Source organism: Rhipicephalus sanguineus, chromosome 3 (assembly GCF_013339695.2).
Source record: "Rhipicephalus sanguineus isolate Rsan-2018 chromosome 3, BIME_Rsan_1.4, whole genome shotgun sequence".
Lineage (NCBI taxonomy): Eukaryota > Metazoa > Arthropoda > Arachnida > Ixodida > Ixodidae > Rhipicephalus > Rhipicephalus sanguineus.
In genome coordinates this window covers 203,487,615-203,559,703 of record NC_051178.1, presented here as the reverse complement: position 1 = coordinate 203,559,703, position 72,089 = coordinate 203,487,615, and positions in this window count along the sequence as shown.

Sequence of the window (72,089 nt, the reverse complement as noted above, 5' to 3'; positions counted from 1 at the left end):
GGTGGTGGCCGAATATTGTGTCTCCCATGTAGCCCTCGTGGTTTGTCCCGAACCAAAAGAGCTCGGACTTGGGCCGAGAGCATGAGAGTCCCTCCTCCCCTGCCAGCTCTTCGACAATATTCACTGCCTGTTGTAGTGTTTCGTCCAAATGCGCGTCGCTACCCCTGGTAACCGATAGAGGAATATCCGCATGAAATATGTGCTTCAGTCCCGGCATCTCTTCCAGCCTCAGTGGTATCCTAATAAAAGCGAGGTTAAACAGGAACGGCGACAAAACTGAACCCTGTGGCGTCCCCTTGCCCCCCAACGGGAAGGAACTCGAGTTGATTTCTCCAACTGCAATCTCCGCAGTTCTGCTCTTCAAAAATAATCTGATGTACTGGAAGGTTCTGGCCCTTGGGCCTACGTCCGATAGGTTCTTTAATATTGCCTCATGGGAAACATTATCAAAAGCCTTATTCAGGTCGAGCCCCAATATAGCTTTGGTGCCCGTGCCGTTCCCAGGATCGACTACGTCATGTTTCAGCTGTATCATGATGTCCTGCGTGGACAAATTGGCCCTGAAACCAATCATAGCTGAGGGAAAGATCGCCTTGTCCTCTGCATAACCATGAAGCCTGTTTAAAACCGTGTGCTCTATCAATTTTCCCACGCATGATGTCAGCGAGATCGGGCGCAGATTCTCCACGCAGAGCTTCTTGCCTATCTTAGGAATAAATATAATCCTAGCATGCTTCCATTGTGCTGGGATCTCCCCTCCCGCCCAATACTTGTTCATCAAGTCCGTGAGCGCCCCCCCCCTCCCCCGGCCCAATTGAAATCCAGGTTCCTCAGCATTTTATTAGTAACCCCGTCCGAGCCCGCGGCCGACGTAGTACGAAGCTGTCTCATGGCAAACTCCACCTCCGCCACCGTAAAGTCTTCATCTAGTTCTGAGTTTTCCGCCCCGAATAGTGTGGTAAGCAACCCTCTGCTCCATCGGTTATGTACCGATCGAGGAGTTCTTCTATAAATTCTCCAATCAGGCCTTGATACTGATGCACTAACCGAGCCATTTATCCCCTTGGCGCCGACTTGGTTGCCGCCGGATCCAAAAGGTGCCTCAACAACTGCCATGTCTTTTTGCATCCAGTGATCATTCATCCGATCACCAATCTGTCCCCACTGCTTGCTCCGCAAGTCCAATGTGTAGGTTTCGATTTGGCGTTCTAGCTTGGCCATCCTTCTGTGTAGGACGCCATTATGTTTTTGCTTCTTCCACCTTCTCAGGAGACTCGCGTTCGCTTCTCACATGTGTAACAGTCTAGAGTCCGCCGTAAACTCCTCCTCCTCGATTGGCACTTCTACCATGGTACTCTTTAAATCCTGCTTGAGCACCTCAACTTAAGCGTCCAGGTCTTCAATTACCCCGTTCACCGTGTCTGCCCTGATTTTCTAAATCTGTCCCAATCCTTAACTCTATGCCCCTTCACTTTGTCTTTATGCTTCGCAGCAGTAAGCGTCGTGGAAAGGATATAGTGATAACTTCCTAGTGCTTGCCCCGTGTTAACCCACTTTGCATTACTGATACCCTTGAGAAACGTAAGGTCCGGAGAAGTATCCATGCTAATGCGGTTGCCTATCCTCGTATGATCTTGCGGGTTGTTTAAGAGCGTCCACAGCAGATCCCGGGCGACTTGCCCTAGCCGATCGCCCTTTGAGCTAGCTCGGATGTAACTCCACTTCGGGTGAGGCGCACTGAAATCCCCCACCACTATAAGCTCAGCACTAGCCGCTAACCATTGAGTTTGAATCAGGAGCAGTGGCAAGCCCAATCCCTTATCTTTTGGAGAACAATACCCATTAAGTACGAACAGATTCTTCTCACCCTTGTCTTCCCTGCTGCTATATACGGTATGCTGAATGGTTTGAAGGGTAAGCTCAAGCGTCCTCCCAGTTTTTTTTTATTTCAACATGGGACGCCGCGTCGGTCGTGGGCTAAGTCGTCGCACAGCCAACGCATAGACACATTATTTTTTTCACAATTATTCCTGACACTTATTCGGCTATGTTTGAAATTATTTCAATCTAAACTTCTCATATAATGTCAGTCATGAACCTTAACTACAACCACCCTTTTTATATGGTGTTATTTTTTCTCGCAGATTTTAGCCACAAGCACCGAAACTAGGTCACCGGAAGGTGCGGCGCAACAAACAAGTGCGTCGTTCGGTGATTGCGTCACAAAAGTGTTGCTGCTAGGACACATGGCACGATTTTTCTACGTGCTCATATTGTCTCTGTAAGGCAAGGTATCTGTAAGGTATCGTCTCTCTGTGGGAGTACATTGAGAAGACGAAAGAAAGGTTCGGGTTAAATTTTGCTGCGGCGTTTCCATGAATCGTTGAGTCCCGTATTATAAGCAGCGGACACAACATATGTTCACTGCACAAGAAGAGATAAGGTGTTAAATATTCATAATACCTGAACGAACGGAGACACATAAACTTGGTCAAGTGATAACATATTCCGACTCAGTGTAAATATTTAGGAAAGGTAGCTTCACATGGAGATTTAAATGCTGGGTACATGCTTACGGCCAGAAGAAGACTAAAATCTTGGTATAGAGAGAAGACAAGGTTGTTAAGAAGAAAAACTAATTATAGAAACAATGATGTTAAGAAAAGCGCTTTATAGAAACAACATTCGCCCCGTCTGCGGAAATTTCATGAGTTGCAGATGAAATGCAGTTGCATGTATCATGCGTCTTTCTGCAAGCATTCAATCATTCAGGTCCCACTGTTTAGGGTCATACATAGTTGCATAGCTTAAAGAAAAAGGTTTAAAGTCAGCATACCCTAAAGAAACAAAAAAGAAAGAAGAAGACTGCGTCGCAAATTTCTCCGAGGCAAGCTAAGAGGTACCAAAATGAATACTTTTGAAATAACGAAAGCTGCTTCATATTTCCCGTATTCAAGTCTCGTCAGTTTGTTGTGTTTAGTATTCGCGCAACTTTAATCGATATATAGACCTAAAACATGCTGTTTATCTTTCTGTGCACAATATTTTTTTGTTTTTTTATAAGCTCATCCTGAAACACTATGTGCAATTGCGATGGACGCCTACCTAACCATGCCTAGCCGACGACACTCGTAAAAAGGTTGTAGATCAGTTTTTTTTTCCCTGCGCAAGGCCATATTCAAGATCTTTCTTTTATTAGGGCCTCCTCCAAAACTTTACTTTTCGTTTGTATCATTCGCAAAGCTTTTCCCAGTAAAGATAAACGTGCCTATAACGCCCATCGTAAGACGCCGCAAGTAGTATAAACTCCGTCAATTCTTAGAATCCTTTACGATATGCTACGCTGCTTACCGTAGAACGGCCTCCCAATTTATGGCAGCCAGTTCTTAACGCCAACCGCGGAACAAACTTCTTAAATACCGCCGCGCCGGCACACCTCTTACCAAACGCATTAAGAAGTCGCTATAGCACGCTTACCGCTTCGCGCCCCTACAATGGTGTCGACCGCTTTCTGCGAAGCCTACAGCGAACGAGTCTCAAAGGCCCCCTCCCCCCAGCACGAAACGAACGATTTCACATGGGAGAACATCCAGCCTCCGTCCTTATCGCATTTACTGATGCTAATTTCAGTCGTTATGGAAAACTGCAGAGGCTGATACACTCAAAAAATTCGGCAGATCCCACGTACCGTGGGAGTAGATGTTATGCGAAGCATGCGGCGGGTAGGTGACTGTGGCGTAACTTTTCTTACTGAGCGACACGTTACAAAATAACGCTAAAGACGTGTATAAATTTTATACGCATACATATATATGTTGAAGAGCGGGATATGTGTTATATAACCAGTTGTTTACGGTTGGGTAACGCTGCCAATGGCAACGTGGGTATTACCAACACCAGAAGCGGTAAGCTGATATGTAGTGCTTATACGTGCCCCGAGAACGCACGCACGTTTCACGAACCCGTGTGCATTTGTGCAAGAAGTTCTTGACAGTTCTTCAACAAATGCATCATCACCGTGATCAGTGAGCACCAGCAGCTGGTCATGACTTGTTATAGGATCCGGTATTGATCATGGTGACGAGGGGTCCGTGTGTAGTGAAGTATGTGGTATAGTAGAGCTGTTGCAATTCGTGGATGCCCTGGTGATTTCATCGACAAATTGTCTGTTGACAGAGCCACCGACATGTTGGAACCTGAAGCCACCCTTCGTGTTGGTGTGGTATAGACCGTCGAGGCTGGTAGGCCTGGATAGTGCTACGTAGGCCAACATCAGTGGATGGTGTTTGTCGTATTCGTAGACTAGCTGGGCGTATGTGGCCTACGTAGCCTAGTCTACAAAGCGGCTGTCACTCAATCTGGCATCATCCTAGGTCGGCATGAGGCCATCACACAGCCTCGTAAGAAATGAAGAGGGCACTGCGTCGTTCTGGTGAACGAAGTGCACCTTACGATGTGGTGATGTGGATATCATATGTAACTTTCGTTAATATATTCCTCCTGGGTCGAGCAATGCTTCATTATAGGTTGCTGAATCATAGGAATACAAACGTAATGTTTATTAGACTGCAATAAATGCGGAGCCAACACTGGAACCACACACGTCAATCTGATATGACGCCTGTATCCTAGGAGTATCATGTAGTGTTTATTGCTTTCTTGTAAAATTAGATAGCCAGCACCAGAATCACAATTGACGCTGCACCGTTATTACGCCTGCGTAGGCTGTCTTTCCAAACCAGTTATTGACCTCGCGTGGCTCAGTGGTTGAATACCTGATTGCCACGCAGAATGCTTGGGTTCGATTCCTGCTGGGATCCTAATTTTCATTCTTTCCATTCGTTGAGTCAACGATGCCGACGTTGGTTTTCCTTAATGCTCTAGCATTTAAGTTACCAATGTCTGTTCTCGCCGTTCCTGGGTAGATATAAGCTGTCAATCACCTGTGGCGCATACCCGTACACCGCGGCCCATGGTAAACGGGTATGTGCCACACGTGTCTAGTGGAAAGGGTTTGACGACGTACTCTACAAGATTTTAAAGTTATTCATGTCATGACCCGGCAGTCATATTCGTCAAATCCTCTTGCCCTCCCATGCAAATTTTGGTGTACACCAAGTTAAGGAGGTGATCATGAGAGCACCCAGACGTAGGCGGCTAGATAGATAGATAGATAGATAGCCAGAGGTTCGCTAAGAAATGCTTCGCATTTAAAAAGCCCGCGTAGTGTCGGCGCACGCTCGCGAAGGGTTGCTGCCAAACGGTGCGCATGATTTATGCAAAGCGTTATTCTCGTCTTGTTCGTGAAGCGAATCCCGCGCGCGTTGCCGTTTAAGGGAGCGGGGGCAGAAGAAAAAAATGATATTGATGCCGTGCCGTTATATAGCGGGGAAGACGTGTTACGTGCGCGTTGATGCTCCCCTGTCCTGAAACTAAGCGCGCTGTCGCGTTATCGATATGCGCGACGCGTTAAAAAATACATCGCGATACAAAAATGACGCGCTACTCTTTCACCCGGAAAAGCTCGAGATGGCGCCGGCCCGTACGGAAACGGCCACGAGAGATAGCATTCGTCCTTTCTGACGCGGTCACATAGCTCTGAAAGAACAAGTGAGTAAGGGTGTCACTGATGTCATCTTTCGGGAAACCCTTTAATTCCGAAATGCTTTCGCTGACAGCGCGAAGAGAGGGAAAAAAGGCGTAATAACCCCAGCAGGTGTAATAGTTCGCTTCCACGTTTTATTGACCCATTTGTTTTCGGACTTATACGTCACGACTCTGCTCTGTGAAAATGTATGTGATGCACTTCTTAACTGACAGTTTCGCATGGAACGGTCTTGTCGGTGGCTCCGTAACTAAAAGGCAGTACTGTATGTTGAATGTAGTTTTCCATTTTATAAGTTTAGCATCATCAGCTGTTTAATACTTGCGATAACAAAGGCTCGGCGTCGTACCAGCTCATGACAGAGTGAAAAGAATAAAAGTACGCGAAGAACGGCTACATATGTCATAATAAAAAATAACTGGCAGCATGATCTGTCCAGATGCTAGCAACGTCCGTCCTTGCATACGATCGAGACGTGAATTGGTTAAAAGTATGGTCGTGTCAATATACGAACATTGTGATATGTGCATTCGGAAGTGCAAAAAAGAAATCAGGAAGGAGGAGGAAGAGGGCAAGGAAATATGAAAGGCAAAGAGATTAACAATGACGGTCTGGTTGGCTACCCCACCCTGGGGAAAGAAATTATGGAACCTCACCAAACAGCCCCGCTACCCACCCTAAAGGAGAAGGATAGTTTGACAGAAGAAGAGAGCGTAGGAGTAGGAGGAAGTAACTGGTATTACAACTGCTTTTTAATGTAGCGATAACAATTGCTACATGTTATATTGTCCTTATGTTTTGTATTGGAACTTGCGATTGTTTGTTCTTTAGAGTTTCTTTTTTTTTTGCCTTGCTAAACATATATGTATTTTTCACTTTCGTTTTTTCGCACTGTGCATTTTGTTTTCTCACCGAAGATACCGTAACCACTGAATGATGTATATTTTGTTTCTTCTCCCGTTAACATCATGTATGGGAGCCCCCCTGACAGTTTCTAACTTTGGGACTCCTTGTGTATTACCAATCTTGTACACATCCTGTAACTGACTTCGTTGTTGAATAAACTTGAAACTTGAAACTTGAAACGTTAACGCACGAACATCTCCTTATTAAATAGACGAATAAAGCAATTTCTCACTGAGTTTTATTGGTTACTCATTGCTCAGCAGCGGGCCGTCCTTGCGCTTGGTTCTAAGTAGCGTCAATAAAAGTACAAGAGAAACACTCGATATCCACTTTCTCTTTACCTTATTTATTAAAATGCGTTTGTGCAATGCAGTAGTCGCTGCACAAAGTGGGTCTCAATGGCCGCAATATAGGATTGGTAGAGCCGTGAGAGGAAGGTCAAGGGTATTCTAAGAACCTTCTTTTTTCATTAAAGCTTTAATTTGTTGAGAAATATACTGCTGCTGCTCCCCCTTTGGATTGCCACTTGAATTCATTATTGATTTATTGTGCACCCCCATACGTGTGGAAACAATCTCCGCAAGATAAAAAAACAACAACTCACTCTCTTCTATAAGGCCTGCACTTAGTCTTCATTGTTCTTCAACATTACGCAGAAAAGATATGAAAAAATAAACAAAGAGAAATACTGCGAAACTTTTCAAATTGAAGAGCGTGGGTGGCCGAGCACACCCGTATAGTGAACTCAGTCCATAGAAAGGGCACAAGCTCACGTCTGCCCGCAGTCGCCATGACAACAGTGTGTAAATACCCCCAATTCAGCGCCACTGATGCATCGAAATGCAAGTACATGAATTACGAAGCGGTTTAATAATAGCAATACTTCCAGGAAAAAAAATAAAAACTCGTTATGTCTTACCTGTCCTGTGCAGCGCTAAGTGGAGCGAAAAACGAATTCAGTTCTTACGACATCAGAACTGAGCGCGAAGAATGGGATCGCTGGACACGTTCGCTTTCTTTATGAACTAAGCTGCTCTCGTGCCTGAGAACGCTACTCCATCGCGAGCTGTAAGTGGGGACCAAGTTTCGATTTCCACACTTGAATGAACACCAGTTCTTCGATTCTGAGCTGTAAGCTTCTCTAGAGCCTTCGAAATCATCCGAACTTAGCCTTCAGCATTCATGTTGAGCTTCATCTTCGAAGAATAGTGTAGTAAAACCAGCGTAGTCCGCCTGGGTAGTACAGTGGTTACATTGCTCGCCTGTTAACCCAAAGATAAAGGTCGGAGGTTCGATCGCGGCCGCGTCGGTCGCATTTCGGTGGAGGCGAAATGCTCGAGGCCCGTGTTCTCTGCGATGTCAGTACACATTAAAGAACACCAGATGGTCGAAATTCGCGGGGCCCTTGACTATACTGCAGGCCGTCTATAAGGGGGCGGTGAAGGGTGCACGTTTTTTATATACACTTCCCACGGCTAATTCCTTTTCCAAGGCCTACTATAGCCGGGAGTTTTCCTGAATTTTAAAGCGTCCCGCCTACAGGGCGTGCGTTAGCCAGGACTTTATTAAGAGTGTACGGCGTGTCTCATAATCATATCGTGGTTTTGGCAGGTGAAACCCCAGATATTATTTTTGCTTTGCCCAGCATATTGGCCCCATAACTGCCGCCACACTTTCGCAGTGTAAAATTTCGGATCGAGGCTTCCGCCGCTCTGACTGCTGAGCTCGAGCACGCGGGTTCGATTGCTGGTCACGGCGACTGCATTTCTATCGAGACGAAATGCAAAAACAGCCGTATGCTCAGCTTACGTGTGCTTAGTTCACGTTAGAGAAGCCTAGGTGGTCAAACTCAATCTGAAGTCAGCCAGTGAGGCTTTCCTCACGTAAAACCCGGAAAGCTAGTTTTAGATCTTTTAGCTATCTACTCGAATACGTCGTTTCTGCTAGATAAATCAGGCACTTTGGGGAAATGTGGAATGAAATGTGAAATATCAGCCTGCCTGAGTACCTAAATTCACAGGTCGTGCTGCATAACGCGAAAACATTGCTTTCAATGCTGGTCGCAGTATCAATTCTCCCATTTTTTTTTTTTATTCGACATGAGCAGTCATCATCATTATCCTCAGCCGGTCAATCTTTTATGCCTACTGCACGATGCAGGCCTCTCCCCATAATCTTCAGTTTGCCCTATCTCGTGAGACTTGATTCCTTTTTTTCCACTTAATTTAATAACCTCATCTAACTCTCTGCCATGCCCGGCTTCTTTTCCGTTCCGCTCGTATAGGGAGAACCGCACCCTGGAGCGGCGCTGTCGCTCAGTGGGGAGAAAAAGCTTGTAACGCGACTGCACACCTCTCCGCTCTCGCGCTCACGCCGCCTTGAGTTCCCGTTGTTTTGCACGCACGCTGCATGCACGCTGCACACGCTCTGCACATGTTTTCGCGCGTTTCATGCCTCGTGAGGCGTTTAAAGAAGATCCGCGTTACTGAGGAACTTCTTTCGTAGCTGCAGTGTAGCGAAATGGCAGCGTCTTCTCAGCCTTGGAGGAGATGCGGGGCAGGTAATAGCAGGCGACATCACGGTGGTCTGGGCGAAGTGCTTTTTGCCCAACGAAATATTTGTGGCGCTACTGGGAACGAGGAAGAAAACGAGAGAAGACAGGATAGGGCACCAAATTCACTATATTTGCACCAAGAGACATGATTGTGCAGTTTCCGACAAAATATATCTGCGACAAATCTGTGTCGCCTCTGTTGGCTGCCACGCGTTTCCATCGGCACTGCGCAAATACGCAAAATGTATCACTGCTCGACACAACTATGACATATGTGTACAAGCCTTTCGCTAGTACGTCCTGTATGATATAGAATAGCGGCGGCAGCGTAAATAAGCAGCGTCAATACAATATTTCAATAAACATGCATTGTATATGGAAGCAGGCGAAAGATAGGTAAGTGTCTCTAAATGTCATTTATTTACCAACAATTACAACGCCATTTCTTGTAAACAACATCCGACAGATGGCCTCCTTTTACATCAGTGTATTGCTGCAAACGCTTCTTGGAAGTCGCACACGTGCCTACCTCATAATCAATAGTTGTTTGTCATCAATGGCTTGCGATTGTCATCAATGGCTTCGTCATCAATTTGAAATGTGTAAGTTGGCTCCGCGCCACACTGTATGCAGTTTCGTAAATTTTTATTACTGGTGAAAAGACTGAAGTTGAACGCACTTTAGTAATCTCTGCTTCAATGCCGGCGCAGTCATGACGTGGACGTGTACCACCCTGTTACTCGATTAATCAGAGCAGTTGTGAGGCAGGAATGAACTCTGGGTATGTTCAAAGCTTCGTGCAGACACTTATTTTCTCGTGTAAACTCCGACCACGCACTTCCAGCGCATGCAGCAAAATTTGTTTATCTTGTTCAGCGTGCTACAGTAATCCATGCCTGTCGTCTGCTTTTTTGGTGCCATCTATTTGGGAATCAGTAGAAGTTTACGGGTAGAATTACAGTGTGTTTATGGCAGTTAACAACAGAGCAGTAATTGCCAGTCCCCCGTCGGCGCGGCATCGCAGAACGAGAGACGTTCCACGTGCAGCGCGAGCTTCGCAAGCTCGTGGGAACCAAGGAGAGCAGAGGGGTCGCGCCCGGCGGAGTAACTTCGCTTTCTCCAGTAGGAGAATGGCAAGCACTGACGTCCGTCGACGGATAAACTTGAGCGGTTCTCCCCTATCCATGACCGCCGTTGTCCCTACGCATTACCTGTCCGGCCCGGGGCCACTTTTTTCGCTTAATATCAACTAGGATATCAGGTACACGTGTCTGTTGCGTGACCCATTCTGATGTATTCCAACCTCTTATTATTATGACTACCATTTCCCGTTCCATTGCGCACTGCATGGTCTTTAACTTATTCCCAATTTTCTTTCTTACCCTCCAAGTTTCAACGCATATGTTAGAACTGCGGCTATATGTCTCGAACATCAATACCTGCATTTTTTTTTGCTCACCAGTTTCCCAGTTTCCTTAGCAGTATATCTCATATACATTCATGTCAATGGGACAGAAACACTTATTCTGAATATTACTATATCACCTCGCCGTTCTTGTATTTTTTTGTATGAAACGAATTTCTACGGTTTCATCGCGACGCACACCATCATAAAACTATAGCCGACAGGTGGTTTTGGTGCCGCGGAAACTATTAAGGCGTTCCTAGCAAGCAAAATATCGAACACGTGATGGCGAGTGTAACACGCACGCGAACTACAGCGAATAATTTAAACTGCGACACGTGCCTTTACTTCTTAGAGACATGTCGTGCAGTAAGGAGACGACACGCCAGAAAGGACAATTTAAAGCATTCTACAAACCATACTCACCTTGACCATGTTTTTGTATAAGCGAGAGCAAACTACTAAGAATGAGAACGCTCAAATTTAATAGCAATTCCGGGGCGCGACAAGTGACAAAGAGGAAATTGGGTGGACCGCCTTACTTTCTGCGTCTGTGATATGTGAGTAGCAAGTGCGCACAGGGCACTTCAGAAGATATAAGCTTTGAGACAGGGCAGGGTCAAAGTGAAACGCTTGACCCTTAAGTAATCTTGAACAAGCGTGCGTGTACGTCGTTGAAGAGCCAGAAAAGGGGCATTACATTAAAGGGAAATGCATCGCTAATATTCTCTGCCATTATGCGGCATTTTGACGGTTCCCAACCACGCTCGCAAATAAAGCTGCAATTTAGGTCGAAGTTTCCAGCTGCGCCGGTGCACAATAACCGCAATATACTATGGACATTTCGTTGAATATCTAGATATATCCGCCGTTTCATCACCAAACTTTTCTCGCGTTATCCAGACAAGACAGGTTGTGAAACCGTTATATTTTAGCATTGCATAGCGGCAATTCACGCCTGAATTTCTGAAGAATTAGTAAAGGAATGCCACTCGGCATCTTTAAAGGGGCACTGACACGAATTTTTGAAGGTCAATTTACTCTACCATATAAATCTCCTGTATACATAGACGGCTCTGCTCAAGTGTGATGCTCAGTAAATGCTGATAAGATATTTTTTTACATTAAAGTTGATTTTCGCATGTCGTACCAACTGACATCGACACTATCGCGACGTCGGGCTACAGTGTCGATTCTGGTGACTTCATGCACCAGTATGGCTAGTTGTGATGACGTCAGGTACCAAAACATTCAAAATGGCCACTCGCGCGGCACCATCTCAGCCATGGAGTGGATCGCCCGTGGAAAATTCGCGATATCTTGCGTGAGCACGGGACGAGAGGCTGATACTGTGTTGCGAAGTCAGGGTACAGTATGAGCCGAAACTAGCTTTTAAAAACATACTGTGATTACTTTTTTACAGTGCACTTACGCTTACCAGTGCATTTTCTAGGCTCTTGAGGCCTAGGCTTTTAGTATGACGCCAAAAAAAAATAACAATTTTTGTGTCAGCACTCTTTTAAAGAAGTATTTTTATAAAACTAATATTAGGAAATGTGCGCGCTGTAATGAGCTATAATATGCCAGGTAACACTAATGTGGCGTTATTGAGACGTACTACTGCAAGCTATTGAGAACAAGGACATGCGAGTGGCTTTATAAATTTTTTTTTCATATTTTTATTCTTAGGAAGGGGTTTGAAAGGTGTCGATGCCTGTTTATTCCGTTAAAGGTTAGGGCTTATGATTCGTGCATCAGTACATAGAAGAATTGAGCAGTGATGCACTTTATTGAGGCAGGAATATGAAGCAAGGGGGTTGACGTCTTATTCACCGCTTCTGCTTGAAACTGTTGAATAAGTGGTACAAGCATGGAACATAAGCACACAGACTGTAAATTATGCTCGAGCCTTCGGCAGCAAGAATAAAATGCTGCGCATTTTTTTTTCTCGGTACTCTTAAGTTTGCAGAGAGGACAAGACCTGAGGTTTAAGAGAAGTTAAAAGACTGGAAGAATACGATGCATCTATAATAATTATTATTATTATTCTGGTATAACGTCTCAAAACCACGATATGATTATGAGGGACGCCGTAGTGGAGGGCCACCTGGGGTTATTTAACGTGCACCTAAATCTAAGTACACGGGCCTTAAGCATTTCCGCCTCCATCGAAAATGCGGCCGCCGCAGCTGGGATTCGATTCCGCGACCTTCGGGTCAGAAGTCGAGTGCGATAACCACTAGACCACCGTGGCAGGGTAATACGATGCATCTAAGAGAGCAAATAGTGATAGCCAATACTCCAAATGGTCTGCATGGAGGAATAGCAAGTTGCATGCATAAAGAAAATAATAACCTTTCTGTTTCAATTAAAGAGTGGTCGTGGAATAGCGGATGGCAGAAAAAAAAATCTCGCAGGGTCCCTGATGCATACATCTAAGACGACTGAAAGGTGAAAGCCATCATCGTCTTCTTTTTTTTTCCCGAGTCGATGTATTGAACATCCCAAGCCCCCCTCCGAGATATTTCTGCACCTAACGTGGGTTTCTTACTGCCTCAAGAAGACCAAGCGAAGACGTCTCGTTGATGTCACAAATATTGGTGATCTGTGACGTCATCACGTGATGATGATTTTTTGCACGACTCGTGTTGACGCCGACGCCGACGCTCAATATTTATGTTGATGAGGTATGTAAGGCTTTCGCCTTAAAATTAGGAGGTGAGCTTATATCAGTAATTTTTCAGTCGAAGGGTAGAGTAAGATAAAGCATGACCTAGTTAATTCGAGATTCTTGTGGAAGGGGTTTAAGTGCGTAGCACTTTAGGGGCCCGGCTGGTCGTCCGTAGATCTCATGTGGCATGATCACGCTAACAATCGAACGCTAACTACAGGCCTAATACAAGGCTCGCAATGCTCAAAACCAGGTTAAAAGAGACGAACAAGTTCTAAAATATGTAATTAACAGAAATAACCAAGAAGTAATCACAATAATTGTCTCAAAATCGCTAAAAGCGCTTCGAAAACATGCGGCTGACACCCGAACCGCGCAAGAGCACCGCCTTGCCGAGCGAGCGATTGCTCCTCCTACCGGCGCTTCGCCGGCGCTTCGTCGTAACACCTGAAGGGGAAAACAACCTGACGGAACTCGCAGCAGATGACACGTATCTCAACTGCCGTAACGAGCAGGAACTCGATAAAGCGCAGCAAAAAGTAGCGCGCATGTCGCACACCGAGCTTGCGAATCTCCCTAACAAGATTCTACTCGTGCCGTGGAAATCGTACATGCTTGCCTCAAACACTGACGCCATCGGCGGTTTGGTAAACGGAGCAGTGGGAACTCTAAGAAGTGTAATGGCTGGGTGCCCGTGCTACGCACTTCCTCGGGTTTCACAGTAGCGGAGCTGCATTTCTTTTTATTAATTGTGTTTAAGGAGAGGTTGGTGCTCATACATTGCTCCGGCTACTCCTCTTCCCTCACTTATTAATTAGCGTCACGAACTTATAAATAACAGTAGAGTACCGTAAAACTCACTCACGGTAATGTCCTTTTAAAAGGAATGTTCTCCCGTCATGCCTAATCTCCACGTGTCCACAACAATGTTCACACACAAGAAACGTTCGCACTTGACCGAAGAGTTCATCTCACAGCCCTTTGTATAATGTGATCACACAACAATTACTGGGCCCTTGCCCGCACTTCAAACACAGCTGTCTTGAATAACAAGAGGCAACGCGAAACATGTGATCAGAAGTATCTCAATGTGAAGAATAATTACAAATGTGGATCAGTATCTTTTTCATATTTCCGATTCTTCTAAAAACTGTACTAGGGCGCCTGCATTTAGTGCAGGATTTAGAACAGCACCAATCTCTACACAAGTTTTTTTTCCTACAGGGAACAAAAAGTAGGCCTATGACGACTGTGTATTTTAAATAAAACTTAGGGCAAGGAATTCTGTTAAATGCGAAGCATTTGTTGGCGAACCTTTGGCACTTTGAGCGTTTCTATCTATCTATCTATCTATCTATCTATCTATCTATCTATCTAGCCGCCTACGTCTGGGTGCTTTCATGATCGCCTCCTTAACTTGGTGTAGACCAAAATTGGCATGGGAACGTAAGAGGATTTAACGAATATGACTGTCGCGTCATGACATGAATATCGTGAAAATCCTGTCGCGTACGTCGTCAAACCCTTTCCACCAGACACATGTGGCACATACCCGTTTACCAGGGGCCGCAGTGTACGGGTATGTGCCACAGGTGATTGACAGCTTATATTTACCCAGGAACGGCGAGAACAGACATAGGTAATTTAAGTGAGAGAGCGTTAAGAAAAACAGGCATCGGCAGCGTTGACCCGACGAATGGAAAGAATAAGAAATAGGATCCCAGCAGGAATCGAACCCAAGCATTCTGCGTGGCAATCAGGTATTCTACCACAGAGGCATGCCAGGTCTATAAACTGGTTTGGAAAAACAGCCTATGCAGGGCTACATCGGTGCAACATTAGTTGTGTTTGTGGTGCTGGCCATCTAATTTTACAAGTAGTAAACACTATATGTATTCCGACTAAACAGGCGTCATATCAGATTAACATCTCTGGTTCCAGTGTTGGTTCCGCTTTTATAGCAGTCTAATAAACATTACATTTGTATTCCTATAATTTAGCAAGCTATATTGAAGCATTGCTCGACCCCGGTGGAACGCATTAACGAAAGTTACGTGTGATATTCGCATGATTGCACCATAAAGTCCACTTGGTTTCGATAATACTGACGTATGTACTTTGACGTAAGGGCGGACGTTACGTCGCACCATAAGTTACCCTTTAAACGTCAGTGTTGTCGACGCTCCTGGCAAGCCCACGATGTGCACATAGCTACTACACTTACAAAACACGTCGATCCACCTCGTAACGCTTGACTCAAGTCCATCATAAAGTACAGCATAGAAGTAGTCGCTGACTGCTTCGCATGAAACCGATTCTCACAACGCGTGGGATCTGCCGAATTTTTTTACTTGAGCAGGAGTGATGTCAGTCTGCGAATTTCTCACATCGGATGAAAAACACTGCTACAGTAACATCAACTCTGAATCAAGGTGCATATAACATGCGGCAACAAAATGATCTTCATCAACCAAAGAGCAAATATGAAAGTATAGCCGCTAGCAAATTTGTAAACACACTTGTTTTTTTATTTAGTTACACAAGAAACATGAGAAGGTAGGCTATCCGTTTTAAGATAAGGATGCACGTCGAGTCTTGTGTGTTTCGTGTGGCACTCAGAGTACACATTGGGGTTGGAAGTAGCCTTTATTTACCTTGTATTTTGTAGTTTTTGCGACCAATCAGTTAAAGGTACACTATAAAGTTAAACAATAGGTTAGTTTAGACTGATATATTATAGTCTGAAAGTTCTAGTGTCGTTAACTTTACCACCATATGTTTATTATTAGATCATAAAATCAATGCCAAAGATGTCGCTTCTAATTTCTCGCCGAAATTTTCGGTGGTGACGTCACGAATTCAAAATTGCTTTTTTTCGTGTTTTAGCCACATTGGTTCAACGAAATTTCCTGAAACTTGAAACCATGCCGTATGCACGAGACTGCTGAACTGTAACGTGTGTTTGCTCTTCCTCTCTTATTCGCTCTCTTCTTCAAAAGTCCCCCATCCCTTTCCCTTGTGCAGAGTAGCATACCGGTTAAGCTACACTTGGTAATATCCCTCTCTCTCTCCTGCGTTCTTTTCTGGAACTTGGCATGTTTAGTCCCTGGCTCTCTTGGAAGACAATTTACTTCATTTTTGCCGACTAGAAACTACGTAGGCACTATAGTAGACATCATGGCAACTAGTGCTGTAACTTCAAGATGGCGTCACCCCCACAACTCGCATTTTCTTTTTGCGCGTCTTCTCGCTCATCAAGCTTCTTCAAGCAGCAAGCGTGGTGTTTTGGGTATCGTGAAAGAATAATTTACTAATGCGAGAAAAATCAGCTTTCTTTTTAGTGTCTAAGATTGCGCGGCGTCAATTCCGGTATAATAATTTTTTACTCCTACTCTTTGCCACGTTGAGAAAAGACTTTCAGATAAAAAATCGTAGTCTTCAAAATTTATTGCAGGGACCCTTCTACATTTAAAGTGTAGCAGCGTGCTCACCAAAATTGACTCCGAAAGTCTGCTGCAAAACACAAGAGCAATTTTTCTTTGCCAATGTCTACGAGCAGTAAAACGCGCAGACACTCGGCATGCAGCGTGTAATGCTCCGTACGGATTCGGACGCCAAGAACAGCGCCACCGAAACAGCTTCGCCGAAGGTCCTTTGCCTACATATACATCCGGCGACCGACCATAGGCTATTAGGGCGAACAGGGCGACAGATTTCCACAACTGGACTGGGCATTTCGCTTTTATATCTTCTCGGGAACACTCACAGAACGAGAAATACGAATTGGCGGAATAAATTCAGCACACCCTCCTTCCTTTCACTTGCGCGCTAGTCCGGCATTCTGTTTTTCTTAGGCTCTCTCAGCCTCACAGCGTTCACTTGTCATTGCCGTATACTTACTTTACGCAACAACTGCGATCTGCTTCACGCGTCTTTTTATGTTTTATTTTCCTCTACACTCCCGGACCTGCATGTTCGGTGGTTCGATCTGCAAAACGCCCATCCGTGGCGATCAGGTCCGCTCCATCTATCAATGGCATCGGCAGTCATGTTCTCTCCCTGGCCCGTTCCACCCTGCGCCGAATTCTCTTTGCCCCCACACTTTTGCTTTTCGTTTTACTTGTTTTTCCGTTATTTTTTTAACTATCGAACGCTCACCTCTCACTTCTGACTCGCGCCTCCCAAGCGTTCGACCAAGCGTGTGACGGCCGGATGTAAAAGAACGCAAAGGAGGCACGGAGGGAAAATGGACAAGTCGGCGGCGCGCCGTTCAGTTCCGGCGCGTGGTCTTCCGTTTTCTAAACAAAACCTGTCCTCTCGATCTTCTCCCGCCTTCTCACTCTTTCTCCCCCCCTGATCTCGCACTCCTCCCACTTTCCCTCCTCCCAACCGTTTCGTCGGAGCTTTAAAACGCGAGCGAGGAGGATAAAAACAAAATTTTCACCGCGTTTTCTGGTAGATGCTCTTGGCGTTTCTCGCAGAAGACGATGACGACGACGCCCAATGATATTTATTGCACTTGGCATTCATACCGATATTTATTTCTCGTCGTATATATATTCGTGCGTCCATGCATCACTCTTTTTTACTCTTGTCGAGATGTGGTGTAGAGGCAGGCTTTTGCGCCATCTCCCTTGCTGATTGTGTCTGGAGCCAAGGGCTGCGCTGGAAGTCTCATCAATATTCTGATAGCCGCGGGTCGCGAAGCTCTTCCCCTCACCCTCCCTCACGTGCACCACTGGGTGTAGGAGAGCGGCGATGGGTGTGGGAATGTGAGGGAGAGAGAAAAAAGAAGATGGGCGGTTCAATTCTCTGAGAAATCGCTCGGGCGTTTGCCAATCACATTGGAGTGGCTCTCGGAGACGTGGCGCGAACTCCCCCCCCCCTTTCCAGCTACCCACCCATAGCCTACGTTCCGTGCGAGATTTTCTCCCCCTCGCTTTTCACAGTTTTTTTTAATCTTTTATTGTCACTTTCACCTTAAAGTCGCTTTGAGATTTCCTTTCTTTGCCGAGGGCGAAAATGACTGGAGCATTCGTTTGAATTGCCGCCTACTGCCGCTACTGTGCCGCTAAATTAATTTTGACTTTCAGCGCGCCCTCTGGGTCTTTAGATCGAACGTTCGAGGTCAGATTCTCCGAGCTTATTGTGTTGCGTTGGTTATAACGCGCTTTGGGAGCGTGATTAAAAATGAAGCGCCGACTTGCGTCGGAAAAAATACGTGGACATATATATTTTTTCCTTTTCTGCTCGGACAACGTTCATTCCGACCGCCTCATTTCCATTAAGCGACTCTTATTTTTCTCTTCGTTATCTAGGCGAATCCTATTTTTCTAGCTCGTTAAAATTATCTTCCGAGCGATCCAGGCTTTCGAGGCGGCGAACTCGGAAACACGTTTCGTAATGAACGGATCACTGGTCCCACTGAACGAGCGATACGTTGGCAGATCTTTCGCCTTACAAGCGCGTGGATGCGAATTACCTTTGCAGTTTTTGAGACCATTCGGCCCTTTCAGTGTTGTTGCTGTGAAATGTGCAAATATCGTTTCTGTAGCAATTGTGTTATGAGTAATATCCTGCCATGAAACTTTTGCTGCCATGTAGGCTAATTTTCGCGGGAATACACACACGTAAGGACCATCAGGTTTCTCATGTACCTTGTACACGTATGGTTGAGCGAAAGAGATAAGCATTTGTGTAGCCCAAAATGCAGGAAAGACTGATCAGAGAACATTTCTATACAATACAATGTTCCGCGCAGGATGACTCTGTTTTATCATCATTCTAAAGGCTCAATGTTTTCCAAGTTTCTGAACCCTATACAATGTGTCATTTTGATTGAAGTCAGAGTGCAAAAATGGAGCGATGCGCTTTCAACAAGCCCTAAAGCTTTAGACAGCTGCCAGATTCACCTGCTGCGTGTGCTACGCTTCGGCTTGCGGTCTGTTACGTAAGAGTCCCCTATAGAGCCGTGCAAAAGTCTACTTTCGATTTAGAAAATGTTGGTACGTACTATACTATGTCTTCGAATTTGCGAGGTATGAAGTGAAAGCGTTTTCGATTGAAGTTGAATCTGCATACCTTACTGTTTTTTCCTCTTTCTTGATGCGACGAACACTGATATAGAAATAGACCGGCGACACAGGTTTGTCGTTAGCACCAGTGCTCATTTCCTCAATCTTGTCCGAACAAACCTGGTTAATTCTCCGGAGTTCCGCCAGGCGGAGATGCGGATGCCTGAGGTACGGATGCCTGAAAACTCTCCTTTCCGCGCACGACCACAAGATTTGGCTCAACTGTCCCCAGCAGCGTTTTCTGCAGATATAATGCGTTTTTTCACCAAGCCCGAGGGGTGGTTCAGCACCCCTTTAATGTAAGCTACGTGCAGTTACCGTGGTAACTAGAAGACATTACAACACACCTTCTGCGACGGTCTGCACTGCAATCTCCAGAGAGACGATCACTCGTAATCGCTGTAGCTCGTCTTGGCTGCTGACCAATGCTGGTAGCAATCATTCTAGAATGTCGTCCTTTAAGGTCATCGTTGATGAAGGCGGGAAAGGCACTGCTAAAATATTTGAAGACAACAGACTTGCACAAGTTGTTATACACTAGTCATTTTCCCAGGGGTCGTGAATCGTTCCCAGGGGTCGTCTACAAGATACAGTGCACTGGTTGCCTTCAAGTATATTTTTTGCGAAACAGAAAAGTTCTCCCGAAGCCTCGAGGAACACCAACCTGTCGTGACTAGCAACAGTCGCACGACAAACGCTATTGCCGAGCATGCGCGGGAATATAATCATATCATTGACTGGGATAACACCAATATCGTCGCAAAGGAACAGAACGTGTCTTACCGCTGGTTTCTATAGAATCACTAATCATTCAGTCGGCGCCGGCTACAACGAATAGGACAACGGGGTCATTTACGCGCGCTCGTTGCGTCAGCTACTGGCTACTTAATCGGCCACTGGATTCATGGACTTTTCCATCGTTCGCTCTCGCGTGAGGTGACGGCACGTCTCACAAACGTCATTCAGACGCGTTCCATTACTGGGACGACACGAGCTCAACGCTGTCTTGCAAGATGTCAGCGTAAGGTGTCTACTATGCTCGCCAGAATGGGAACACAGCCAATGAGGCAAACCTCCTTGTTACACCTTGTTACACCTGGAGTAGCAAGCCAGGCGACAAACCAGGCTAACCACTCCGGGCATTTCAATAAAGAATCTTATCTCTCTCTTGGTAACTGTGGATTTATGCCTGGAGTAGTGAGGGGCCGTTCGTCGCACGGAGGTGCGGAAGTAAATTGCATAATAATAAACACGAGTAGCGGTGACCGCTCCCATCTTAGAAGGCACGACCAGCGATCTTTCTCCCGAATTAGCAGCCTACGTGGTATAAAAACGTGCAATCGCATGTTTCTGCAAACAAATGCGCTGGAGGCTGTACAACGTCGATTCGAGCGGCGCGCAGTATATCGCGGGATAAACTCGTCGATATGAATTTTCTCTCGGTAAGAAGCTCGTATTCTTCGTTAGTTTTCGTGCGCGCTGATTCGCCAGCTGTGCGCCTCGGCGTTGCCTCGTGTATCCGGCAGCCGCGCTTCGTCGCACTGCCAGCTCCGTCTGTGCTCAAGGCGTCGATCGGAGTGCCATATAATGCATGTGCATGAGCTGGCAGCAACGTTTGAAATTGGATATCGGGCGAAAACAAGAGAGAAAATAACAAAGCGGAACGCGGCGAGGGCGAACGGTATCGGGGTACAAAAACGCGCACTCTTCGCCGTACTTGCAGAAACTGGAAACGACCGTACAGCGCGCTCACTCAGCTCGCGAGTTCATGCATACGAACGCAAACTTGTACTGCAGCTGGTGTCGTTTTGCATCAACGTTTCACGCTCTCTCTCTCTCTCTCTGTCTCTATGTTGCATTTCGTTGTATATTTTTTCTTTGTACTTTTTCCTTCTTCCTGCTTCCTCATTTTCACTGCGTTCCCCTGGAGTGTCATTCCGCGAGGGAAAAACAAAGGGATGCCGAGGGGCCTTTTTCAGAAGCGACGCAGCTCACCCAACGAGGGAGGGAGATCATTTCTCAGCGCTGTTTTCGAAACAAACGCGATATCGAATTCCCTTTGTCTTCGAAAAAGAAGATAATAAAAAGAATTTGCAACTTGGGCAGGCGAAATCCGTTTTGCTATATTACGCCGCACCATTCAAGTCGCGGTTTTGTTTACGACTTTACTGCAACCGCGCAAGCGTTCGCGAACCTTCCAAGCTGACTTGTCGAAGAGAATTGAGAAATAACAAGAAAAAAAAGGGAAGCTGCTGCGCGCATCTGTGTGCACTTGCAGGTGAACGATATGAGAGAGTGGTATTTTGGAAGATCAGTAAAAAAAAAAGAGAGAGAGAGAGGGCCATGTTGAGATGGCGTCGAAGCAGTCTCTGGAGAGGAAACAAAAGAAAATGTGGAAAGAACTGCACCTTATCCCTCGTTCGATGGCTGGTGCAGAATATAACGGCATCGTGTGTGGCAGACATGAGAGAGGACGGAACAAAAATTGAAGCATGGAAATTTCTTTCGCTAATGGCTCTTGGAATGTTTTGCAGGCCATTTCGTGCTGCTGCGTGGCGCCGACTTCGAACGCGCACTGGGCGCTCTGAGCTCCTCCTGACGGTCGCAAATGGCAGCTTTTACAACGGTAAGGATAAAGGGAAAATCGTAACACCAGGTTAGGGTAAAGCGCGCACAGATACTGCAAGCATAAAGAGACAATTCCAGAGGAGGAAAATATAAATGCCTTCGAATATGTGGCATTATCTACGGCATACTGGAAAAACTACACACAGTTTCTTGTTCTTTTTTTATCTAGTGAAGAACATTACCACCCCCGTTCTTCAGAATTGTTGAGGACCAACAGGAGAGAAATGGTTCGGAATTTATTTTTTATTACTCTGTTTGAAGGCAACAGATATATTTCTTCGCGCGCTAACAGCTTTCGATCGCCGGGAATGTAGGCCTGAACTCTAAAAAAAAAAAGATTTCATTCTGCGAGTACAATTGTTCGTAAAGAAAATTGCAGCCGAATTCAACTCTAGGCATATCATTAGTGAAAGCGGCCGGCCGTTGACAAAGGGTAATTAGGAGAGAATAACTTTGGGACATCGGTGCCTTTATCCCTTCTCTAAGTTCAGGGTAGCAAACCGGACGTGTGTCTGGTTAACCTCACTGTCTTTCCTTGCTTCTCTCTATAATATATCTCTACTTTTTATTGTTAAATTTAACACAGCCTGAAAATGTTGCTTGCTTAAGATTGCATTCGTCTTAAGTTTCAGACGTGACCGAGACCACTCGAAAGCCCGCTCGTGCAATAGCCAGAAAAGCGAAAACACACAGAAAACAAGAGCTGCAAAAACGGATCAGGAAATGACAACTGCCTAGTTATCCATTTATTTTCACAAGCTGCGGCGGGACTAGCGTTTGTTTTTGCTTCATAACGCTCGCTTTACTTTTATCGACCAAGTACGGTCGCATTATCTCCAAGGCTATTACGTCCCGGCCACTTGGTCTTAGAGCCAATCGAGCCTCTTCCCCTGCGGAAGCGGCCCCCTTCGCTTTTCCCACCTCTCTCGAGCCTGAAAATCAACAAGACTCGCGACGCTCTAACGATCGCACGCCGAAAGTAGGTAAAGAGGATTTCGAAGCGACAAAACGCACCCATCCGACGCGTCGCCAGCGTGCAATAGCATCAACGCAAGCGACGCAGCGTTAAGCCTGCTGCTGCTAGAGGAACCAGAAGAAGTTGACTAAGCCACCGCAAGGAGGAAGAGCCTTATCAAGGAAAAAAAGAGCAAGGAGGGCGTTGGAGAGGAGAGGGGAGCGAAAGAGGTATACCAGGCTATCGCTTAAGAGTGTCGGCAAGCTACCGTATTCGGGACGGCGGTGCTCTTTTGTTCCGAAAAGCCTCAATGAGATATCGCTACACCAGCGATCTGCTTCCTCCTCTCTTACGTCGATTAGTCCCTGCGAAGCGGTCATCTGCGTGGAGTGCGGCGTACGCTCCCTCTCTTCGCGGACAACTATGAAAATAAAGCCAAATAAGGCGTTGGTCGAGAGAGAGTGGCCGTGCTATTGGTGTAGTGCTCGGCGATGCCTTAAACCGCCGTATAGGAACTTCGTTATTGTCCTCGGGCTTAGCTCTTTTTTTACCTTGTTTTCCGGAATGGGCTGAGTGCCTTTATTCCCAGCCGACCACCACCTCCTCGAGACCACTGCTCCTGCCTCTGCTCTTGCCAACGCTTTTACGTCTACAAAGTGCGGTCCTGCGGCGCGGAAGACTTGCGCGTTCGGTGGCCACTGGCTCCTATAAAATTTAATCCTCCCGGGGATATCTGCCGAGAACGCTTTATCTTCGCGTTCTCTTTCTCTTCGTTCCGTCCAACGCCGCAGCTTGTTCCATGTCTGTCCCTTCCTTCCTCCAAGTTGCTTCATTTTTCTTCCACCACGCGCACTCACCTCCTCCTCCTCTTTTGGGTTGCTGTCGTATTTGAGGCTCATCTCGACCGGTCCTTGAAAAAGGCCTCCAAAAGAGGTGGCCTGGGAGCCGGTCCAGTCAGCGGAGAGCGTTACGAAGAAGAAATATGGCGGCTGTTATAGATCCCAATCATTTTGCTTCATTTCCGACTTATAGCGCGGAAGCAAAAGCTGAGAGGTTATCAGTAGATGGGGAGGTCTAGAAGTACGGAGAGCTGAGGAACTAACTGAAGGTCTTGGACACAGCGCACTGGCAGGCACACATCACTTTCTTTATAGTTAACGAGGGAAAAAATCTATAGGCACAACTATAGTTCAGTGTTAACCCAGAAAGGCTGCATTGAACATCACTTCTATGATAGACGTCGTCGTGTAGCTTACGCGACTTTGAGCGGTCCTGTGAAGGAGAGGATGCACATAGCAGAAAAGAAACAATAAGCTAGAATTGACAATAAGATTTCGAGTGGATGTCGTCTCGTCAAGTTAGCTAAAAGGGCGAGAAAAATATTTCAACTGTAAAAAAGCATTAGGAGTAGGAGAACATACATTTAGAAACGACTCCTTTTTTGTCTTCTCTTTATGTGGACGACGTGTCCTTCTGTTTTTTTTATTTACTTGTTTTTTCGAACAAGTGCACGTAAGCTAAGCAGCACCTGCAACATTGCGCCTACAGACGCCGGTGAAGAGCAGTCAGTGTTTTTTATTAATGTTTTTGTGTTTGACAATACTGTTGGCCTTTGCACAGGCCCATACAGGAAGTAGATGGTAAAAATACGCATGAGCATGGGAGTGCGAGAATTCACGCCGCTTGGTGATGACAAAATATCCGAAGAGCATTGCTGCAAGGCGGGAGCAGTGAACTGAGGAGGAGGATGCGGACTGTAATGCTGAGGATGCGGACTCTAATGCTAAGCTCACTTGCGAGTTATTTTAGTTACAATGTTCTTTGTTTACACGGAGTGTGATCTTAGCTATGCAGCCGCGACCGTTGTCGACCAAGCGGCTTAAGCAGATAGCACGTTCGCAATCAGTAGAAACTAACTGACGGACACTGCTCTTGCATTACTATAACTGCGGAACTCAATACTGGAAAGCCTTTGATGTCTTATGTCCCAGACGCTAATTAGCCTAAGCATGACTGTTACACTGCGTAATTTCTTTATTCTGTTACTTACTTTGCGTACATCCTTTTGGCGCCCACTTGAGGCTGAGCCATGAAGACTGCTGAAAGAAAACAAGACGCTGCTTCGTTGAAGTTGCTCTGAGCTTAGAAAAGCTGCAGGCAAATTATTTTGAGCCATAACATCGGATAAAGTGGTGCTGTAGTGCAAGCGTTGCTTCTTTAAGCGAATACTTACTTCGAGCAAACAAGAAAGAGAGAGAAAGGGAAGGAACGAGAGAGCAACATATGGGAAATGCAGGGAGCTTAACCAGGCTAAGCCAGCTCTCACAAACAAGACATCTGGGAAGAGCAATGGCCAAGCCAGAAAACAACGAATTGCTGTCGTTTAGCAAGAACGATATAATCCTGATGTTAATTCTACTGATCATTAGGCTTTTGTTCCGTTTGTTAGATTATTATTTGATTCATTCGCCTGCAACATCACTTCATAAGTAAAACACTGTGAAACGCAAATAAAAGATTGGCTTCTGGAAACGCATCGGCTCGAATATAATGACCCTAAGGACTTCATTAGAAACCGTTTGCACTCCGGTTACAATTCTTTATTTAAGTGGCATACGACTGCGATCGTTTCTTGAACCCAGTCTTGAATATGAACGTCCTTTCTTGAATGCTTTCTTACTGCGCTGCCTAACGATGGCGAGCTTTCCATACGGCTTGGTGCGGTCCTAACAGAGACCCGTATTCGCTTATGGAAAGCCACGGTTCGGCCCGGCCGTACCTCATTTAAGCCTTGTCTTGTATAATGGCAAAAACATTCCCGTCGTTTCATTATCTTGGGCACAAAGCGTGCGTACCTATCGTTCTCTCTGATTTTAATAATGATCCGTTTTGTCCGTAGCCTTGTGTTTCGAGACGGAGTGCCCTGTGATGGCCCCGTCATTGCGAATAGCAATGAACCCTTCACCGAAGCGCCACGGTTCACTGTTAGGGCCATCAACAACCTACGCGTCAGCCGAAGGCAATTTTGCGGAACGTTTAGAACGAACACATAAAAGCTCAGCCTCAGTGCGATATTCACTCTGCTCGCTCAAGAGGTGGCCGCTCGCAATGGAAACGTAGTACGAAGTGGAATTATCGCGCACGCTGAAATAAAAGAAATAGGAAAATAAAAATAGAAACACGTTCCCTTCGGACTAGCGAGTACGCCAAGCTTTTTTACCGCATAAATATGGAAGAGGCGGTAGTGATGCAGAACTATCGGTAAATTGACTATCGATAGTATCGATAGTTTCTTTTAAACTATCGCTAGTGTAAACAAACTATCGATAGTACTACTATCGACAAACTATCGATAATCTAGTCGGTAGTACCATCAGTAATATTACTAGCGATGTTACTGGCACGCGTGTTTATTGCTTTATGTTGATGCATTCGGGTTTCACCAACAAAGACTGCTCCGAGCGTTTGACGCAGACCACGCCGCAACGTTTGAAAAGCTTCGCGATTGTTTGAGATCATTTTGTTAAGATTACTCGCTGGACGCGAATAGTCAAGTTTATTCGAGAGCTTACGCGAGAACCAGCGATAATGCTGGAATGTTCGATGACTGATGTATAAAAGACGATGATGCGTTCCACCGACCATCAGATTATTCGACGGCCGGCGACTGTTCTCGCCGCTATCAGTGTGAGCGTGCATCGCTTATATGTTGAGTTCTGGTTTTCTGGGCACAAGTTCCCCCAAATAAGAAACTTCGTATTTCCCAGTCTTTCCGCAGCATTCTTCACCCTCACAACCACGTGACAAACTATCCATGGTGGTGCGAATAATGATGCTGTTGCTGGCTGGCCATATTGCGAAAATATTTGCGATAGCCTACTATCAGCTTCGCTTAATTGATGAGCAATTTTCGGTGAAAGAAATAAATTATATCCGCAGTGAAAATGGCGGAATATGTCCAATAATAAATTCGTATTCAAAAGCAACCAGTTACACCTTACGATTAAAAAACTGAGTTCTTGATAATTTTTTGTATTTTGGAATCATAAAATGCAATATAAATTTGAAGCCGCGCAGTACCACCACATGTAACGGCTTCCTTTCCGCTACAGCTGAACAGTTTGACTTTATGATCATTTGTCAGCGAAGCACTCTGGTGAAGAACACAAGCATGTCAACTTTCTTGCCCTTCAGCCTGCGCCTCCGGCTCCACTGTGTACTGCGCGCGCGGGGAACGAAGTTTATGCTGCAATGAGTTCGCGCTGTCGATTTTATACTATCGATAGTACTTACTATCGATAGCGCTATCGATAGTATTTTTTACTATCGATAGTTCGATAGTGACTCCGCTATCGATAGTATCGATAGTACCATCGATAGTTCTGCATCACTAAGAGGCGGGCTGCCCATTGTCAACAAGTGCACTTCATTGAGCACTCGTTTCAAACGCTAAATGGCAAGATATGTCTCGCTCGCGAAAACCTACTGTTGGGGACCGTGGCTGTGAATGAATTACTGTCTTTCATGTCACGTCGACCGTCATTATAGCGCTGCCATCGCTGAATTTATTGATTGCCGCGTGGGTTCGATAATAGCTGAAAAATTATTATCATTGCGTTTATATTGAATACGCCGGCTGAGCGGAATCGCTGGGCCATCTTCGGTGAATAGACGCAGCTCTTGATCAGAATAGCGTTCGTGGCACCATTATAGTACTAGCAACGCCATGTTATTTTGCAACTTTCAAAATAAAGGCTCCTTGTACTTCGGATCAACAAAAATTCTCATAAATGAAAAAATATTTTTTTCTATAATTTTCTCTTCTTTTTGCGAACAGTGTAGGCACAGTGCTCGTGTCGAGCAAGTTGTCTAGCTTTGTTTACATCTTTCTTTAACACGTTATTCCCACAAATCTGAACACTTATTTCACATGAAGTACAGCTGAAAAAAAGAAAGAGATAAAACACCGTAGAATAGTTCATCGAAGTAGTATATCATACCGCTTGAATAATGAATTCTCGCGTACAAACAAACATTTTGGTAGCATTATTGCCTTTCGTCATGTTCCGCATCTGAAGTTTATGGCCTAATTTAGCGCATTCGTGAATACTCTCTCTTTTATTTGGTTCGCACAATAATTCCGTCTCTGCTATTTCCCTAGGCAATATCCCCAAATGGCAGCAACAAAATTGAGGGCGCGTCCTGCTATTCGCCGGCGTTCCTTTCCGACATTTACCGAGGAATCATCTTAGCACATATTTTATTCTTGAATACCGTAAGTGGCTTGCATAAGGATCTTACCTTTCCAGTCGGGTTAGGTGCGGGTGGTCGCTTTTAATATACCAGACGATATACCAGACGGATCAGAAATGCTCGAACCTAACCTGCAATAGATTAGCAGTTCGTGCTACAGCCGGCAAATGAAACTTATCTACGTTTTAAACAGTATTCACGATCGTGTTTATAAAGTTTTCGAGCAAATGCCTTGACTTGGTCGCCAAAATTACGAAGCATTCTTTACGAAAACGTCCGCTGAAACTTACGTTGTGTTGAAAAGTGTCACCTACCTAAACTTTAAATCAATCTACAAACAACCTTGTGGCTTTCATTGAACACAATCTGCTCGATAAGCATTTCATGATCTAGGAAGAGGAGGCCCGTTCTTGATCCATGCGAGAATGCATCACTGATCCTCGGAGATGCCGGAATAAGCCAGCCCATTCCTGGTTATCGGTGTTCTCGCCAGTCCACGATGCGACAGGAGGTGCAGTCCGGTTTCGGTAATCTCTCTGGATTAGCTAACGTCATTTCCGGAGTGCCTTCATTACGGCGCTTTCATCATTCGATCGCGTTTTCCAGCCCACGTCTACGCGCTGTCGTGCACACGTGGCCCACATCTTCCCAAGCAGTCCGAGACTTATTTCCCGTAGTGCCTCGTTGCACTAATTATCCTAATTGGGAACGAGTACGGGGCTGCCGTGTTCAATACCGATCCCAGGGGCAGCCGACCGCGAACGCGCGGTGGCCAGACCCGCAGCATTTTTCGGCCACAAGAGCATTCAGAAGAGCGCGCGCCTAACTGAAGTTGGCTTGAGGAGAGTGTAGGTTTGGAAAGTGGGGCGACTGTTGAAGTTGTAGTGATATTTCGCAGTGCATTACTTCACACTGCTGACTTTCAACCAGAGAACACGAAACTAAATTAAGAAATAAGTATTTTAGAGGGGAGCAACGACACAAGGGGCAAGCCGAGGGTGTCACTAATTGAACACTGGACGCTGACCATCGTTTCAAGGGAAAATGCTTGTTGACGCAGTCTTTTCCGCAAGAGATTTACTTCTGGGCTGGTTGACTCGGATGAAAAAGCTATAATTTGTCAGACTCGCTTGATTGGGCATGCATGAATCCAAGAAAACCTCATAGAAATAACATAAAATTTTCTAAATGCGGAACCCAGAGTTGAAAAACGCTGTCGGCCGGCCATACAAAGGAATGCAAAAGCGGCACAAAAGAAATCGGGGTATTCGATTACGCAAGGATGCTCGGAGACGCTTTTTTTAACGCGCATATACAAATGCTGAATGGGCAGTGTGGTTTCGTCATTAAATTGTGTCGTGCAGGCGATATATAAAGGAAAACAACCAAGAAAAGCAATGTGACATTACTCATATTGTTACGGTCTTCTACTGCCAGCTTTCAGCTGCTACCACGGACTTTCGTCGATGATACAAAGGCCCTGATTGAAAGAGGGCACGCCCTCTCAAAACTCCGTACTCGGAAACGGAGTTTCAAGGTGCGCTGTAGCCTTCTATACGTGACCAATAGCGCGCTGTGAACAGCGCTTTGGTGACGTCAGCTAAGGGATTCAATTTGTTTTCTAAAGTAGCTCCATATTCACTTGTTTGCACGCGTCCGGACTTCACGCTCGTGCAGCATGGCACTGTTGCTTACATTAAAAACGACAAGTAGGAGACTAGCAGATATTCATGTTTGAGGCGGATTTGCATTTGGCTGCCATTTATATGACGCTACAAAAATGAACTGCGACACAGAGCACGTTGCACATGCAGATGGGACAATCATATTGTATATATTTTTTTGCAGTCGATACTACTAACCCCTTCAAAGTAATGTTAATGGAACTTTTCACAATTTGCATAAAGCTAGAACAAAGGCGTCTTAACACATGGGCAGTAACGTGCAACACGTTGAACCAATCTTATGGAATTCCCGAATAGATTTAGTTGACTCACGGAGCTCAAAATGTTCGTCGGAGATAGGAACCGCGACCATCTCTAGCACCGCCACAGGAGGAAATGTTGGCGGGAAACGAGGGCTATCCATTTATTTTGCTTCTCTTTACGGACATTTGCCGAAATGTGAATGTAAGAATTAATGAAATCAAACCGTGACGTAACATAATCGTAATTATTTTTAAAAGGCATTCCTGCTCTAACAAGATATGCCACCTCTTAGAGGGAAAATTATCGTCTATGAACAAGAGTTTTCCGTTCGATAACGGTCATTAAAGACGGCATACATAATACACTAAAATAATTTCACAAACGGCCCATTCCTAAAGTGGCGGTATGAAAAAAAAAAGCGATACACGAGTATGCTTATTTCAGTGCTGGTTAAAAAGTTCGAAAAAATTTGCCAAGCTACGAACGACGCACGACGGCTCATCTCTTGTAGCATCTGTGTTGCTTTAGGTCGTTAAGACCTAATCACATAATCGATCAACTAGACTTAAGAGATATACATGCTAAAGAAATTTTTGATGCGCTGGCCTTTGCTATAGCGCTAAATTGCATTCATTGGCTTCAGGAACGTGCTGCCACCTAGGCACAACTAGGGGAACGACTTTTCAGGCGGGAACTTCGTTCGCAGTTTGATAACAGTGTGGCGTTGCGTGGGTATAATATGACCCGTGCAACGTAGTAGTGATGGCACGCATAGAAGCGTGGGATTACGATAGAATGCACCGAAGTGTGGATGCGTGAAAGAGGAGGAGAAGTCAGGGGGCCTATAGCGTACGGTACGGTAGGTGTACCATTGCGTTTGCTCCCTGTCGTCACGCTTCGCGCCACTCATGTGGGTGCCCTGACGTATATTTAGAAATGGCCAATGAAAAGCGCTCAGCATTTTTCCGAATAGTATTTATTTATTTATTTATTTATTTACAATACCTCAAAGGCCCCAGTGAAGGGGTTTTACATGAGGGGTGGGCTTTTACAATGGATTAAGTGAGTAGTTGCTCAATTGCTGCTTTGAAGGTGATGACACTGGAGTGGTGCACAACGTCAGGAGGCAGGCCATTCCAATCTTGTGCTGTCTTGGCAAAAAAGGATGAAAGGTGCGCAGTGGTGTGAGCAGCTGGCGGGTACACAGCTTTGCCGTGGTTGATGCGATCTGAATGACGATGGGTTGGCTTGATGGCGGGAGTACGAGGTGATGCATGATAAAACTTGAAAAACAGGCAAAGACGAGCGATACGGCGGCGTAATGAAAGGATAGCGAGGTTAGCGCGAGATTTAAGTTCGGTTACGCTTGACTGGTATGAATAATCTGAAAAGATGAATCTTGCTGCCCGGTTTTGCACAGTTTCAAGTGTTTTAATGTTGTTAGTTTGGTGAGGGTCCCAAACAGCGCATGCGTATTCAAGTTTGGGTCTGATTAGTGTCTGATATGCGAGTAGTTTCACAGGGGTAGGAGCTAGATGAAGGTTTCGACGTAGACAGCCAAGAGCGCGGTTAGCTTCGTTAGTGACGTGCGTTATGTGAAGAGACCATGTTAAGTCAGAAGACAAATGAACACCTAAATACTTGTATGAAGTTGCAGATGAAATTTCCGTGTTGTTAATAAGGTATCTTGGAGCTGGGTAGTACTGTCGGCGATGAAAAGAGACTAGTGATGTTTTGTTTGTGTTTAGGGACATTAACCATTTCTTACACCATATTTCGATTTTATGAAGGTCGGATTGCAGTTCATGGACATCTGATGCGTTGTTAATCGGGCGATAAATGACACAATCATCTGCGAAAAGTCTGATGCTAGAAGAAAGGTTATTTGGTAAGTCGTTTATATATATTAGGAAAAGCAGTGGACCTAGAACCGTGCCCTGAGGCACGCCTGACATAACAGGACGTAGAGAAGAAGAGAGATTATTGGCGTAAACGAACTGCTGGCGGTTAGTTAAAAAGTCACAAATCCAATTAAAAACTAACGGGTCAAGATTAAGAGTGGAAAGTTTTAAAAACAAGCGTTTATGAGGAACTTTGTCAAATGCTTTCTCGAAATCCAAAAAAAGTGCGTCTACCGGTATATTTACATCAACGCTAGCGCTAACATCGTTAGTAAACAGAGCTAGTTGTGTGTCACAAGAGACACCTTTCTGAAAGCCATGTTGGTTTTTATTAAAAAAATGAAGAGGTACGAGGAAGTTCATTATGTGGGAATAGATTACGTGTTCCATTATTTTAGAGCATACACTTGTGAGCGAAATGGGACGATAGTTTTTGGGTGAATGCGAGTTACCTTTCTTTGGGATGGGAATGACCTTGCCTACCTTCCAGTCTTGTGGCACCACTCCAGATGAGAGTGACTGCTGGAAAATGTTGCACAAGATCACACTTGTTACGACTTTAGTGTTCTTCAGTATCTTGGTGTTAATTCCATCTATACCCATTGATGAAGACAGCTTTAATGAGTCGATTATTTTTGCAATACCGCTGGCATGAAATGTGATTTTGGACATAACCGGGTGGCGTAAGGAAAGGGCACTGGGAAGGTCATCGTCAGGTTCTATGGTGAATACAGAACAGAAGGTTTCATTTATTACATGCGCGGCATAGTGCTCAGGGATTAAAACATTATGTTCGTCTCGTAGTGTTATGTTTGATGAGGGGGCAGTGGATGACGGGTTAATTGTTTTCCAGAATTGTTTAGGATTTTGTCGAAGCATATCAGTTAAGGTAGAAGAGTAGAAAGAACGTTTGGCTTTAGCTGCGAGGGAATCAAAAAGCTTTTCGGTTGTCTTGTATTTCTCCCATGCGCTCTCAGTGTCTGAAATCTTAGCGGATCGGAACTGGCGTTTCTTTTTATTTTTAAGGCGTTTTAGTGAGGTGTCGAACCATGGGGATGTTGATCGTATGGTTAAGGTGACAGTGGGAATGTAAGTTTTTATCAGGTGCTGCAGTTTGGTTTTAAATAGGTGCCAGTTTGTTTCTACAGGGCGCAAGAAAAAATCGGTTAGAAAGGATTCAGAGAAAGCTGCTAGTTCATCATTGATAGCCGCGTAGTTGCCCCTATCGTATAATGTTATTCTTCGCTTAATTTTTGGGGGATTAGGTAGATAGCATTGAAAGGATGTGTGAAGAACGCAGTGATCACTGATGGCAGATAAATGTGACACTGTACTAAAATTGTCTGGGTGAGACGTCAGCAACAGGTCTAATATGTTGGATGAGTGTTCTGCTTGACGTGTCGGCTTAGAGATAAGTTGCGATAGCCCAAATGTTAGACAACAGTTTAAGAAGTCACTTTCAGCGTTGTGCTTTGATGCAGTTAGTGCTATATCGGACCATGTTATTCCGGGGAAGTTGAAATCGCCAAATAAGATAACTGGAGCGTTCGGAAATGCAGTTGTGACGGAATGAATAGCATCATGGAAATGATTTGTGAAAGACGAATCGGCATCAGGCGGGCGGTAGCACACTCCGATTAAAACAGGTGGATTAGACACCTGGCAAAGTACAAAAAGCATTTCTAAGGCAGTGGGCACATCAACTATGGAGCATTGGACGCTGTTATGAGCGGCAATCAAGACGCCACCGCCACGTTTGTTTTCTCGGTCGCGGCGAAAAATAACGAAATCAGGAAAACAGCGCTGTAACTCAGTTTCGGAAATGGATGAATTTAGCCAAGTTTCGGTGAGAACTACTAAATTACAATCCGTGGTGTCTATTATGTGGGAGAGTGAATCGTGTTTTGGCAAAATACTTCTTATGTTAGTATATATTAGAGACAGGGCTGTGCGCGAAAACTCTCGCTGAGAAGAGTCATTTGATTGCTACCGCGTCTGTTTGACGACTTTCTGATCAGTTGAATCAAAATGGTAAGTAATGTTGTCAAGTATAAGTTTGTCATAACGCAACTTAAAAGGCTTACGTTGAGCTCTACCGAACTCCACAAGCTTTTTACGGGCAAGGCGAGTAGCTGGCGAGAAATCTGCTGTAATCTTATAGTTGGTGCCCTTGAGTCGCGTGCTTCTTGATAGTACGCTTTCCTTATCTTTGAAGTGTGAAAACCGGACAATTATGGGTCTATTGTTATTTGGTCGAAAGCGGCCTAACCTGTGGGCGCGCTCGATGTCTCTTGGCTGTAGAGAAATTTCGAGGTTCGAGCTGCAGAAATCCATTATTGACTTTTCTGATTGCTCCCACGTTTCATGATCATTGTCCTTCAGCCCAAAAAACACTAGATTTGAGCGTCTAGCCCTGTCTTCGGAGTCGTCCAGTCTTGTGGCCAGATTGGTAAATAGCTTAGCGCTCTGCTCTGCCATGCCTCGAACTTCATTGATTTCCTTCTTGACTGAAACGATCGAAGAACAAACTCCCTCGATTTCCCCTAGTCTCTTCTTTATGTCGTCAAGAGCTGTGTCATTTTCAGATAATTTTAAGCGGATTGATTTCATTTCGTTTAAAAGCATTGTCTGTCCTTCCTGAATTGCGCTTAGCACTGACATTATGTCCTCGGATGGCTGTGATGTAGTGGATCGAGTGTTAGGGCCAGGGTTTTGCTCAATATCGCCTGCTAGAAGTAAAAGCTTAAGAATAACATGAGTACAATCACAAATCATGGCAATGCAACACCGTGGGCTTGGCAGCACGATTAACGCCATGTATCGGGTACGGCGGGTAAAGAGAGAATAGTAACAGTTTACCTGCACAAAAGGCAAGCAGATCGCGTGAGCGTGGGGCGTTGCTGACATGCTGCCAAGCCCACTGGAAGTGGGTGACGTTTTGTCAGGCCTTATATACTGCTGCTGTGATGTCAGTGGGGTCCAAGTAGCGGTGAAGCATCCGTAGAAGGAAAGGGCACGCGGTAGCTGGGCGATGACGAAGGCAGGGGTGCGCTTGCGAAGAACATCATGCCACTCGTTTTCGGAGCCAGGATCTGGTTCAACGAAGGCCGCTGTAGTCGAATGATGCAGCAATGTTGCTGCACCATTCCAAGCAATGTTGCTTGGAATGGTATAGCCCCGCAGCATCGGCGAGCGAAGGCGCCTGACGCCGCCCCCTCGCTACCCCTTTCCCTCGTCGCCTTCATTTGGCACCTGCCTGAAAACTAAATTTTATATAAGTTCACGTACACAATTAAACTGCATCATTTATTTCCTGTGATTGATTGATCTTAATTTCCGTATTTTGCTGCAGCTGCAGCTGTAACGATATACTGAAGAACTACAACCAAGCGTAATACCGCAAGCTGGGATAATACCGTAAGCTGGTAATATAGCGCAGCTGTACATGCACGGTGAAAGGACATATAATCAATGGACAGATAACGGGTGATCAGTGAAGTCGAGGGAATTTATAGCAAGGGATGGGAAACGCAGCCGAGAACAGTGCATGTGCCGCTTTTTTTTTTTTTTCTAAAAGATCCAAGTCGACTTTATGTGAAACGCAGTTGTTTGACACTGACGATACGGTCAGGCCTTCTCCAATAATTTTTTGCCCAGTGTGCTTCTCTCAACAAAATACGTCGCACCTATATTGTGGCTAAAATCTATATATAGCCCACGATCATCAGTATTCAGAAATAAAATTTGGATTCGTCTATTATTAGATTGGAACATTTCATCTGGGCTTGAATTGGCCACGCAAAAGTAGTTTAAATGGCAATAAATGAACGATATAGCAATATTTTGCGACAAAATTAACACCATACTGTACTTTCGTCGGTGCCGTCCTTCGGTTCGCGGGCTCAAGGGCGATGACTAGATTTGAAGTGCGAGTGGTCCTTCTTGGAAAAAGGCGCATTGTCCTGGACTGTCGGCAGCGTCTTCTTGTTCCTGGAATCTATTGAAGGCCTCCAAAAAATGCTTCAGCTCTTCATCTTCTTAGCTTCTTAGTTGTTTTGTGCCGCGCCGTTTAGGATCATTTCTCCTTCTGTAAGGAATAGATCAGGGCTCAATAACTTCATTTCCGCGGTCTTCCATTTCAAGTATACCGTCTTGGAGCGAAAGCAGGAAATGATACTATAGCGCACAACTCGAAAAGAAACAATGACAGACAGGCAGGAGTTGGAATGTCGGCATCTGAATCTCTCCATTCGCGTTTTACCCTTTAATATCATGTCCCGCATCAAGTACCAACTGCCTAAAAAAGAGCAGTTGTGGAGTGAAAGCACAATAACAAAGCAACTAGGTCACAAATGAAACAGATATGATGCGGTCATCTTGATTGCTTTGGTTACAATTGTTGACGCAGCGCTGGTTTAATGTATCTGGATCAGTTTGATTCAAACAGGTGCAGGATTTGGCTCATTTTCTATTGTAAACTGCTTTCTTGGGTCCACGTTACAATCAGGAATTGCCCCATTTTGATTTCAGATGTTTTAAACGTCTAAGATACGTAGGCCTGCTTTAGTTCCCATGAAATTGAACACAGTTTCGGTTACTGGATTTGTCTCTTTTAGAAAAAAAAACGCCACTTATGAAATTAAGAAACTTGCAGGCATAAAATGGAATCAGCTTGCTGAGGACAGGGCTGGTTGTAAATCACTGGGAGAGGCCTTCGTCCTGCAGTGGACTTAAAATTGACTGACCATGGTGATGGCACACAGTCGACGTCGTTAGGGCTCGGCATTTCTACGTATATAAGCCTCCATGAGCTGCTTGCAAATTAATAAAACTTGCAAGGCCAAATTCGAACACGTACTCTCCCCCCCCCCCTCCCTTAACAACCAATGGGTCACAGAGGGATGGTGCAAATTCGGCCTTGTAATTTTTTTTTATTTCCTCGCTTTCTTGAAAACAACTATAGACGTAACAGCTCACTCATAAGCGTGCTGGTGACCATTTGCAATGTTGGGTACATAGCATGAAAAATGTGGTCTGAACAGACTTTGGTTCCATTTTCAAATAAGAATAGGAGTCCTTTCTCTTCTAATTGCAGCCAGCCGCATCTTCATATCTGGTTCACATTGGAGGCTGTGTAAGGAAGGACGGAACGAAGAGGAGAGAAAGCAAAGGCAGGGATATTAACCAGTCTAGAAAGTACTGGCATGCTACCCTACGCAGGGGAGAGGGATGGGGCAGTTTTAAAATTAGAGTAGAGAGAAAGGGAGTGAAAGGAAGAGCACGCACGCACAAATTCACATACCTCACACTCATGATAACGCCATTGGTCTGTAACCGTCGCTGCAAGCCTGATGTCTTCAGGGATTTGAGCACTCTCTTTGTCGCCTTCACCCGCGAGGATCAGGACGACATTCCAAAATGGTTTCTGCCGTCATCGGTGTGTGATCTATGCGAGCTAGAGTGGCCACGAGGGATTTTCTATGCGCATAGTAGCGAGTACAGTCGCAGATGTTCTGTTGTCTTCTCGCTTCCACACTTGTCACAAAAGGGGTTGTCAGTCATTTCGATTCGAAAGGAGAATGACGGTGAAAACCATTCTTAGCCATAAACGACAAAGCAGAGTGGCATCTTTTCGATGTAGTCCAGTAGATGGCTGAACGGCAGTGGCGGTGCTGGTTGTGCAGTCTACTTGATGTATTCCAAGTGGAGAGAGTCATTTCTTGTGTGGCCACACATAGTTGGCTAGCAGAATCAGTCCTTCATAGGGGTATTGTCTCGAGCCTGTCGCCTTGAAGAGCTGGTCGAGCAGCATTGTCGGCGTGTTCATTGCCTGTCACACCGCAGTGACTTGGCAGGCACTGAAATGTCTCGGGGTGTACGTTATTGAATGAATTGTGGAGGAGATACCTAATCTCGAATACCAGCTGTTCGTATGGTCCGTGCCGCAGAGCTGAGAGCAAAGATTGCAGGGCTGCCTTCGAATCGCTGAAGATTGACCATCGTTGAGGCTGTACGCGATTAACTACCGAAAGTGTAGCGCGAAGAGCGGAAAGTTCCGCGGCCGTCGATGTCGTTGGGTGGTCTGTCTTTAAACTGGTGGCAATAGTTTTTGCTGAGACGACCACTGCTCCGGACCAACACTGATCCACCAGCAGTTGATCCATCAACATGAACATATACGTATTCAGCGTACCCCCCGTGCAAAAAAAAAAAAAAACAGATCCCACGTACCGTGGGACTCGATGTTATGCGAAGCATGCGCGGGATGGTGACTCTGGCGTAATTTTTCACATTGAGCGAAACGTTACGAAATAACGCTGGAGAAATGTGGAAGTGGTATACGTAAACTCATATGTTGAAGAGTCGCATATGTATTATATAACCAGTTGTTTACAGTTGCGTAACGATGCCAACAGCAACATGGGTGTTCCCAACATCAGACGCGGTAAGCTGATATGCAGTATATTCTTCAATACTGGATAGAGCGAATCCGAACAGGACAAAGAAGAGACACAGACGCACAGGACAGGCGTTACTCGCAACTAAGCTTTATTTAGGAAAGTTTCCCTGGATATGTGGTACGCAGCCGAGTGGCACGCGCAGGCGCCACTGCACGTACGTTGCAGTTGTTACAGTTGCGTTACAGTTGTTATGCTTATACTAGTCCGTTATGAATGATGGAGAACGCACGCACGTTTCACAAACCTGTGCGTATGTGTAGGAGGGGTTCTCGACAGTTATTGAGCAATGTCATCATCACCGTGATCAATGAACACCAGAGGCTGGACCAGACTTGTTATCGGATTCGTTCGTGATCGCAGCTATGAGGGGTCAAGTGTAGTGAAGTGCAAGGTATAGCGCAGCTGGTGGAAATCCTGGATGCCTCTTACGATGAAATGATCTATGACGCTTCCTGTCCTGGACGTGGCAGCGAGGTCTTTCGATGCCCTGTCCACATTCGAGCCGTCTTTCACGCAACATAAAGAGGCGTTGCTGGGTATTGATAAATCCATGTTGAAGTCACCGGTAATGATGAGAGGCCTGGTTCCCTCCTCAGATTTATTGTAGGAAACATTGTATCTGATTTCTGCGTAATCGACGAGTGCATAGTAGTTGAGCGTCTTCCAGGGGCGTTCTGTCTTCAGCTTCTTCACTTTCCTCGTGTCCGCCGCGGTGGTGTAGCGGTTACGGTGCTCGGCTGCTGACGCGAAGGTCGCGGGTTCGATTTCGGCCGCGGCGGTCGCATTTCGATGGAAGCAAAATGATAGATGCCCGTGTGCTGTACGATCTCGGTGCACATTAAAGAATACCTGATGGTCAAAATTGCAGAACTCTTCGCTACGGCGTCTCACATAATCATATTGTGGTTTTGAGACATAAAACCCGAACAATTATCATTATTGTTATCACTTTCCTTGCGTGTCAATGTGTGTGTTCGCGGTTACTGTGTTGGTTGAGATTTTGTATCACCTGTGGCACATACCCGCATAACATGAACTCTGGTAAGCGGGTATGTGCCACATGTGACTGAGAGAAAGGGTTTCATGACGTACGCGACAGGTATTTTGTGTTATTCATGTCATGACCAGTGAATCGTGTTCGCCATACACTGATCCCCTGCTATGCCAATTTTTGTGTATTACAAGTTATGGAGACGACCAGGAGAGCGCCCAGACGTAGGCGGCTAGATAGATGGATAGATAGATAGATAGATAGATAGATAGATAGATAGATAGATACGTAGATAGAAACGCCCAAAGTGCCTGAGGTTCGCTACGAAATGCTTCGCATTTAAAATGTCGGAGTTAGCTGTTTTAGAACTGGTGATGAGAGGTCAGATTTTTTCCTGATCCCCGGCACGCTGAGGAGGTTTACATGGGAGCCTCTGGAAAGAGGCGCAACATGTATTACTTATACAGCGCTGTATCATGCATAAATGAGATATTTCAATGTCCATATAGTTGATGTTCCGAAATGCGGCCATAAATTAAGGCCAAACCAAGTCAAGATTTATTTACAACATGCACAAAGTACAGTGTTGAAGGCCACCCTGGCAAGCCGTGATGTGAACCTAAATCAACGTTTCATCCACAGATTGACCCCCGAAAATTTTCTAGATTACCAGAAAAAGCCGTTGATTAACTTTTCAATGTCATTATTCAGGCTAATTCACGTTTAAAAAAGTCTGATGAGCGTTCTCTCTTTGGCCCATTTCTTCTGAATAATATTAGAAGTAAAAAAAAAACAGCATATTAACAGCCACTGAAGGTATTCTTTCTACATCTTCTCTGGAGTAATTGCACATAAAGGGCTTGCAGATGGCGCCAGTAGCTACAGAGGCAGACAGATTTCTGAACTTCACTTTGCCCACTCACTGAAGGCCTGGATGTGATCGTCCAGGTTGATTGCACGCCTGTAGTGCCTTTCTTGTACTTGCAGCTTTTGAGTTCGTGGTCAGTTTATAATTGTACACATTCGCAATACAGCCTTGTACGATTTTTAGCAGAAATACGTGATTTACATTAGAAATACTGGCTGATAGCCATGCTGTGTACCTTCGATCAGCTTTGCATTTTACCAAATGTTTGAAGTGCGGAGCACTTTAGGGGCCCGGCAAAATCAAGCATAAAAATAGAAAAAAAGAGGAAGCAAGCGAGAAATAGAAAGAGAGAGAGAAAAAAAGGGAAACAATGGGACGATAAGTTGAAGGAGCAAGAAAGAAAGAAATAAAGAGTCAGGAAGAATTAAAGCGAGAGAAAAAGACAGAACAGAAAACGGAAAAAGAGAAAACGAAAGAAAGAGAGGAGGAAAGAAAGAGAAAAACAAAGAGAAACAAAGAAGGCTGGCAAGGTCCGCACTTCCTTCAGGCTTGTCACCAATAGTTCGAAGCTGCCTTAATGTTTTGTCACTAGTTTCTTTCTGAAAGACTGAAAACACACGAACAGTGTTTCAGTGTATTTCCGTCCGGCCATCTTCATGATAATGAACCTGTACCAACTCGCGCAATTGTCAGTCCTACTTTCGCTCTCTTTATATCGAAGCCTTCTGGTCCAAAAATTATTTGACATGAAGCCGCTTTGCACGGTGAAGGCACGCGGTGAGCATGAATTCGGCACGTTTTCTTGTGCACTACCACTACAGGCAAAAGTGCTCCTAGTTTCACAGAGCAGCAATCACTCAGTGCCAGGGGCGTAGCGAAAGAGGGGTTGGGGGCGCTCAACCCCCCCCCCCCCGAAAAAAATTTCTGCCTACACCCCTGCTCAGCGCTCTCATGATGATGAGCGCGTCCATGCTATGATTACTCACCAATGTCTATCATTAGGCCGTTGAATGTAAAATTTTCAGAGCCTTACGAAAATATTCAGATTCAATAAAAAGGCGACAAATCGCTGAAGCACGTAAAAAAACCTAGATCTAAATCCCTAGGGTTGGCATCGGGGGCGTAGGCAGAAATTTTTTTCGGGGGAGGGGGGGGGGGGGCACATTCTTTATTTGAAGTGGGAGCCGTGCAGGCAGATGTGGTCAAGTGTCATTTTGGGCTCTGTATGCCATAGCCAAGAAAAAACATTTCGGGGGGGGGGGCATGGGCTGGCCCGGTGTGCCCCCCCCCCCCCCCCCCCCCCCACCCCGGCTATGCCACTGGTTGGCATCACTGCTGGCAAGAAAGCTGCAAGCATACAGCTTTGGCAATGCCAGGGGACCACTAACAGGCAACAACAGCAGTCTGAAACAGCTTTCTGGAAATTTTCTACATTTACGAGCACTTAAGTATAGAAACGACCAAATTGACTCAAGACACAGCTAAGATTTTAGTGGATTTCATTTCGTGGAAGGATTTCTTTATTGATGGCTGTCGCCACCTAACGGAAAGTGGGCAAATATAGAATAAAACGAGCATGGCCTCCGCAATCATAGAGTGTGCACAGTTTGCTCTCGGGAGTCGCAAGACAAGCACAACATGAATAAGAATTATTTCAGCCGTTGCGGTGTAACAAATGCAAATAAATTTACAACGCTATTTCTACCTAACGTAAAACGAAGAAAGACCTCAAGTGAAGAACATAAAAGGTCGAAGTAAGCTCGGGAGCACAGAGTAACACGCACATTGTTCAAGAGGTGGCGGCACCAGTCCGCTCGCAGAGGAGAGAGTGAAGTCGGTGGGATTTTCGATTTGCCTGCGTGCGCGGCGATTGTGATTCAAGCACTGTAAACATACTTTGTTTCCTGTGGCCGTATTTAGTGCAGTGAGTTGTGTGTACATATCTCTTTCCAATAAAAAATCACGTGTTTGCTGTAAACTTTTTTCTCTCTCCCGTTGATTTCTTCCTTTGTTCGTTAATTTCCGCTTGAACTTCAAAAACCCTCTGGGTGAGGGATAATGAGGTGAGGAAGAAACACTTGCACAATTATGGCCCCCTAGGCCTGCCAGTCATAACTCCTCTGTCAGTAATAAAAATCGCAAGAAGGTTTTTTTTTTTTTTTTGCCAACTGCGCGCAAGATTTCGCTTATCAGGTGGTTAATACTCAACAAAGTCAAACAAAGGACAGTCAGTGATCGGTTAAGGTCATTCAAAATATGAATTCTAAAAAGACAGGGCATGCAAACACGGACCCCAGAAAGAAGTCACGACACCACAAACGCCGACTAACAACTGAAGAGACGCACAACGGCGGAAAAGAAAAAATGAGCGAAGACTTATCTGCGCATGCCGATGCAGTAGGCGAACCCATCAATGCGGCACGCGTAGGGGTATACGTGAAAGATAACTGTTAAGTCGTTTGATTTCATCATTCATTCATTCACAAAACTTTATTAAGAGTCCTGAAGCCCGGTCTTTTCAGACCGAGGCGGGCCGCGTCCACGTCGGCACCGTTAGGCCGAGCCTTAGGGCGCCATCGTGAACCCTTTGGACAGCCCGTAGTTGATCCTGATACGAACAGCTGGAGATCATCTTCTGCCAGTGAAGCCATTTTTCTTCGGTGTTGGCGAGAGTCGCGGGACAGCCCGCCAGCAAGTGTCTGATTTCAATGATGCCACCGCATGCGTCACATTCATCTATATGCAAGTTAATCGACGGCTGGCTCACGCATGCGCTACCACTATTATCGATATGCCATTCCTCAATCACCAGGCGGGTTTCTTCATTCATATGCCGGTACAAAAGTACACATTCATCGAATTTTGGCGTGCACTTACACTCTCGACAACGTACACATAGATTAGAAGGTGAGCCTCAGGTTAGCGATTGGTTGTGCTCCAATAATCTCTGGTTAATGCAGCGGCCCGTCTGTCCTACGTAGAAGCGGCCGCAGCTGGAAGGAACCTTATGCGCCACACTTGTACGGCAATCAGTGAATTTGTTGGAGTGTTTTACGAAACAAATATCGGTCCGCTTCTTGTCTTTTACTCGCTCATTCTTTCTCTGCACAGCGGCACAAATCTTGCCTAGCTTATTGGCAGCCGTGAAAACAACATTAACGCCGTATCTACTTCCTACTTTCTTTAGCCTGTGAGATACGCAGTGAATGTACGGTATACCTATGACACGTTTCTTCCCATCGCTTTCTGCAACCATGCTCGGAATTAACATAACGGACTTCTTTAAACTTCAGCGACATTTGAAACTGCATCACGAGGATAACCTACATCTAAAAGACGCGTAACCTGTGTGTTAAAGCTATCACTCATTTTGTTCTCACACGACTTTGTGGGGGCAGACTTAAGGCAAGACATGGCTATACCGCTTTTTACAACCTTCGAGTGCTTCGACAAGAAATTTTGACGAAAGTCCTCACCACTACAAAAAATCAAGTAATCGTCCATGCAACAAAACACCTTAATAACAGAATTACCTAAGGTGCCTTCCAAACGTTTGTCAATCTTGCTAAGGTAGAAATAATCTCGGACCGATACATATCCCTTATTTCTGCACATAAACGCCTTCCTTCGAACCTACCAGCGTCGGCTTTAACTACATGGCAAGAATTTCTGGAAAATCTCACGTAGAAACACCACATTTATCGGTGAAAGCTGTCTCGTGCCTTGTTCGTTATTACAGTCATTAACACATTTTAACAAGTCCTCAGGCGGCAAAGAGTAATAAAGGTCTTCAATAACCATACTAAAAGCTTTACAACAGCCGGGGTTCTCCTCTGAGAGGAACTGAGCTAGCGCCGGAGAATTACGCTTGCGAAAAGGGTCTGAAAAGCTCAAATAAGTTAAGCAGTTCTGCAAATAACTAGATACAGCAACTTGCCAGGCGCCTTTCTCTGGAACAATTGCTCGAAACGGAATCTCCTTCTTATTTGTTCTCGCTGAGAAAAAAAATGATTCTAAAATAAGTGATTTAGCCTTCTTGACATTACAAGCTATTCTCTTAAGGTTATGTCTTAAGGATAAGGTCGATAGCACGTTGCCTAACTACCGATGGTTTAAGTTTTACCGTCCTAAAATTCTTTTTAATGGCTGGTAATGCTGTTTTCTGAGAACGAACTGTGTTTTTCTTGTGTCCGTGTTTGCACGCCTTCTCTTTTTAGAATGTAAACTTGCCAACTAGCTCAGCTCTCTGTTATGCAAAATATTCGACACCCGTTTCCTTTGCCAGCAAAGCAGCGTCATTCATTCATTCATTGGAGTCCATGTCTACTGTTGTAGCCATGTAGAATTGAGTGTTGAGCCCTTCAACACTCAATTATATGAGCGCGAAATTACCAGTGTTCGGAAATAAAACCTTAATTATAGCCACTGAGCCAGGTCGCGTAATAATAATATCTGGGGTTTAACGTTACAAAACCATGATATGATTATTAGAGACGCCAGACCATCGTGGCGTGGCGGGACGCGTAATAATACAAAGAAAGAAGCCGTGACCAGAATGAAGGACCACGAATTATCAAAGTTTCTTGTTCGTTATTAAGAGCACTAGGTTAATGGCCGGCTGCCTAAGATTATGTGCGACATCTTTACTGAGTGGCAGCTGCCAGACAGTCAGCTTTAAGGTGTCAGTTAGTTTTACAACAGTTTCAGAGCAAGAACGTGAGGGCAAATTATGATCTCTTAGCAGATATACCGGCCGCTATACTTCAAGGGGCTTAGCACGCCTTCTTTCCTGTTCTTTCTCTTTTTTTCTTTAATTTTTGTTACATAAAAAGCATCGAAATGTATTTTTTATGTGTAGGCTGAAGAAGCAAAGAATAAAATGATATATCGAGGGAGTAATTTGCATATTAACAGCTTTTATAGCAGGAATATGCACATTCTACTTGTATTTATTTATTTATTTATTTATTTATTCATTCATTTTATTTTAATTTAACAGTAGTCACAGGCGTTTACTAATGAAAACATTGGACGCAGAAAATTTCAAAGCGTTCCACGTCCATTCTACCTTTTTCGCTATACAGGCACTAATGGAGCCTGCTGCATAGAAAGCACTGACAGACATAATACAGCGGCACATGTAGAGAGCACAGAACATGTTTGGTCTAATAACGCGCTTACCAGAGACACGAGATAGTTTTAATTGTGCTTCTCGTTCTCCTCTCGTGCCTGTTTAGCGCTAGTTAATAATGTCTCAGCTAGAACAACCAGTGCTCTCTTGTTAACGCCTCGAAACCTCCAGAAAAAGGAATTTACGTGCCGGAAGCTGCCGTATAATAAGCGAATATGATTAGGCGCGCACTCTATGTATATTTGACCGTTAAAATATGTATGTATGGCGCCAGGCAGAAATACGCTCCATGGCTTTTCCTCCTGGAACAAATTTCTGGCGTCGGATATATTCACTAATTGCTCTAATTCCTCACTCGTATTCTCTTTGGGTCCGCAAACATGCCACAAATGAAGTGCGTCTGTGGGTGACATGTTTGTGTAACAAAACTGGCCCCGAATGTTTGTGCTTTCTTGTGTGTGTGTGTGTGTGTGTGTGTGTGTGTGTGCGTGCGTGCGTGCGTGCGTTCGTGCGTGCGTGCGTGTGCGTGTGTGTGTGTGTGTGTGTGTGTGTGTGTGTGTGTGTGTGTGTGTGTGTGTGTGTGTGTGTGTGTGTGTGTGTGTGTGTGTGTGTGTGTGTGTGTGTGTGTGTGTGTGTGTGTGTGTGTGTGTGTGTGTGTGTGTGTGTGTGTGCTTTGTCTCTTCAGGAACCGTTAGGAATGCAACACCGGCACGCCTCACAATATACGCTGCGCAGATGTGTGCTCGGTTGTTTTTTTTTTTTTCTTTTTCTCCTCGCCAGCCGACTAACCCTTCGGCGGTATCGGCTAGTCTGGGTCTTTTACAACAACCAGACAAGCTCATAAAGGGCCCAAAATAAACGGGGCTTGCTTGCAAATCGCAGTGCTTCGGCGCGGCTGGAATGGATCCTCATTTGCATACTCAGCCATCTGGCAAAGAAAGATACTCTCGAGAACGAAGCGGCGGCTATTAGTGTTCTCGGGGTGCGCGTTTCTGGCTCCTGGCAGTCTTTCCTTACTTGGAAAGACGGGAAAAGAAAAAGCGCGAGCGACACGAAATTTTGGGAAAGAAACCTGGAATGGCCCTGTTAGGCTTCCATATATATACACACAGGGACTGCGTTCCTGAGTGCCAAAGAAATATAATGCGGGAACGGTGGAGAACCAAGACGATGCTATCGCTCAATAGCTTTACACATCATATGGATCTATATAGAAACTTCGCCTACTGAACAAGTAATGTATGTTCCCGCGACCCAGCGCATGTGAGCACTTCAAACCAGGTGGCCTCGATGCAGTGACGTACCGCGTTTCACGGAATTTACTCCCCCCCCCCCCTTCTTGCCCCCGCTCCTGGAAACGGAAATAAAAATGTCTGTACAAATAAGTCATCTTCATGTTATTAGGAAGATGAATGCTGACGCACCAGCCAATTTAGTGCTGAATTTTCTTCATAGAGTACTGATTATTCAATTAAGTATGAAGTTTAGCGTAGATGGAATTTAAGAAAGTTTGAAGTCAGGCAACTCAGTGTACACTCTTTCTGTAAGTGCATGTGATGCCGCTGGGTATGCCTCATATTCTCGACAAACATGAACTACTTGGCGGGGACGTGGACGAGCGCAAGCAACGAATGCATGCTCTTGCTCTGTGTATTCTGCGTGCATTTACGTACAAGCGGTCTTCACGTTGTGCATAGTTCAACAGACTAGTGCGTGACAAGATCCATTAAGAAATCGTAAAATCACAAGTTACCATAACTTACCGTAAACATGGGCTTCTTTTAGCCCGCGAGCTAGTTTCCCGTGTTTCGTTAAGTTCCACTTGAGACTCGACTCATTCTCAAGCGCTTATGAGCCGACCGATCCATCGATGATTCCATAAATCAGTCAGTAAAACTAATGAATGATTACTATGTAGTTAAGCAAATAATCCTTCCAAGGAGTTTATTGGGATAAGGGTTATAAAAGCTAAGGGCCTATACACCGGTGTAATGCGCAGGTATGAACACCGTAGGAACCGCGTTATAGAGGATAACGAATTTAATTTTGACAAACAAGCTTTTTTTTAGTCTGCGCTCAATGCAAAGGTACACTAGCATTTATTGCATTCCTATTACAAAGATATGAGGCCGCTGTAGGATCGGATTCAAACCCAGGACCTCATGCTTGGCAACAAAAATGCATGAATATGCATCAACAAGAGAGAGAGAGCTCTTTATTCAAAGGTAGAGAATTTAGCCGAGGTGTGTAAATTCGCTGACTTGCTACTCTGCGTGGGGAAGGGGATTGGGGATCATTAAGTTATCAACCTAAGCACATAACAAACACCTTTTCGGCAAATTTCTCGTCGCAGCTGAACGCATGAAGATACAGCCATCGCCCAGTATGTTTTTTATGCAATTAACTTGGCGCAAATTATCGTATACGACAATTAAATACTTACACATATAATTTACGTGTAAAATAGTACTCGCTGGCGGTCCTTCATTACTTACTCATTTTGTTCATACCAAGCGAATGGCGCTGCTAAGTGCGCGCACTGAAGGCGCCTATGAATTCATTGCGCCATTGCGCGATGCTGATATTTTATGTTATAAGAAAAGAAGGTTCAAGATGCAGCGTATTGTGCTTCGTTTGAATTATTGTTGGAAGTACGGTGCTATGTTCGTCGCTATACCTTGCGACCATAAAGAATAGTGGTTCAAGGAGAGCTCATGGAGCTTATTCTTTTCAATGAAAGGCGATGCCGACTGCCGTACGGCCAATGCAGAGTTTCCAGACGGTTATCACCTAGACACTTCAGTTCACTCGAATCTCGGTCACTAACAGTATAAATAGTCTGTGTTGTTTTGTTTCGGCAGCAGAATTTACACTTTCATTTGAGCATAGAGAGAATGACCGATCGTTCATTTTCTTTAAGGCGCTGGGTACTGCCGTATAAGCAGAACAAGGCCCTCTATATTGCCTCCCCAGAATTTACATTTTATTAAAACAAGGAATTGTTTGCGAGCAATCGCAATCAGGCTGTCCGCCGGGCCTCCCATCGATTTCGTTTGCTCGAGTTAAAGTGCAAGAGATCAATCGCATACAAGATTCTACTGATGGGAATTGGTAGTGAGAGTTTAATAAAATGTATTGCCGTCTCTAACGTCCACGCGCACATTGAGAGGAGTTGAATGAACGGGCTCTTATGCGTTTCTCTTGTATTTTAGCGTAATTGTCCTATAGTTGCTCTCTTTGTCACTGTTAGGTGGAAGGAAAGCTTTTTTTTTTTCGTGCGAAAGGATCAAAAGTGGATTACTCGTAATGTAAATGTTCAGAGAGCAGTCGCGCGCTCCTTTTTTATCTTTCGTCTAGAGCGAAAAACGAAGCGCATTGTGACTTTATTTTTCATTTTCTAGGAGTCTGCCGACAGGCATTGCGTATAGCACTGAATCACGAAATTGATCCGTTCGCTTGTTCATTCGTGCTCGTCTCTCCATAGGTGAAATGATACGTAGTGCTTCTTCTGACTAGTTAAAAGAAATCTAATGAATACTGAGAAGTGTTTATGCTTTAGAGGCCCTCCAAATGAAGCTCAAACATCTTGCACGACACAAACCCTCTTTTGCTCTCACTCTCTTTCTTAGTTGCTTTAGTCAGACTTATTCAGTGCAATAATATCCTGCATATGACGCAAAAAAGAAGAAAGCAATCTAATGAGTGCAGTGAGCTGATCCTCAGTAATGCAGAAAGTATACCACTGTGAATATAACTTACCCACCGTTAATTGCTGTAATATGAATTTGATATTAAAACATATTCAGTATGTCTGCTAAGCCTCACGTCACGTTCATGAGCGAGCTTGCAGTGCAGTCCTTGTGGCTCATCTCATTTATTAATCCCGAAGGTATTTCATTGCTCACCTAGTCAATGCTACGTAAAGTTTTTGTGGTAGATATTTCGTGCTTGTGTCGCCATTCTATGGCGCGTGTACCTTTTGATCCCGTTTCGACGTATCGCTAAGTCCCAATTTTGCGAAAGAAGGTTCCTAATTCGTTACTTAGTCTTGTCATCGTCTGTCATAGTCTTGCCATCTTTATATTCTTTATAATTTGTTGAATAGCTGCAAGCAGACTCCTGCACTCTTCTTCACCTATTTATATTGCATTCGTTCGGGAAGAGGAGGAGGGGAATATTTCTCAAAGTGCAGTACGTAGGCGGTCTGTTTCAGCGAGCCCGCATTGGATGAAACCTGCGCTCTGGCGATGACATCTAATTGTGCCCGTCTGCCAGCTGTCCAGCTCTACGCAATCAGCGCGCGCAGCAGTGGACACTGCAAGTTAGTGGATGCACTTAGTAGTGCCCATAGTATACAAAGAGCTCCCTTTTATTTCTCATAGTATATTCTTTGGGCCGCAAGCTAAGCCTCTCTATATATAGGTAGCTGCTAGTAGCTGTCATTACACATTCTTGCACCCCCATGTTGATGATTTCGTCAAACCTCAATGACAATTCTGACGCTTTTCGTTGACAGCTGCGTCTTTCTTAGCGTTGTATTATGTACGGGGCTGCATAAATGACTAATCTGTGAAAGAGCACGGCAGCTTTATAAATGTAATAAGGGTGCTTATTTATTTCATGTAAATCAGTAATGAAGTTTTTGAACACAGCAAAGCGCTTGTGTACTTGTGCCACGAATTACGAACCACGTCTAATGTGGGCAAGCCTGAATCAAGCTTCCAACTTAAAACAAATGCTTTAGAATCACTTCAATCCATTTAAAACGAACCGCAGCGTGGCACTGAGTCAACGTTATTTCTTTGAGCAACTAACGGCCTCTTGCCGTGGTTAGGGCGCACAATAATTGCACAACCTAATAATTGCACCGAACTGCAACGTCAGGTACACTCTCCAGAGGGAACCGCAAGAGTAACACGGCTGCAGAACGCACCTCATATATGCCGCGTTTTAGCAGCGGCCCAGTGCGCTGTTTCAATAAACTGCTGAAGTTTCAATCTCAGTAAGTTCAACTTTCGTTGTGTGTTGGCCGCTGAAGGATTCCTTCTTGAATGCGAGCATTCAACTTTATAACAAATTTTTCTTACACGCAGTAAACACTGATTACCAGGAAATACTCGGAGCAGAGATGACAGAAGGCCGATAACGAAATATCAATAAAAACTCAGACATGGCAAGAGCTCGTACGCACACGGAAAAGTATTCGCTTACATGGCAAACACAAGAAACAGCCCGCTAGCAAGTTCACAGAAGGCGGCTCATACTTGTGTTCTTTGACACATCGGTTCAATAGCGAATCTATGTAATTTTCTTTTTGCTTTTTGCGCACACTCGGGCTTTCTTTAGTGAGGTGTATTGCAACACCGACAAGGGGATCCCGTGAACGAGAACATCACCGAGAAACGTAGCCCGTGGCGAAAGCGTGTAGGCGGGATGGCAGCCGTCCCAGTCACGTCGGTCACGAAGTTTGCCGCGAAGAAGCCATGAGGAGGATGTCCCAGACTTCGAAGTTGCTTCGTATTGAGCGAGACCAAAGTGCCCCCGGAAATAGGCAGCCAAATAAAACAATCGAAAGCGGACCCCTTACATGAAGAGACAACCAAGCACAGTTGGGAAAGACTCGTGTCCCGAGAAAGAATGATACTCTTGGCGAAGATTGCCGCCCGGTCATCGCGTCTGTTGAAGCACGGTGGTTCTTCGGGAGGAAGGTAGGGGGGGGGGGGGGCACTCTTGCCTTCTTTGTCCCAAAGTATAGCCTGGTACCCGCAGAAGAGGCTTCGGGATCTCTGTGGAAACCAAGTTATAATACTCGCCGGCTATTTTCTGGGCGGGGCTCGCGATCTCGACCTCTCTCTGTCTGCCTTTGTTCCTTGCAGGAGGAAGGACTCGCCGAGACGGTACGCCTTCTGGCCGGAGAAATCTCTTTCTGCCAGAAGTCCGAGCGACACCACTTCGCGTGTCTTCCTCTGCTCCAATTGATTACACCGTGTTCTTATCCTTTTTCTAGGATGTTCGTATTTTCCGCAGATTATTCTTTATTTGCGCCAATAAAGTTTCCATACGAGGAGAATGGAAAGACAAACAGGTGTACACATTTAGGCAATACAAAATATATTTTTCAAGCAATCAGTGCGCGTGTTCTCTAACAGTCGTAATGAGGCACCGTTGCTTATTGCGGCACAAATACTGCGCGCATTCTGTGCAGTATCGTGTTTTAACAAGAAAGTGTCTTATGCCGGGGTTCACCAAGACTTCAGTGACGTATTTCCGTCACGGAAATGATGTCGAAAAAATATACACCATCAGATGCCTAAAAAAAAGTTCCGTGAACGGGCATAGAACCCACGACCGCTCGGTCCGCAACAACAGATGCCGGGCGCGCTATCCACTGCGCCACGGTCACAGACTCTAGAGGCTTTACAAACGTGCCTTTTATATCTACCGCTCTCCCGGTCGGCGGGGTGGTGTTTCCATTTGGGAGCGCTAAAGTAAAGTAATTCGTAATTACTGTGGCCTCCGGGATAAGCACCTGCGACGCGTTACACGCCCGTCCCATTCGGCGCGTTTTCAATAGAAGTTCAATTTTGTCAATGCCTTACACCGCGAGGTGGCGACCTTAGCGCAAGCGTCGTAAAAGCGTCCGCTTCGCTCATAACATCACGCTAATCCAAACCGAAAATAGCTCTGCGACGCGCGCCTGCCTCACGTGGTTGTAACACCGCGTTCCCCGCTCACGCGCTCGCCCCGTGAAAAATCGCGGCCGGGCTACCGGGTCGGCACGACGCGCGTTGCGTTTCCCTATAGTCCGGCCGTGGTGTTCAATCACATTTTAACATGCCGCGGGATGGCGACCAAGTTCTGCGTTCAATATGCGACGCTCTTCTGGCTATCACACCTCGTTCTCTGATTACGCTTTCACAGTTAACTACTACAGCTACCACAAGGGTTTGTTTAATCATTTAGCATGGACGTTAGTCGTAGAAATGGAGGTGTACCACCAATCATCAAAGTGGGTACATCCACGTTAAACGGTGCTATAGCTGCATCAATATACATTGCTACATCAGTATACATTGTGCAAATTCTCTTACATCAATGTACATTAAACATTGAACAAATTTAGTTGAGCGTCCGCAACAACGTACGGACGCAGCCTGCCATAGGAAATGGCTGGCAGGCTGCGTCCGTACGTTGTTGCGGACGCCGAATAATCTGTCTATTCAGTTACTTCTGTAAGGGCACGCTTTACTTTCGTGTTATTCCGATTCCTATAAAGGAGGGATCAACCATGTTTTTTTTCTTTTTCCCCGTTTTCACGGTGTTTGCAGTAATCGCTTTTTCGGTACCCTAACAATAACCAAGGGCTCAACCATAATTCGTAATTATCAGACACAGCATCAACAAAATGTGCAGCTACCCAACTGCACATATTTCCTTAAAGACGCTCAGTGGGTACTTCGCTACTTCTTAAAATGATCATGAATTATGGCATAATGAGTATACTTCGCATGTGTTCTTTCAGTAGGCACACTAAGAGGGATTACAGCGGGCTCTATAGGAAGGCCGCAACTACAGCTTACGCTGCAACTGTGCTACGTGGTCCGCGTACGCCTGGAGTTGTTCCAGCAAATATCAATTCATGCAACAGTCAATTTGGCAGGTATGTTGTCCTTAAATGCGGCAGCAGTGCATCCGTCATCATCAGCTGCAGTGACTCATGAGGTTCCCATATGGTTCCGAACAGTTTTCTGTGATATTGATCTTTGAGAAAGCGAGCTAATCCTACTGCGGACGATCGTCTCTGCAGAGCGAGGAATGTCGCGCCGAATATGTTGAACGTATTGCATATTGTCGCAACCGCATCCTTATCCATATTCGCATTGTCCTTTTCTTCAACTCCGTATGCACACGGCAAAAAATATAGATCTCACATGTTTCATGTTCTCAGTAATTACATTAATCTACAGACTTCATTTCGTTTTCTATGAAATTGTATTTTTTAGCGCTGTTCAGTTATTCTAATCAAAGATTAGGCGCCGCTACAACGTCCCTAAAGAGTAGCATGCTGGTGAAAAAGTGTGCAGCATTATTGACCACCATGTTCGAACGCTTGAAGTACGAAAATGTGGGCCCCTATTTTTCATAGCAACGTCTTTTCTGTAGTTAATGCCTTTTTCATTTGTCAGTGGTTGGAACAATAGCACACTCTAGTTATCAACGTGGTCAGCCGGCTGTTAGAGGGAATGATAAGAATAGCATGTAATCGAGCTCAAGGCATCATTGCAATAGCCGCCCTGGTTTTCACGGAGTGATAGTCGGTATCTCGAGCAGCTCGCTTACTATATAGAACCCAATGTATAGCAGAGTTCGTTGGCACACACGCACTTTTCAAACGCGTTTAGGCACAAGTATGCTTACCACTAACTTCTTACGTAAGATCAATCATCTTCACGGGATAAGCATCAGCTTCATAGGATTATTTCTTCCATAGATATCCCTTCGAAACGAGTCTCGTTAAAGGAGAGCCGACGCACGGAAAGCGTCTAGGACACCCACGTGTCCATGAGACCATGCTTTCTTAAGCTCTCTTAAGAAGCTGCGCCGGAAAGTCAAAGGAACGAACGAAGTCACCTGTGGCGTGCCCACCGAAGCGCAAAAAGCCTACCTCGCCACTCACCTAATTAGGCTGGCCAGGGCAAACACGTGGTTTCAATATGTTTGCGAAGGCGCTTCGTACATCACCTCTCGGCGTTTGCTAATAGATATACGTAAAATGCAAAAAAAAAAGATAGAGGGATCGGGAAAAGAAGAGTAAGAGGTGCAAAAGCGGTTCGCCGCTCTTTGACAATCATGGTGGCGAGCGAGCCGAGGTACATCATTCACGGCCAACGAGGCGGCTGTGAGACGCGAAGCTTCACGCTTCGCTGAGCTCCCCCCTCCCCGTCCTCTAGATTAGCCTCGAGGCACGAGGAAAACAAACTGCGGGTTCCCCGGGCCTTAATGAATTTATGCCTCAAGATGAATAACCCCTTGTGTGTTTGCGCAAGCAGCCGGTAACGCGGTTGTGTTGGCCTTGCGCGCGGCCCTTCAGAAGCACTGCGGTTTGGCCCCCCGCGCGGAGGTGGCGCGAGGCGCCGTCAAATTTGCGTCCGCCCAAGGCGAGAAGAGCAGAATGATGTGTCTCCACTGTCAGCGGCTTTTATCTCGCCACCACTCGTCGTCGCTTGTCTGCCGCGGCTGCGATGCGAAAGGAGGGAGCTTGGAATAGTGGGCCGAATTAGAGTACGTGGCAAGCTGACTTTTGTAAGCAAAGCATGTGCGTGCAGGAATAATCGGTACGTATACATAAGATATAGAAAATGAAGGAAGGAAAACAAGAGAGAGAGGAAGACATCGATGTTAACAAGTTTAGTCTAATCGGAATGCGACCCTCTACACTGGAAAGGAATGGAGGAGATTGAAAGTCAGAAGAGTAAAGAAAGAGGAAAAGAGAAAGAGAGTGAGAGCACACTCACACACTTCACAGTCCGGCAGTGTTGTGCGGTATACGGCGTCACAGCAACTCGTGCAAATCTGTTGTCCTTATAAATTTTAACAATGCCTTCGTTGCCTGCATTCTCGATGACTTTTCACGATGTCATTCGAAGATATATTTGCTAGGGGCATCGGTCTGTGGTCAAGGTGAGCGAGAGGGATTCCGAGTGATCGTGTCTGCACAGCGTACCGAGGACAGTCACAGAAGATGTGTTGCGACCGTCTACTAGATACCACAGACGTCGCAAAGAGCGTTTTCGGTCATTCCTACACAAAAAGTAGATGACTTTGTGAAATCGACTCTGAGGCGTAACCAGCATAGCAGAGAGGCCTCTCGTCAGCGGAGTCCAATTGGCATTTGAAAACGTAGCAATGCGTTCAGGTGGTGTTTCCGATAGTTTTGGCTACTTGCTGTGTTCAATGTAACTGAAAATGAAGCTCAAGGGTAGGTAGCTGGGATCACATCTGGTTTGTTATTCAATAAGACAGTCCGACAGACGGGCGGACAGGACAGACACGATATAGTATGCTTGAATATAGCTGAGTGGGAGGCGTGAAGTAAAAAGCATAAAATAGTCTAATTTAATTTACAGACAATTCAGGAATAATGTCGATATAATCATTATATACGAGCGAATCCCTTTAATTTTCAATTTGTTTCCTGCCTTTACTGCCCTTTTATGTTATGCAATTTTCGGCTTTTCATCAATATAGGGTGTCCCAGCTATCACGCAGCACGATTTAAAAAAAGAGGAACGGGTTACGCGAATCAAACCTACAGCATATAGTTCCTAGTACACTATAGTAGCCAGTGCTATTTTTTCGTTAATAAGGTTTAATTAATTAGTCATAATTATATTTCTAACTCGACAAGTACTCGCCTAATTGTCAAAATGTCAATGAGGCGTATGTAGGCATGTTCAAATGGCATCTGACTGCGCTACTTTCAACGACGTGCTAATTGCGCGCTCATTTTTTCCGCCTGATCAAGAAAGCCCGCGAAATATGAAAAGTGACACGTGACTAGAGTGTTGCGAGCGTCGGGAACCAGCGCCCTCAAACAGGCTCCCTATGAGGCAGACAGTATCAAGGAAAAAACGCAGAAAGAAAGAAAACATATCGCCCTATCTGCCACTCCCCGGCAGAGTCAGGCCGTAATCGGAACACCTGCCGCGTTATCAATGAGAACAGTCGGCCGTGAGATATGGATGATTGCGGCGTACTATCGAACGGATTAAATTCCAACGAAATTGCACGCATATCGCTGGCGCCCGACCTGTGCCCTTGCCAAAATGCGGAACGCTGTCTGTCGCAACAGGCAACAGGCAAAGCGGTTGTTTGCAGTAAGCTTATTTGAGGGCGCTGATTTCCTTTGCGGGTGGGAGCGTAGTCACGTGTTATTTTTCATATTTAGCGGGCTTTCTTTATCAGCCGGAAAAAATGAACGCGCAATTAGCACGTTGTTGAAAGTAGCGCAGTTAGATGCCATTTGAACATGCCTACATACGCCTCATTGGCATTTTGACAATTAGGCGAGTACTTGTCGAGTTAGAAATATAATTATGACTAAATAATTAAACCTCATTAACGAAAAAAAAATAGCAGTGGCTACTCTAGTGTACTAGGAACAATATGCTGTAGGTTTGATTCGCGTAACGCCGTTCCTCTTTTTTTAAATCGTGCTGCGTGATAGCTGGGACACCCTGTATATAGGAAACAAGAAATGGGGAAAAAACTCTCTGAACGCTTGTGAATGCGCGTCACTCCATTCCTGAATTACTTGAATGCAGACCTCATTGCCACAGTGCCTGCAACAAACTGTGACGCAGCTTACCTCAAACTAAAGACGTCACCACCAACTGTTTGCACTTCTCTCGCTTTTGTTCTTTGCGACAGAAAACGCCCGGTCGCTAAAGAACGTATCGAATATATGTCTGTATCGAGCCTACCGCAGCCTTCAGAAAACCAGGACAAGCCGAGGTTAAGTGCCTATAAGGTGAGAGAAAGAGAAAGAAAGTAAAGAAATAATAATAAATGAAGAGACAGAGGGAAGACCGCGTCCTGGTTGCTTCGGAAAGGCGCCGCAAACCTTTATGGCGGGCCGCGGAGGAAACGGGTCCCAAAATGACAGCCGCAATCCGTAAATCCTGACGGACAGCTCGAAGCCAAGTAAACCGGATAAACAAGGCGGGCATTGCGGCTGAACGGAAACACAACCATCGGGCCGCCGTATAGTACTAGGCAGCCCCGAAACGCACCGGCGCCGCCACCCCTCGATGTGACACTGAAACAGAGGGAAGGAACAGAAAAGGAAGTGGCGAGGGGCGCATTAAATAAATAAGCCCCGAAAACGGAAATAAAGGGGGACAAAAGTTTTTTAAACGCCCTATTATTCTCGGAGCAGTTTCGCTCAGCACCAGGCGACCCACGGCTGCTTCCTCTTTTTTGTTTTTGTTTTTTTTTGCCAGGTCGGGTCAGAGTTTTGAGAGACGCGCTGCAGCCAAGCCCGAAACCGACGGAGTTGAAAACGCGCATTAACCCTCCCGTCCCCCTACGTTCGCCCACAGCCGCTCTGCAGCGGGGTGGCCGATTCCGAGCGCAACATCGCCTCCCCCCGCGCTACACTTTTCCCCTCCGTTCCCTCGGCACGTTCGTTTTCTAGCCCGTGACGCTGTATATACGACGCCTTACGTTTATACGAGAAAAAAAAAAAGAAGGTATTCGTGGAAGCGAAACAATTTTATTTCCGTCGCTAAAACGGGCGCCCACCTCTCTCTCTTCTCCCAAACTGTTCCTTTCTTGTTTCTACGTTAGCGCGAAAACAGACGCGTTTACGACACGAGCGGACACCCGAAAGGGCCTTCCTCGCCAAACCCCGCAGCTCGCCCGCTTCCCTGCGTACGGTCCTTTCTCGACCCATTTTAAACCCGTTTTTACGGCCCGCATTCCCTACTTGCCCCCCCCCCCCCCTTCTTTTTCTTCGAGCTGTGGACGCCGAAACCACGGGAATGAAGCTGCATGACGTAATGACCGCCATTTTGGTTAGTTCCTTTCCTTTATGTTATTACAGCTTGTTTTTATGTCGCGGCGAACGGGCGGACCACAGAGCGATGACCAGTTTACGTGGCAGGGCAACGACATTTCTTACTCCTCTGTATAGCATCAATCTATACCTCTGCTACACGCCCCGTCTCTTGGCCCCGTTGCCAATCGCGCCGTTTTTAAGGCGTAGTATCTCAGTGAATCGCACTGTGGCTCGCTTTTATGGGGGGATTACGCAGCTGAAGCGGTAAAAGGGCTTACACGGTATATATCTATCCCGCAAAATTGCCTAACCTAATCGTACGGATCAGAGGGAGGCAGCTGTAGCGCTGTAGTGCACGTATGACTTTGCAGTAGAGCTCAGTACAATGCAGCCAGACGTGATATTCTCGGCCTCTTAGAGGATATATTTATGTGGGTAGCCGCCAATAAAATCATACACATCATTCATCTATGTCGCCATTAAGGGCTTCGAACTTTCGCTGCCATGGATGCGCAATAAAAGAAAAAAGGTTTCGAAGAATTATGTGAGTTGTAACAGTATATATCTGGTTAGCGTTATCGGCTTCATATATCATTAAGGCTCGTTCACACCGGCGACTAGCAACGGTCGCACGGCCGTTTGCGACTGGTGGTCAAAAAGCGACTCAAAGCGACCGATGTTGACACCTGCGTGCGACCTGTATATGTCGCCACATAAAATTCATGTCTGCTCGTATATAGCTCGCATTGCCATTGCCCCGTAAAATAAGGTGACGTCCTCTTCATGCGCATGTGATTGGCTCAGAGCTTTGCGAATGCAGTCGCGCGACTGAAAAATCGAGCAGCGAGTGACTGAGCGAAAGCAGTCGCTTTGCGACCAAAACGGCCATTTGCGACCATTTGCAACCAGTCGCTCTGCGACTAACGAGCCTTTAATCCGTGAGGTCGTAGAACTACTTGCAATGCGTGAATGTTACGTATAAGATATCCATTCCATCACTCGTGCTTGCTTTTTTACGCCCCTCTGATGCTATATACCGCACACTTTTTGAAACCTGGGTAAGAACAATATTTCCAGAAACACATAGCCTCTTTTTTCACCTCATATGTCCCCGAGCTGATGCATGCGCTGACAGGTTCACATTGTGTTTTTCTTTCTACGTGGACAGCCACCGGTGCGTTCTACGATTCGCAATAGCGTGTGTTCTGAGCCTTAAACGGGAAAAAATGTAATAAAAGCGACTCGCACGCTAAGCGGCAAAAGTCAGCGCCACCTCGACACTCGCGAAATATATTCCGCATACAACAAAGCCTCACAGAACTGCCCTAGAGATGGTCGAAATGAAAGCGCACAGGGAAAAACAAAGTGGGCAGTAATAACGGTAAGATCGAGACGCGAATACCGCGGAGCCGCGGTCGAGCTAAGCTTTCCTCTCAAGACAATAACAAGAAGCGCGTCGACTGGAATGTATATATACGCGCATGGTGCCGCGCACGCATCGCCCTTCCTTCTTTTGCCGCTGTACATGCCGGGGCGCGTGTCCCGAGTGTGTCATTCTTGCGCTAGAAGGGACCCTTGCGATGACATGTGTCAATACCAGGCGGCGCTGCGCCCCTCGGAAGCGTCAGGCTTCTGCGGCAGCCCCCATGCCACTGCCACTCTGCGACGTCTGCGGTTCCTGCAGCCGGATGGACTGCGCGTTGTCGTGCCAGATGACCGGAAGAGGGCCGCCGGCATTGCTCCACTGTTCGCTCTGATGCATATTGTCCTCGCAACGCTGCTCTGATATAGAAAACGCAGGCATTCAAGCCCGCGAGAGCCACGTGCGGGACCCTCGTACATACATAGAGTTCGCGTGCGGGCCATCGACGGTGGCCTATAGATATACCTATTAATGCATGGATTCTCTGCCTGTGATGACGCACGCATAGACTGTACGCTCTTTTCGCAGATTCGACTTGCGCGTCGTTCTGTGAAAGGGCATTGTCGAATGGGGCATAACGACGTTAAAATCTGCTACGCCATTCTTCTCAACGAAGTGGTTCCGTTTCTATAGCTCATCACTCAATGCACTTGACAGGCAAGCACTGGTTTATTATGACCGGGGCTACTATTTCACTGTACATAACAAACAATCTTATTTAGACTTAATACACACACGCTCGTTAAAAATTTCGGGATATTATTGCTAACATTTTTGGGCCGTCTACTGCCGTGCTAACGGGATTAAACGAACGGAAACGCCGCAGGATCCTGGAGTAGCTTAAATTTGTAGAAACAATATGAAAGAGCACGGCAGTTGACGCGTCAAACAGGGGCTAGTGACTAAAAGCGCTGGCGTGTTTGAAGTCAATATCTATGTCTTCAATGCAAAGTCATGGACAATTGGAATACGAAAAAGTTGTAGCTAAACAAAACACGTTTCTTCCTTCTTGTTTCTACTAGTGCGCGTAACATCAGAATGATTTTGGCTTGCACGGTTAAATGGAGGCCTAGAACATCGTTAGCAACCATATAATTATTGCTCCGAGATATCGCTTTCAATTTATTATTCATGAAACCTATGCTGCTCTTTAATCTCTTGTTCGCGTTACATTTGTCCATGGCTGTACGTAGACGTACAGTACGGTCCACTGTTAAAGGGAACACTCGAATGGAAACCTTTCATACTGCTGTCCCGCTAACGGCAAGAGGATGTGGAAACACTGTTCGCGCACGACACTGGTCTCTGAAAAGGAGTAAGAACTGTCAACCACCTTTAGTGCTATGCAAATATAAACCACGATGCTTTTGCAAAAGAGCGACATCTGGAAATGCCCTGCGCGCTAGTGTTCCCTTTAACAGTGGATTCGCGAATGTCATAAAAGGTTTACAAGAGTGTGGAAAGCGCGAGTCTTGGAAAAGCGCAAAGTGAGCAGTGCAGGAGATTCGTAAAAGAACGTGTTTTAGGTAAAAATAATTTAATTCGTGCAGCGTATCGTTGAACAAACAGCCGCGTCTGATTCAAAATTTAGAGCTCAATAACTTATAATCACTCCTGCTGCAACAACAACAACAACTTCTGCTGCTGCTACTACTATAGTACTACCGCAACTACTACTACCACCTTGCGTAATATATTCCCAGCGGCATGCGAATATTGCACCAATGGGGTCATCACTCTTTATCGCCAGTTGTGAGACCCAACAGTTTGGCAAGAGCAAGCACCTAAATTATATTAGCGCTGATACTGAGTGATCGATGCTGGTTTCCTGTGTCGACGTTATGTACAGTCTTTACTACTTGGAGTTCACCATGTTTACTGCACTGAGGACTACTAAGAGGACGTCAGCCCATGTCTGTGTCTCGTCCACTAAAACGAGGCGAGTACGCAGCTTCACAGCTGCAAGTGAAAAGTACGTAACACATGATATAGTCAAAATTTCATTCGCGTTGCGGCGCCTCAAGCAGAATTGTCGTGGCGGTAAAAAATCATTCCCGTATCAGTTACAACGTCACTGAATGATATACGCAACTTGCTACGACAAAGAAGTTTATTGACGCGAGAAAGTGTAAAAAATGACAGAGTTACGTCAGCTCGCTTTACTGCAGCTTCAAAGGTGTAGCGGACGATGTGTACACTCGGAGCCGAGCTAAATTGTAGTTTTTCCCCTTCGTTTTATGTTTTCTTTCTTTTTTTTTAATAATGCACCAGTCTTACACTAGAACGTCTACCTTGTTGCTTGTGGCATCTTCATTAAACGGGTGCTGTCGAATCATTGCATATTTGTTGATTAACGTATTAACATTTTTCATATACATAACTCCTGCGCATCTTTGTGTAATGCTTTATAAATGTACAAAATGTCACAGCAAAACAGGGGCGTAGCCAGGGGCGGGGGGGGGGGGGGGGGGGGTTGGGGGCGCTCAACCCCCCCCCCCCCGAAATTTTTCAGTTTTGCTTGCGTATATTACACGCACACATACAAATGCACGCACGAACATACATAAAGTATGGTTGAACCCCCCCCCCCCCTGAAGAAAAATTTCTGGCTACGCCGCTGCAGCGAAATGTCCGAACTTATATGTTTATTAAATTTCTCGCATATTTGGTGCATATTTTATACATTCCATATTGTCACGTTCATTTATTTTCTGTTTTTCAGTTTTCTTGCGTTGCTACTATGGCTAAATTTCAACTTGCCCGTTTCGCCCTTCTTGTTAGGACATTTCGTGTGAGCACGAGAATCCTACTACATTGTTAGGCATAGTTAGGTTTAGCACGCCTACATGTTACTTTGCTCGCCATTGCCCCTTTCACACCAAAAGAAACCATCATAAGTTCAGATAGGCATGGCTATCACTTTTGGGCTTCGCCACAGTGGCCAGCATAAATTATGGCATCCCTGGAGCATCCTTTCTCCGGCATGTCTAGCTATGCGTGCCACTGATTAGATAAGTGTAAAATCCCAGAAACCGTGAGGCCTGAATAATCCCGAGATCGGAAGTCTTTGATGTGGCTAGATCTTGCGTAAGGCGTACCTACAGATTTCAAGCAAAAAGGTGATCATCTCAGGCAACGTGATGCCACAGAGCTTTCCTCTCAGATTCCTGCTTATCGCGGAAAGGTCGATTGTCTTGACCTTTTTTTTGTAGGCTATTGGCGAGACGTGACGAACGCCTTCAGGGTGTGATAACGGTACTTGCAGGAAATATTTAGGGGTAAGCATCTTTACAACGCCTAAGACATCCCGCGAAACACCGTATTGTGCAAAATTTCGCTCGAAATCTAGTAGCATCTGTCATGCACACTTTCGCAGAGCCGCAAATATTAAAATTCGGAAATAAGAGAAGAAATAATTTGCTTAATTTCTTATACAGTTGAACACTGCGTGCAAAAATGAATGAATTAGTGAATGAACTTTGACGGAAAAAAACGCCTATTGTCTTCTCACTTCGACAGAACCATGCATGCATCAAGCGCGAACAATATGTGCGGCTATTTGGCTACAGAACTGCTGTCGTCTCGCATTTGCTGCGGCGTAACCACTCGTTCGTGTGCGTGCTACAGGTATAAAAATGCAACACTGCATAAACACTAATAATTACGGTTTCAACAGTCCGGCTGACTCAGACACCTTGATCAAACGATCAAAAATATTTTTGTGGCTTTCCCTAATATAATCTATAGGCAAGGTAGCGGAAGAGTCTTGGCTTTGCGGGGGGGGGGGGGGGGGGGGGGATGAAAGATACTTCGAAGTGATCTAATGATGCTCACTGCATATAGAATACACAAAAGTATCTGTAATATTGTTAACATAATTTTTATTGATTTTAGTGTATAGCGTGGAGGAACACAGCGTGTTGATGTATGCGGCGTTGGCGTCGATGGTTTTATTCATGATCGCGCATGCACTCATCACCGTCTCATTTCACGCCATGCCGGAAACAAACACGCCAGTTACTCGTGTCAGAAAGCTCGCTTTTGTGATGCATAAGCCCTATGCCACGTGGACTACGTAACTCTAATTTGTAAGTAAAATGAGAGCTTCGCCGTACGTGGGAGCTTCGCCCATGCTTTATACCTAACGTGATGGCAAGTTTAGCCTTTCTATTAATGCGTGGTGAGTGATAAACAAACGAGGAAGTTTTGCATGGTACCTTAACAAATTTGTGGGCTATGCTGCTTCCGCCTAGAAACATTTGTCCCGAACGGCAGCCCTGTTCCCTTTTCATTACGGACATATAAAGCGTCGGCACGCACTGAGTGGGAGTGTGACACGTGCACATGGCTTATCGTGCTCGAAGCACCATCGCGCCAAAGAAGCCCATGATGAGATACAGGCTTTATGCTGCGTTCTGTAAAGCGCATTGCATTATTGCTTTGCTTCGTTATGTTTTCGTGGTCGCTATAGCAGTCAAACTACTGGCACAAATGATCCCATGTAAAGAGGGCTTTCGTCGCCCAGTTCCCACACATATAGGTTGTTGAGAAGCACCTACTGTCACGCCACAGTTTTCTTTAAAAGAGAGTGCTGTCACCAAGAATATTAGAAATTTTGGTATTGTTGCTGTGAATAAGAACACCGGTGTCGAGAACCCTTGAAAGAGTATAGTGGTGCCTCCGAAAGCATTGAATATATCTTTAATACTGTTACTTTAAAAATCACTTCCGCTTTCGATATCAAGAAGGCTGTTTCACAGCCACGTGTCAACACAATGTGACGCAAGTCGAAGTCACGTGGGAACAGCAGTTCGTGACGTACTAGTGGCACATCTGTCGTCTGCTGTCAGTCGCACGTAAACAATGATGTGTTTATTGTCGCCCAGCGACTACGACAGCGATTTGGGCAATTTAGACCGTATGCAAGACGCAGAGTTCGCAAATCCAGCGAACTGTGTTTACTAGTCGTCATAATTTCCATCGCGGTGGAGCTGGCCTGCGGATGCTTAACGCCGAAAACTTAAAAATGGAACTAAAGCATTCTATACGTGGTTCCTGGTTCCAGTGAGTTGAGAGCGCGAACGTTGCCTGTCGAGGAAACGAAACACCTCAGATTCGTGTCAGTATCCCTTTAAATGTGTCCTTCCGTTCACAGATATGGTGCAACTTCACACGTAGAGGTTCGGAGGCTATTGATACCTCTTGCAGCAGCTGCGTTTGACGAGAAGTTGTTCGTTGTTCTTGCGAAGAAATACGCCAAAGTGTTCCTCTCTTTAGACTGATTGATAAACGAAGACGGTCTGCCTATAAAAAATAAAACTATCTTGTGCAGTGGTCTGTACGTTGATTTTTTATCATATTAGGTATCGCTGTGTTCATTTCGGCTTTTTCATGCTCAGCCTGTATCGGAGCATCCCGTGCAGACTCGTGCTCGGCTCTCGCGAGAATTTGAACCTACGAAAGGTGACTGCAAAACGCACAACATTATATATTTTCCTCACCGAAATTCTTGCGTAGCGTAGCGTCCCCATTGCAGGACTCTTGCGCTATGCATGAGGCGCAGATACATTTATACTTCGTTTCACACATAACGTGCAATTATGTAGAGGCTAGAGAAGCTTCTTGAAATACGTGCATTCGCATGATGAAATAGTTCGATATTTTACCAGACAGAACGTATTTCATTAAAAGGAAAGTGTTTTATGCCGCCATCTGCCACGAATGGAGTGACGCCACAGCTACGTGTCACAGCTACGCATTGGTTCACGTGCGAGAGTTCTACAAAGAAATCCGAACGCAAGAGCATGCGACGCCAGAACATTGACGTCCACTGGGGCAAGTGAACGCAGTTTACACGTGAAACACGCGTTGCATCTTCCATACGTGGTTTCACGGAATCCTTCGACTTAAGAAATGCCGCCCGCCACGGTGGTCTAGTGGTTATGGCGCTCGACTGCTGACCCGAAGGTCGCGGGATCGACTCTCGGCCGCAGCGGCTGCATTTTCGGTGGAGGCGAAAATGTTTGAGGCCCGTGTACTTACATTTATGTGCGCGGTAAAGAACCCCAGGTGGTCGAAATTTCCGGAGCACTCCACTACGGCGTCTCTCATAATAATATCGTGGTTCTTTGACGTTAAACCCCAGATATTATTCTCAAGTTATCATATCCAGTGCGGGTATTATTGTTAATCGTGGTGTAACTGACGAGCATGTCATGTATGTTACAACCTATCAGACATATTAGCCATATATTCGTACCTTTCCATGCCGATTTTGATATGTAATAAGATAATGAGGCTATTTAATTCCCGGGCGTTTCCTTTTTTTGAACCGCACCCAGTCGGTGATGAATCTGTGCTCCGCAAGGAACATAATGCCGCTAGGTACTAGCGCCATAAAAGAAGTAGAGCGAGCACTCTGATTAGACCTGCGGTGAAACTCGAACCAGGGTCCTTCTATACTTTTCTAGCTCGAGCTAATAGATGTAAATAAAGTTAGAAATGGCATACGTTAAGTATGAATTCACTTCTTCTACTAACTTCTTACTCCTTATTTCGACTCACAAATGCGAGAAAATTGTCACTCTACTGCAGGAAACAAAGTAAAGAAAAACTACTAAAAACTTTCATTGCTGTTTTATTATCTGCCATTTATAAACACTGAAATGTGTTGATAGCGCTTACGAGCGTGTAAAAGGCGTGTCGCGGCTATAGTCGTAAAGTTAGCTGCAGACAGACTTGAAACAGATGCCTTAGATTACGGTGTAAACTGTTAGATTCTCGGGCGCAGCTTTGACGTCAAGGCCGATGAGGCACTTTTGTAGCGTTAGCTACACTTGTCTAGCCGGAGTCGATTTCGCGTGGATGGTCATGAGCCGTGCTGCGCATGCGCGAGGATCAGTGATGTCACACAGCTGGGTCACCGGAGCTGGCATCTCACACGCTCTCCGCCACCGCCGCGCGCGGCTCGCCGCTGCTGGTCTGCGCCGCATTCGAGAGGAGTGACGTCGTAGCCATAGACACAGTGGCGCCGGCGCGCGCACAGCTATTCGCCTTCGCTGTGCAGTCGCCGTCTGACACTGCGCTGGGGCCGCTCTATAGCGCCTCTGACTGGCGTTTGCAGATGTGTAACGCCATGGAGAAGGAGAGCGCAAATGTTGCTCGATGGCGCAGAAGAGCCGAGAAGCTTATCTCATCGGATACCGAAGTGGTTGCCTGGCAATTAGCGGTTCAGCGTACGAAGAATGAACAGAAGAAGGCTAATAATCCTAGACAATCTGGAAAGGTGAGAATGTTCAGCTGAACTTTGCTAACGCTACGTATATCCTGGCATAGCCGTGATAAGCCACTGCAATTTTTTTTCATTTTAGGCTGGTTATGGGCCGTGAATAATGAAGCCCACATAACAAGTATCAGTGTTTACCGATATACGGAAGTTTTCGTGCACACGATCAAGAGGTTGGCGCGTCAGTATATTACTTCTCCCCGTCATACTGCGGCCACACAGAAGAATAACAGGCAAGGATGTGCGCATAGGTTTCCTACACGTATAATTGGTATAGAAGGAGCATATTAACAGGCGCAGAAGAGGTTTCTGGACACTAACAAGCGTGCACTGCCCGAAAGCCATCAATAAAGCCCCCTTTTTCTTTATGATATTGACGGTGGCTGTGGCTCGGGTACAACTTGCTCCTTCGCGCTCCCCGCGCGTGCGCTGTAATGAGTGTAGTATAGTAATCAATAGCTTGCGCAGAGCATGGTGTGGCGCTCGGAGGTATAGCCAACAATTAACTACAGCATCCGTGGGCGATCGAAGTAAAGATCGAGCGAATGTCGTTTCGCCGAGTCAACAAAAAGCGAGATAATCGGTTCGCTCTCGTGAGCGAGACGTCGGCGTGCAGAAGCAAATGCAAAAAGGAACGAAGGGCGCTTGCGGTATATTGGCGAAACGTGCGCTGCCAGCTCCTCAAAAAACATGCTGCTGTTTCCAGTATCGGAACATCGATTGGCCCGACGGAAACAGCGATTTCGCATTATTCTTGGTGGAGAGGAGCTGCGAAAAAATAATGGTAAAACGTCAACCGCAACTCGTAATGTATTAGTGCATCTCGTATATAAAGTAGAAGCACCAACTTTATTATGGAAACGCCGTCCTGCCTTTGGGGCGTGGATCCTTTTGTCGATTGCCACAGAAGCCTGTCAGCTGCGTTAATAGGGTGCCTAATTTTCTGAGAACTACTCGAACGAGTAGTATTCTTGGCTGTTTGTTAGTTGCCGGCTTTTGTGTTACACGAAATTATTTCTGCTGGTCCCTTACCTACCGTACTCGTGCAAGAATGAGCAGTTTTGTCCCGAAAAACACACTTGCTTGCTTTTTATCGTTTAGTCTGGTTGTGGCTTACCTGATGCACCCCTTCAGTCACTTGGAAGCTAAATTTCTAAATAAAATCGGGCAAGGGAGTGTAACAATTATACAGTGAAACCTCAGTGATACGATCACAGCTCATACGAATTTCGGGGTGATACGAATTTTTCGTTGGTCCCGGCCAAGGCCCATTGGCCTGCAATGTAATGGAGTACGGTTGCTGCGAACCGATTTTCACCCAGCGACGTTTGATACGAAAGTACGCTACCGCCCGGTACGAAGAGGTGATGTCCGCGCTGTCGCGGAGGACGCGCCAAGCACGTGCGAGCGCGGTAACGCAAGCGTGGGCATGCGCGCCGCACCGCCAAATCGTCAGAATCACGGTGTAAGAAAAACGCTTTTCTTACGGTCATAATAAACCTTCAGAGACGCGTCACGGCCTCCGACATTGTGTGCGCGAATCTTTGAGGCTCTAATGTGCCTCCGTGCGTGTTCGCGTTTAGATTGCAGAGGACATTAGCGCCATGCTTTTATTTAAAGCGTCGACGCGGGCTGCTCTCGTTGTACTGTGTTTACACGTGCCTGCCTCGTGCATCAGACATCCCATGAAAGTCAACATGAACGTCAACATGCGCGACCGTTGAGGTCGCACTTGTGCGGGCACGGCCGTAAATATCCCAAAAAACATCCCCAACACTTCCGAGATAATAAATCATAACACAGGACCGCGGTTCTGTAATTTTGTGGCCTTGACCCATCGCGTCAAAGCGCTTCTTTTGTTACTTTCGCTGCAGTACTCAGGTATCATGCAAAAAAGCATACTAAATTTGGAAGGGGCTACTGCTGTCGCGGGTCACAATTACGCGCCTGGTTCATTAAATACGCGTGTACGGGCCGTATATTTACGAGTGCTGGTATGATTGCCGACATCTAAAAACTTAACTGACAATCATTCCGGGTTCTTCCTGACGTTGCTGCGGCACTGAAAAGCAATAAATGAAAATGTACGCCAGGATTCTTTTGTCGCATGCTAATTTTCCATGCGTTCTGGTGATACGAACTTACGAAGTTCAGATGATACGCATATTTTTGGTGGTCCTGCCAGATTCGTATCACCGAGGTTTCACTGTATTCAGTTCATATTCCTGTTCACTCATTGTTCGTGGTAAGAATGGCGCTACTCCCACTTTTTAAACGGGACCGGCTTACCATAAACGGTGGATAATGAAAAAGGAATGAACGCAAAAATATGGATAATTACATAATACCGCCCTTGGAGATTATTTTTTCACAATTGCACATTGTCTTGCGCCATAAGTCTAAGTGTTCAGTATGTTCCCCTTAAGACGTCGAAATCAATAAAAAATGCCATTTTTTCTACACTTTAAAGGCTTCTAATCCTGGATAATATTCACGTGAACGCATATACAGTAATAAAAAAGGTTAGTTGCACTTTCGCCTTTTCTCGGGCGTTATTAGTTTAAACGTGTCGCCGTGTTTTACCCCCCGTTTACGTGGATGCCTCATTTCGCGGATTTCTCGGCTCTTGAGCGCATGGTATTACCTCCAGGGAGTGACTAATGACTAAAACTGACTTAGCGACCTGTTCGCGACAGGCCTAATTTTAATTCAGACAAAACTCGCGTGTAATGTACGCGGACTGGTAATTCTTTTCTTATTTCTCTGTTCACGCACGCACAAATACGCACGCACACGTACAGAAACACGCGCGCAGGCGTCCGTTCTCACGCGCTTGGAGCGCTTGCGTGGTCTGGCCCTCAATCTTGACCGCATAGCTAAGTGGATTCGCGGAGACAAAGACAGATCGAGCTGGCTTCTGCGCTACAGGCCGCGCCGGGCGGCTTTTGTTATTTGCTGGGCGTTTTCGCCACGTCCACTGAGCGAGCAAGCGCTGGGACAAAGAGCGAAACGAAGTCGAGGCGACCGGCCCCGGCACAAGGCAGTGTCCCAACGCGGACGTATATATTGGATTCCTGGGGAGCGCCATTGTCTCGGGTTCAACCACTGCTCATCCTGTCTCGCGCTGCTTAGGGTCTCTCTCCGTCTCATCCCGGAGGCTACCAGTGTTTCTTTTACGTTCTCTCTTTTTCCGCCGCGGTTTGTACCAGGCCTAATTAATCGCGAAAGTTTAGCGGGGCAAGTTTTTAAGTTTACGCACAATAGACAATTTCCGCGCTTGAAAGCTGCCCATTTCCGAGACTCCTCAGGCATTTTTTTTTTTTCAGAGCGCAGCACTGCAGAAATTGCGTGAGATCGCGAGTGGTGCTTGAGCTGACCAGCGTGAATAGTACCGATATACTATATGACGCCATCGCGATATGTGCCTATAGGAGAAAGGAAATTCCGAAGGGAATCGTTGAAAATACAGTAAATCTCGTCAAATTTCCATGTAAGTGTGCTGCGCCTGCCGTGCATATAAAATTGGGTAGCCATGCATATAAAATTGGGTATGGAACGGCCACAGTTTCAGCTGCAGGTAGCTGCAGGTCTATAGTTGCAGTGGGCAGATATGAAATGCGAAGCGTTTCTTAGCGAACCCAAGACACTTTGAGCGTATCTATCTATCTATCTATCTATCTATCTATCTATCTATCTATCTATCTATCTATCTATCTATCTATCTATCTATCTATCTATCTATCTATCTATCTATCTATCTATCTATCTATCTATCTATCTATCTATCTATCTATCTATCTATCTATCTATCTATCTATCTATCTATCTATCTATCTATCTATCTATCTATCTATCTATCTATCTATCCGCCTACGTCTGGCTGCTCTCGTGATCGCCTACTTAGCTTGGTGTAGCCCAAAATTGGCATGGGGGGTAAGACGGTTTTACTAATACGACTGTCTGGTCGTGACATGAGTAACGAGAAAATCCTGTCGTGTAAGTCGTCAGACACTTTCCTCCAGACACGTGTGGCACATACCCGTATACCACGGGCGAGTATGTCCCACAGGTGACTGACAATTTAGATCTTCCCAGGAACGGAGAGAACTGACATTTGTAATTGAAATGCGAGAGCGTAAAGAAAAACCGACATCGGCAGCGTTGCCCGTCGAATACAAAGAATAAAAATAAGGATCCCAGCAGAAATCGAACCCAAGAATTCTGCGCGGCAGTCAGGTGTTCTACCACAGAGCCACGCCACGTTTTGAAACTGCTTTGGAAAAAGACTCTATGCAGGCGTAATGTCAGTGCAGCGTCAATTGTGGTTGCAATGCCGGCCATCTAATTTTATAACAATGCAATAAACATTACATATGTACTCTTATGATACAGCCGTCATGCCTGTATCATAGGAGTACATATGTTAGCGTCAATTGTGGTTCCATTGTTGGCTCCGCTTTCGTAGAGCCTAATAACCATTAAATTTGTATTCCTATAATTCAGCAAGCGGTGATAAACATCCAAGCGTTCCTCATCCCCGGAGGAATACGATAACGGAAGTTACATATAATATTCTGATCAGCTTCAATTCGATAATACTCTCGTCTGTGCTCTAAAGTGAGTACTGACGTTACGTCAGACCATAAGATACTCTTTAAACGCCAGTGTAGTCGACGTGCCTGGTAAGGCAACGATGTGGACACAACTACTACGTTTACAAAAACACGTCGATCCAACTCGTAACGCTTGGCTCAAAGCCAAAAAATGTAGAATAGACAACTATTCGCTGACGTGGGATCTGCTGATTTTTTTTATCCTGTGCCTTCTCGGTAAGGCGCCGTCATGGCCTGTATTGATTTAAAGGGATTATCTTTATTTGGAATATTGTCGCATTTTCGTGATTTGAAAAGCATGTAGCTCACTTGCAGACATATACTTATCTAGTACTTTAGCTGATTACATTTATAGCTACTTGAACGAATCTGCTGTCGCGCATTTGTCCGGGGTCGCGAGGGCACAGGGGGTTGCCCGAGCTCAAGTCATCCTGGACTATGGGCGCCTTTCCCAAGCTTTCTAGTAAATAGAGATGTTTATTCTCCCTCACTCACGCGTAGATTTGTGGCATCCATTTGTCCAGGGGCCGTGGTCGACACTGATGCCATGCATGGGGCCCGATTGCAGGTCGCGTTCGTCGTTGCCTATACGGGTCACTTTTTTTTTTTCGAAAGTCTGCCCTTGCCAATATGCGCCATTTTGCCAGGGTAACTCATGAAAGCTTCGCCTAGAACAATTTCAGCAGTGCACATTCTGCACCATTTTAGAGCGAATGACCACAATATGTAGTCTCCATGGAGTAAATGGGCAGAGGAAAGAGAGCTTGTACATACGCAACCATCGTCATATTACCATCTTCACACAGTTGTCATTTTTCTTTCTTTCTATCTCTTTCTCTTTTTTTCTTTTTCTCTCCATTTCTCTCCTTTTCTTTCTT